The sequence below is a fragment of the Thamnophis elegans genome, chromosome 1 (assembly GCF_009769535.1).
Source record: "Thamnophis elegans isolate rThaEle1 chromosome 1, rThaEle1.pri, whole genome shotgun sequence".
In the NCBI taxonomy this organism is placed as follows: domain Eukaryota; kingdom Metazoa; phylum Chordata; class Lepidosauria; order Squamata; family Colubridae; genus Thamnophis; species Thamnophis elegans.
Window position 1 is genome coordinate 184,959,512 of NC_045541.1, and position 72,089 is coordinate 185,031,600.

At 42.3% G+C, this 72,089-nt stretch overlaps 2 protein-coding genes and 1 pseudogene across 2 annotated transcripts; 1 reads left to right on the forward strand and 2 right to left on the reverse strand.

Annotated features, from left to right (window-relative positions):
* Window positions 1-13,484: 13,484 nt before the first annotated feature.
* On the reverse strand, window positions 13,485-30,060 carry LOC116507104 (vomeronasal type-2 receptor 26-like). The gene is made up of 6 exons (XM_032215048.1): window positions 30,056-30,060; window positions 29,725-29,970; window positions 28,708-28,999; window positions 27,494-28,330; window positions 16,397-16,615; window positions 13,485-14,324 (listed from the first exon to the last, which is right to left on the reverse strand). The coding sequence occupies exons 1-6, from the start codon at window positions 30,058-30,060 to the stop codon at window positions 13,485-13,487; spliced, it is 2,439 nt and encodes an 812-aa protein (XP_032070939.1).
* A 5,219-nt stretch (window positions 30,061-35,279) lies between these two features.
* Window positions 35,280-37,035, reverse strand: LOC116507113 (vomeronasal type-2 receptor 26-like). Its single transcript, XM_032215058.1, has 2 exons — window positions 36,930-37,035; window positions 35,280-36,184 (listed from the first exon to the last, which is right to left on the reverse strand). Exons 1-2 carry the CDS (start codon window positions 37,033-37,035, stop codon window positions 35,280-35,282), a joined length of 1,011 nt encoding a protein of 336 aa, XP_032070949.1.
* A 2,616-nt stretch (window positions 37,036-39,651) lies between these two features.
* On the forward strand, window positions 39,652-41,130 carry LOC116507122 (annotated as a pseudogene).
* The last annotated feature ends 30,959 nt before the right edge of the window (window positions 41,131-72,089 follow it).

The window sequence follows — 72,089 nt, forward strand, 5'->3', positions numbered from 1 at the left end:
TGATGACTTTGAGATTCTTTTATGCTGCCCATCTCTGCAGGAAGGCTGGAACTGGGGATTATACCAAGAGGTGGGTTCCTACCGGTTCGCAGCGGTTCGGTGTAACCAGTAGTGGAAATGGCAACTGGGTTGCCAAACTGGTAGGGGCAGAATGTTTGCCATACCCCTGAACCGGTTCCCCAGTTGCTGCAACATCTTTTTTGACCTTTTTAAATGTTCTGTGCATGGCTACTGTGCACACATGCAAAATTGCGCACGTATCAACCCATCAGTAATGCCGGCAGAAACCCATCCCTGATTATACCCCGGGCTCTTCTGCATGGTCCCTCTGAGGCCTTGGCCACTACCTGGAATAGAAAAGCTGCTGAGGCTTTGGATAGATCACTCACATGCAACCTCTCTTGGTCCAATGTTCCCAACATGCCCCATAATTCAATTGAGGGAGCGGAAAGGATCAAGAGATATCCAGAGCTCTGCTGAAGGAACATGAGGGAGGAATCTGATTCAACATGAGCTAGAGCAGGGGTGTCAAACTCCATTCCATTGAGGGCCAGATCAGGATTGTTGTTGCCCTCAAGGGAGCCAGGGTGGGCATTGCCCTGATAGGCATGGCAAGATCAATGTCCCTCATGTCAGGGGGTGAGTCGAGGGTATGTGCCAGCCTCTGATACAGTGGAGGAGCCTCACTGACACTTTCAGGTCACAAGGGGAGAGATGGCATCATAGCCCACTTGGGGTCCTGGACAGCAGGCACCTGACCGTTGAGTTCCCAGGGGGTCAGGACTCTGCCCCACTTCTTGCCTGCTTGATTCCTTCTCCAGGCTCCTGTTGCTATGCCCACTCCCCTTGCACAGGCTACACTTCTGGGGCTGAGGGTCAGTGGGGGTCCTTCTGGAAGAGGATTCTGCTGCTGGTGCCACTGCTTGAAAGCATGGCAGGGGACAATGTGGGGTGGCCTGGCTGCAGGTCCACAAGATATGTCAGTGTAGGGCACATTGCTCAGCTCTGGGACTGAAGTTGGATGTGGCAGAGTTGGAAAGGGAGTCCTGACTGCAACTTGGGGATAGGGGCTCACCATCCTTCCCATCAACAGAGGCCATTGCATGTGGAACAGCAGGCAGGAGGCTCATCCCACATCTCCAGTAGAATTGGAGGGGGAGATATGGACAGCGTGGGCTGAGCCCCATGGCAGTAGCAACAGCAGCAGGTGGAAGTCGATGCATGGAGGTAGGTATTGGATTTAGTCTGCCCTGTCCCAGCTGGGATGGCCATAAGGAAGCAAAAACAAATGGTGGGACAGAATGGGTTCTCACCCAGTGCATTCAGCAGGCCTGATCACATTCCTATCCTGCCTTGGAGGGCCATCCCAGCAGTCCTTTTGCTTGGATCTACCTGTGCAGCACAGGCATGGTTACTGTGCACTCACCACCTCCTGTACTTGAACCAGTGTGGGATAGACCTTGTGTTTGACATATCTGAGCTCCAGCTTCTTTTAAGACCTACCCCAAAGCAGTACAAGCTGCATAATATCAACATTTCTCCATTCTTATTACACTTCTTATAGCACTGAGTGACACCCTATGGGCTTTTTAAAGATTATCCAAAAGCTGCTGGGTAAGGGCCACATGTAGGTTTTCCTCCAGGCTTCACGGATGAATTCTCTGTGCATTTGGTTGATAAAATTGGATCTTTGTGCATCCAGTTGATAAAATTGCTTGGATCTGTTCCCAGTCGGAGGCCAAGCAGGGGGAAGATTCTATGGAGATGGATGGAGAAAGGACTTGACCAGTTACCTATGAACAATTTGGTCCTGTCGATCCCAAGGAAGTCAACATGGTCCTTGGGATGTAAATGTGACCACCTGTGAAGAAGATCTATACCCATCTTGGCTAGTCAACACTACCTTAGAGGAGGAGATCCGAGCAGTGGGAAGGACCTTCTGGGAATGGTTTTGTTCTGGGAACCATTGAGACATGTACAGCTAATTGTCGTGCGTGGCAAAGCTGCCACGGCTATTTGTACTACAGTGAATCTCTTGGGGTGAGGCAACGGGGGAGGGTGTCTGTGGAGGGGTGTATGAAGATAATCAATTGGGGGAAGATAGGGTGGGGCTATCAGGGAGGGATTGATTGGGAGATGTGGCCATGGTGGGTTAGCTGAAAAGGGGAGGCTGGGGTGAGGTGGCCGGGGAAAGGCAACTGAAGCCAATTGCACCATTCTCATCAATGTGATGGGTTGCAAAGTTACTATTTCATCATTGTTGCTAAATAAAGACTATCAGTAATGTATATGTAGCTATTACAACTGCTTAATACTTCAGGCTTCAAATGCAGGACCAAAAAGAAATAATCAAGTGTCACAGCAGTATTGCTTGTTAAGAGGTTGCCAAGGATAACTTTTCTCCAGAGAATAGTGGGAGGAACCCTTGAAGACCAAAGGATGCAGCTATATTCATTCATTTGAGAACGGAGGAGAAAGTGGTCTATGCATAAGGAATTGATGGTGTAAGCATAGATATTCACAATTAACAAACTATCAATTATGTTGTCACTCTTCGATTGTTAATATTTTCAATGGAGAAATATTCTCTTAATAAAAAAGTATGTCACTTACATTGCCATAGGCATTTTAATAAAGTTGATTGAAAACCAAAGAATTCAAGTTTTCTATTCTATGGGCCAATTCACACACATTCCTCCTATGTTTCTGTTACTCACACAAGAGGCCATTTTATGGAAAGGGAGATGTTATTAAAAATAACTGAATACAGGTATAGAACAGGTAGAGATGCCTCAGACATCTAAGGAAATAACCATAGATGCTTAAAAGCATTCATACCAACTGTTTGAAACACTATTTTTTAAAAATAATTAAATTAAACACAATAGAATGACAAAATGTCCTCCGTGAAATAATGAATACATCTTTAATAACTAGTTTTTGATCCACATCAGACACTGGACAACATGAGAATACTTTGAAGACATGATAAAGTGAGTGCTTGCAGTTGACCACATGTAAATTGGAACTAGGAATGTTTAATGGAGAAATTCCTCTTCGATGCCATCCTTTTTTTTTAGAAATCATAAATATACATCTCTCAAAGACAAATATAAATGAAGCTGATTCTTCCATGAGTTACAAATTCTTGCTTCTTACTAAATTTTCTCTCCTATTCAGATCGGGTCTCAGAAGAAAAATGTAGCATTTGGGGAAAAAGATACTCGCCAAAAGAGCAGCTCCAGAGGTCAAAATGGAGAAGATCTCCACAGCTACCATGGACTTCCCTTTAGTACTCAGGTAAGTGGGGAGGAAGGAGATCCAAACACTGCAAAAGACCAGCATGCTAAAAGTAATGAACTTGGCCTCATTAAAGCTGTCGGGCAATTTCCTAGCTAGAAATGCCACTGTGAAACTAATGAGGGCCAACATTCCTAGGTAAGAGAGGACACCATAAAACATGAAACCTGAGCTTTGCTTTCATTCCAAGATAATTTCTCCAAACAAGGACTGGAAGTCCAAGTTAGGAAAAGGGGAAAAGGTTCCCAGCCATGTGGCGCAAATAAGTACTTGGACCAGGATGGACTCTCTCTCTTGTGCTAAAGCTCTGGGGAGATTTCAAGGGCTACCTGCAGTTTACCTTCTGCAAAAACCTAGATTTCTGATCTAGAAGGGAAGGATGACTGGACTGCCTCTCCTCCTGCTGCTGCTGCTTTTTTGGTCCCTGCCTCTAACTTCTGCAAAGAGGATGAAAACCGGATGTATGTTGACAAGGTCTTTGGAGATTCTGGAGGATTATTACAGGCCTGGTGATCTCATTATTGAGGGGAATTTGCCCCTGAAAACTTTGGTTTTTTCCTTCAGTGCAGTTGGCTTTATTAGTGATCCATCTCAGGATAGTTTACCAACTTTGTAAGTTTCACCTGGAAGGGAAAGATGTAGATAATTGTTTCTTTTCTTTTGCATACTTTTAGAAGTAGTGGTCCTCATGATGTTTGCAATCAACTAGTGTATTTTTTATTTTTATTTATTTTATTTTATTTGGTTTGTCAATCATGTATGAGAAAACAAGTATAAGTATGAATCTAACATATAAACATATAAGTATAAGCAGGTATAAGTATATACATAAGAAATGAGTACAAATAAATGGGAACAGTAGGACAGGGATGGTAGGCACGCTGGAGCTCTTATGCACGCCCACTTACAGACCTTTTGGAATGGGTGAGGTCCACAGGAGAGAGTTTGAGATTGAAGCTGTGGGGGTTTGAGGATGTAACAACAGAGTCAGGTAGTGCATTCCAGGGATTGACCATTCTGTTGCTGAAGTCGTATTTTTATATTATATGAATATTATTCATATAATAATATATGAATATTATTATATTCAAATATTTGTCCCTTCTTCAATAAAGAACTTAAGTCATAAAAGGGGCTAGAATCCTTAATCTTTCCAGAATTCTTCATCATGAAATAATAAACATTAAAAAATGAGAAAACTATACAGGTCTAGTAAAGAAGTTGGCTTATAATCAGTAGTTTAACAACCGATTCTCTACCCTAATGATTTCTTCCAACAACCACTTCACCAAACTGCTCAGAAAGTTAACAACCAGTTCTCCCAAAGTGGTGCGAACTGTCTGAATCCGACCACTGCTTATAATGTTTGTGGGAGGGAACACCCATGAAAACCTCAATCAGTGTGGGATACTGAGGAAACAAAACAAAACAAAATTCACTTTTTGAGCAACAAAGATGATTAGGGGACTGGAGGCTAAAGCATAGGATGAACGGTTGCAGGAATTGGGTAAGTCTAGTTTAATGAAAAGAAGGACTAGGGGTGACATGACAGCAGTCTTCCAGTATTTGAGGGGTTGCCACAAAGAAGAGGGAGTCAAGCTATTCTCCAAGGCACCAGAAGGCAGGACAAGAAGCAATGGGTGGAATCTAATCAAGGAGAGAAGCAACCTAGAACTATGGAGAAATTTCCTGACAGTTAGAACAATTAATCAGTGGCCAAGTTGCCTCCAGAAATTGTAAATGCTCCAACACTCCACATTTTAAAGAAGAGATTGGATAACCATTTGTCTGACATGGTATAGGATTTCATTCCTAAGCAGGTGGTTCATGTCATTTATTTCATTTATTATATTTATAAGCTGCCCTTTTCCCCCGAAGGGGACTCGGAAGGTTGGACTAGAAGATCTCCAAAGTCCCTTGCAACTCTGCTGTTCTGTTCTGTCCTGTCCTGTTCTGCTCTGCTCCGCTCTGTTTTGTTCTACTCTGCTGTGACCCCCACTGGATCTCTTTGCTGAGCAATGCTATCCAGATCTGAAGAAGCTGCTCCATTAGAAACCCAAATTGATTAGGATGCTAGAGCAGCAACTGGAAAAATTACAGCCACTAGAGCAAAATAAAAGAAGGAAGGATGACAGAAGGGTATTTAATGATCTCGAATATGGACAGACAGGCTTTTGTCCCTTCTCGCAAAGGATCCAAATTGAATCCTTTTAAAATCTCAAAGCCAATGAAACATGGGAGTTGGTGCACCAAAAATCCCACCCCCAAGCAAGGCAAGCTCCACCAGTATACACGAGCTTTCCTGTTATGTCCTTCAATGTTTTTCTCTCTATAGAGTCATGCCCAAGAACTACCAGCAGTTCCTGGCCTTGGTGTTTGCAGTCAGAGAGGACAACAAGGTTCTCCTCCCCAACATCACCCTTGGCTTCCACATCTATGACAACCACAAGATTGAGAGGAGGATTTCTACAATCAGCCTCTCTCTGCTCTCCACAAGAGGCCAAGTGATTCCAGGTTATAAATGTGACCGGCGGGACAACCTACTCTCCATCATTGGGGGCCTCAATTCCAAATCCTCAAGGCTGATGGCCTCCATCTTCAGCATCTTTAAGGTCCCTCAGGTAAGGGGGGGGCCCTCCAGATAAGTTATGGAGTAGACAAACAACACAAACACACATAGAAACCAAAGATGAAACCCAAGTTATTTTGGGGGGAGCCGAGGTGGCGCAGTGGTTAAATGCAGCACTGCAGGCTACTGCTAGATCAGCAGTTCAGCGGTTCAAATCTCACCGGCTCAGGGTTGACTCAGCCTTCCATCCTTCCGAGGTGGGTAAAATGAGGACCCAGATTGTTGTTGGGGGCAATATGCTGACTCTGTAAACCGCTTAGAGAGGGCTGAAAGCCCTATGAAGCGGTTTATAAGTCTAACTGCTATTGCTATTGCTATTGGGGGGAGAAATGTGATTTAGTGAATGCATGTTATGCTTTATGTATCAAGATATGCTTTTATATAACCCCAAAGAAATAGATGGTGGGAGAATTCTGAAATCCTCTTATGTCCCAAGAGGAATTTTTTTCTAATGTATTCTTCAAAAAAAATAATCAACCTTTGGGTAAAGATTATTCTCAGTATCAGATCGATGCTTTGTTCCATTGGCATTTCACCTGTCACAACCAGACAAAATATGCAACTGGTGGCTCTTCCTAAGAATAGAAGGAGATTAAAGTTGCCACTCAGAGAGACACAGCCTGTTTAGTGGGATGACAAAACACACAATGGTCACCCCCAAAAAGATAACATCAACCTTTAGTTTGTCTTTAAAAAAAACATTCTCATTGTCTCCAGCTCAGTTTTGGCTTTGAGTTCTCTCAGGGAGAGAGAAGAGTTTATCCTTCCTTCTTCCAGATTAATCCCCAGTGACTTTCCTCAGTATGTGGGTTTAGTCCAGCTGCTCCTGCATTTCCAGTGGAACTTGGTTGGGCTTTTGGCTTCTGAAGATGACAGTGGAGAACATTTCATTTCAACACTAACGACAATGCTCAGGAAGAAGGAGATCTGCCTGGCCTTCACTGGAATGATCAAATACGAAATTTTTACTACTACAAGGTTGAAATTACTTCATAGTTTCAAAACCCGGTCTAAAGCTGAAGTGGTTGTACTGTTTGGAGACTCCCGTATTATTACAGATTTAGTATTGTCAATTAATGCTCATGAAGAATGGACAAAGACATCATTTTGCAGAGTTTGGGTTTTAACTTTCCATTGGAAAGTAAGTGTGATGGGATCTCAGAGTGTATCAAAATGTATAAAACCCTTCCATGAATCTTTGCATTTTAGCGACAACACTGACGATCTCTCAGAATTCATCCATTTCTTCCTGTCTCTAGACCTTTTCAACCCACAAGGGGACCTATTTCTTCCACAGTGGTGGGAAATGGTCTTTGACTGCAAGATCCACAAACCAGGCAAGGTCCCTCCAAAGGGGAAAAAACAATGTGCAGGAAATGAGAATATACAGAAGCTGCCAAATTACATTTTTGAAACAAGCATGACAGGTGAAAGTTACAACATCTACAATGCCATTCATGCTTTGGGACATGCATTATATGCAATGTTTGGATCAGGAGCGAGACCAGCCCTGAAGAGACTTGGAAAGAGGATCTCAAACGTCCAGTCATGGCAGGTAATTTGGGAGACTTTTTATCCAATCTATAGATTCTTAGATAGGAAGCTCACCATACGATTTTTTGGAATTACTGATTAAATATCCACATGGTACCATATGAATGCATCTCAGTACAAATTAAAACAGCAATTACTTAAAATATATAATATGAATTAGGATGTTTGGAAGAAAAGAGGCAGAGGGAAGAAAAGAGAAGGAAATCAAACCAGTTGTCTATAAGACGCATAGAGGAAAGACCTTCTTGTCATGAAAGAGCTTCCAAAGTTTCTTAAGTTTTAAGGAGTGACCATTCCAGAGAGGACTTGTAAGGCCAGAGCAAAGTAACAATCTGGGTGTGGTTGTTGAAGATATTCAAGAGGTCAGTTGAAGTCCTACTAAATCAAACACCCAATGAAAGATGGGAGTTGCTGCTCCACAAATCCCCCCCAAAAGGAGGTCAAACTCTGCCACCATACCCAGATTTCCTGTAATATTTCCCAAAGTTTTTCTCACTCTAGTTCCTAATCCACACTCTAGTTCTCAGCAGTTCTTGGCCTTGATGTTTGCAGTCAGAGGTCAACAATGTTTTTTCCCCTCACTATAGAATTGTACCTAAGAAATACCAGCAGTTTCTGGTCTTGGTGTTTGCAATCAGAGTGGTTAACAAGGATTTGGTTCTCCTCCCCAACATCACCCTTGGCTTCCACATCTATGACATTCACAAAATTGAGGTGAATAATTCCTTAATCAGCCTCTCCCTCCTCTCCACACAGGGCCAAACAGTTCCAGATTATAAATGTTCAAGAGTCAGAGTTGAGATCCTCATGGGCATATATGCAGAACCACTTCAGTGTTCCTTAGCATGTGGCCCAGAGGTGGTATTCAGCAGGTTCTGACCAGTTCTGGAGAACCGGTAGTGGAAATTTTGAATAGTTTGGAGAACCAGTAAATACCACTTCTGACTGGAGTGGGGAGGGAATGTAGATTTTACAGTATCCTTCCCCTGCCATACCCACAAAGCCATGCCCACTAAGTCATGCCCATAGAACCGGTAGAAAAAAAATTATATCCTAGCACTGATGTGGCCTGTATCCAACTGATAAAATGACAATTAATTTTAACCATGGTTCATGTTTCTATGACTTAGCATCCTGTGTCACCCCACCCCATTGGTTCAGTTTCTCATTTTTGCACTACTCAGATTGTGGTGTGTACACAGTCTCTGTCAATCTCAGAATACACAGCAGGACTCAAAGTGGTCCTAATGGACTCCTGATCTGATAGTCATCAGTTTTTGTGCCTCAAAAGCTAAACGTTGGACCTCTCTCTGGACAGGGAAGTGACAAACCAGGACAGGTGCTTCCTTCCACAAGGTCCCATGTGGACAGACCTGGTTCCTACATTCCTCTGCCTTTGACGATGAGCTCAAGAAAGTCAGCGGAATTTGTGACAGAAATTATTTTATTATTCCTAAAATACATTTGCCATTTATAAGACCTGGAGCAAAAAGGCAATATCTAAAAATGCATATAGCCAAGTATCACAGGAGCAAAAGCCTGCTAGAAAATAGAGAGTGTGGAATTGCAATCCTTATATGTAGGATCATTCTCCACTTGGACGGTACCAGCCGAGGTGCCGGGGGAAGGTCCTGATTGGATTTTATGGAGCGAGTTTCAACTTGTCACTCCTGAGGAAGTGGACAAGGCCATGGGAGCGGTGAGTGCCTCCACCTGTTTACTGGATCCGTGTCCCTCCTGGCTGGTCAGCAGGGAGGTGACGCATGGCTGGCTCCAGGGGATTATTAACACCTCTCTTCGGGAGGAATCCTTCCCGCACACCCTAAAGGATGCAGTGGTGAGACCCCTCCTCAAGAAACTTTCCCTGGATCCAGCCATTTTGAACAACTACCGTCCAGTCTCCAACCTCCCATTCGTGGGGAAGGTTGTTGAGAAGGTGGTGGCCTTTCAACTCCGATGGACCTTGGATGAAACAGATTATCTGGACCCCTTTCAGTCGGGTTTCAGGCCTGGTTATGGCACCGAAACTGCTTTGGTCACGCTGACCGATGATCTCTGACGGGCCAGGGATAGAGGTCACTCCTCTATCCTCGTGCTTCTTGACCTCTCAGCGGCCTTCGATACCATCGACCATGGTATCCTTCTGAGATGGAGGTGGGAGTGGGAGGCACCTTTTTACGGTGGTTCTCCTCCTACCTCTCAGACAGGTCGCAGTCGGTGTTGGTTGGGGGACAGAGATCAACCCCTAGGCCCGTCAAATATGTCCCCCCTCCTGTTCAATATCTACATGAAGCCGCTGGGTGAGATCATACGCCGGCACGGGATTAAATATCACCAATATGCTTGTGGTCCATAACCAGCTCGAAGTCCTGGTCATATAGATACTCGTGGAACCTTTTTAATCCAGCCACTGCAGCCAAAGCCTCACGGTCCAACTGGCTGTGATCAGCAGCGGACAAGGTCCTGGAGTAAAATGCAATAGGGGCTTCAGTTTTGTTGGGTATGCAGGTTTTTTTTTTTGGCTGATGCTGCACATTCCTGGCTCGTATTCAAATAATCATCCACCTCTCATCTTCTTTCTCTCATCTCCAACCAACACTGACTGAAACCAGCTTCAGATAAATGGGAGCTGCACATAATACTGTCAGCCCTGAAGCTGATCTGATGCTTCAGTGTTGCTTCAGTTTTGCCACCTTGGAGCTGAGGGATAAGGAGTTGGGTGTTTGCAGCAGCCACGCCCAAGTCAACCTCTTAACTGGACACTAAAATGCCACTGGCAGTTCGAGGCTCTGAAGGCCCTATTTGTCAAGAAGCCAATCCCCAGACACCCTGATCCAGAGCAGCCCTTTGTCATCCATGCTGATGCCAGTGATGTGGCCATCACAACAGTTATCCTCCAGAAGAACTCTAACAGCAACTTGCAACCCTGTGCATACACATCCAAAATATTGACGGAGACTGAGAGTAGATGGGCTGTGTGGGAGAAGGAAGCCTATGCAGTCCAATGGGCCCTATTGAACTGGAGACACTTTCTTGAGGGTAGTCACATTCCATTTGAAGTTTGAACTGACCATTAGAACCTGGAGGCACTCAAGACCCCACAAAGGCTTTCCCCAATGAGGTTCACCAGGCACTGTACTTCAAATTGTTCAATTTTGAGCTAAAGTACGTTCTGGGGTGTGTGTGTGGGGGGGAAACCTCTTGGCAGATGCCCTACTGTGCAAGCCACAGTACAATAGGAAATATGAGGAGGTGGTTCACACCATGACTGCCCCCTCCCAACCTGCCTCACAAGCCATGACCCAAGGACAGGATAGGTGACATGGAGCTATAACCAGAGGTGGGATGACCCAGAAGCTAAGAGACGAGCTGCCATCTGACCCATGGTACAATGACAACAAGGGGGCACTGACCCTGAGAGATGGACTAGCCTGGAAAAGTTCAAAACTGTATTTGCCTACCAGCCTGTGACTCCAAGTCGCAACTCTAAGCAGGCAGGCCATTTTGGCTACTTGAAAACCCTGCACCTGCCAGAAGGCAATTTTGGTGGCCAAAAATGAAGAGGGGCTTTGATGACCACGTCAAGAGATTTGTCACTTGTGAGGCCATGAAAAAAGGCCCCAAAATCCCCCAGAGCTACTTCAGCAGGTGGCAGACCCATCCAGGCCAGGAGATTGCCATGAATTTCATTGTTCAACTCCTCTCAGATTCCCATGCTGCCTTTTTTCCAGCTAATATTAATTTCAATCAAAATCTATTTATTTAAAAGCAAAGTCATTTATTTAGCTGGGCCAGTTCCAATATTTACTCCATATTTTAATAATCCAATCTATTTTCCAAGTTCTTTGAATCTGTTCTGTAATTTTGGTCTTTTATTCTAGTTTCCCAGAGTTTCTATCATAAAATGTCTTATTTCCACCTCTGGTAAGTGTAAGACAATAAACAGTTAAAAGTCACAGCCCTCCACTGGATATCAGATATTCCTTTCCTCCTCTGTATATTTCCAGGACTCTAGAAGTCACTTTTCCTTTCAAGAGTAGATGGTGCTCTCGACTTCCTTTTCAACATAAATCTGAAAAGTGCCTATTTTTTTATTAATTTTTTATTTTCAAAACAAACACAACACATAAAATCTTTCTTCTTTACATACTGTAGAAAGTGTATCACTTGGTTACAAAAGACTTTCATGCATCCCTTCCACAGTCATCAAGCATAATTTATATTAACTGAAGTATTTTAACTCAGATATTTATACATGTTACCTTTATACCTCCATTTTTATTTGACTATAATTGTTTAAACATCCTTCATCATAAAATATACCAAGATTTAATACATAACCACATACTGGCATTTCATTTAATATTTCTAAAATCCTCCAATAACACTGAATCCTTATGTCCTATTCTAGTTAAACATCCATAATATTTAATAACAGACTTTTCTAGTCCTCTTTTCCAAATTGCTGTTGGCAATTTTCATCTAGTTTCCTTATATTATACTCATGTATATGTATATAGGTTGTCATCATTATCCCTCCTTTATTTGACTATATCCTGTATCATAACATTTCCCCCCTAATAATCAAAACTTAACTGTATCTAACTTAATTCTTTTTTATTAACCTTTGTATATAATCCAAAAGGATTTCTAATCTTTCACGGTACCATTCAATATTCATATCCAATTATTACTTATCATAGTACTACACATTGTATACATTATTATCATTATCAATTATTTCTTTATATCTATTATCACTAAATTTCACTAGGTTTAACTAGTTTTAAGTTGTATTCTTCCATCTATCAACCTGTATCTTTCCAATAACAAAACAATCTCATATCTTCTGCCATTTGTGGTACCAATCCTCTAAACATCTTCTTGATCAGCTTTGTATGGACTTCTCTTAGCAACTCCTTGCTTATAAGATCTCTCATATAATCTTGATGCCCTCTTTCTGTTTCCTTATTCAGCTTGTCTTTGATTGTCAGCAATGCTTTTGCTAATAGAATGTCTTTCTTGAAGTCCATAGATTCTTTAATTTCATCTTCTTCTATATCTTGACTTTGGAATAGATTTCCTCTCCATTTAATTCATCTTTCAGTATTCCATTCTTTCCATTTTCAGGAATAAACTAATTACCATAGATATCAGCAAGTTTAATCTCTTTATATTCATTTTCTACTTCAGTTTTTTTAGTTTCAATCACCCTGTTTTGCATTTGATGAACATCCTCAATTTTTTCATTATATTTTCTTGTTATGTGCTCTAGGTATTCCGTTTTTTTCTCTATTCTTTCATCTATATTTGATAATTTCTGTAGTTCTGAAAATATATTTTGCAAAGTTAAGACCTCTATTTTCTCTTGACATTGTGCCATTTTAACAAAGCTGCTCTAGCTTGAAAGGTTAATAAAATTAAGGCATAGATTCACAAAGAACGTTGTTCTCACTTTTCTCTGATTGGAAATATACTTCAAAGGGACATCTAAGTGCTTCCATTCTTATCACTCTGTAGCCAGTAAAACCTTGTGCAGCCAAGTCAAAACAATCTGTGAAAAAAAAAGTTCAATTTTGGATACACAAAACTCCGATCAGCAAAACCTCCCAGGGTCTGAGTGGAAACACTGTTAAAGAGTTTCTTTTTGTATCTTTTTTGTATTTCAAGTTAGAAAAAGAGGTCCAATCTTTAAATGAATTAGAAAAATACCCACAGCACTAAAAGAGGAAAACTTTAATCTATAGATTACAGAGAGTCACAAAGAGAAGTTAGAAGAAGAAAACTTAATCCATCCGTATCAAAAGGTTTGCATAGATTTGATCCATGAAAATAGCATTTAAGAAGTAAGATAACCACTGTCCAAAATCATTCCGAATTTAATTCTTCCACTTGATTCTTCTATTCTTCAATTTAAATTGATTTTTCAGTTTTTGTAAGCAGTCTCTTTTTTTAAAACAATAAAAATTTCTCACCAGCTGGATATACTTCCCTGCATTAGTTAGAAACTCTTGTTCCTTACTATATTTTCTCTACAGTTAAGATGGGGCCTCAGTAGAATAATGTAGCATTTGGGGGAAAAGATACAAGCCAAGAGAGCAGCTCCAGAGGTCAAAATGGAGAAGATCTCCACAGCCACCATGGATTTCCCTTTGGTGCTCAGGTAGGTGGGGAGGAAAGTAATCCAAACACTGCAAAAGACCAGCATGCTAAAAGTAATGAACTTGGCTTCATTAAAACTATCAGGCAATTTCCTAGCTAAAAATGCCAACGTGAAACTGACAAAGGCCAAAAAACCTAGGTAGGCAAGGACAATGTAGAACATTAAAGCTGAGCCTTCCTTGCATTCCAAGATGGTCTCTCCAAATAAAGAGTGGAAGTCCAAGTTGGGAAATGGAGGAGAGGTTCCCAGCCACATGGCACAAAGAAGGGCTTGGATCAGGGGACAAGCTATGACAATGGAATTGGTCAGTGGTTTTCCTAAGAGTTTCCTTGCCTTGTTCCCTGGCTTGGTAGCCATGAAGGCCAGAATCACCATGACAGTTTTTGCCAACACAGAGGAAACTGCAAGGGAAAAGAGAATGGTGAAGGCAGCTTGTCGTATGAGACAGGTGACCTTCCCAGGTTGACCAATGAAAAGAAAGGAACAAAGGAAGCAGAGCAAGAGGGAGAGCAGGAGGAGGTAGGTGAGATCTCTGTTGTTGGCCTTGACAATTGGTGTGTCATGATGTTGATAGAAAATCACCAGGACTACAGAAGTGATCACAGAGAAAAAGACAGCAAGAATAACTAAAATGTATCCCAGGGTGTCTTGATAGGCAAGGAAGTGGATCTTCTTGGCAATGCATTGGTCCTTGTCCTTGTTGGGATATTGGTCTTCTGGGCAGGGTTCACATTGAGCTGCATCTGGAAAAAAAAGTGTCTAAGGATTTCTTGAGCAACTACCATACACATTATCCCCAACCCAAAGGTGATGCAAGTATTAACTTTCTGTTGTTGTTCTACCCACAAAGGGAATGGTGAAAAAACCCATGTGCAATATATGGGGCATTGAAAAGAGCAAATCATCCTTCCTTAATGATGATCAAGGAGATAGATTAGCCAGAGACAAGGTTTTGTTCAGTTCCAGCTATCCATTCACTGTGGACCTCCACGAGTAATATGGCTTTCAGTCTGAGGCGCCTGCCTCTTTTTTTCTTTTCATTTTATAATGGAACACTAAGAAGAATGACAGATCTGTTATCCAGGAATGCTGCTATTTTGTTTGTGTGTATATTATCTTTGCCTTAACCTCTCTGTATCAGGGTTCCATGTAATACCCCCAATGAAATAAAACTCAGAGGCCCGAGTTTCCTCAAACTTCCAATGCATTAGAGATGTCATATTGGCACATCGGGAAAAATCCAAATGTGAAAGTTTCCAGGTTTTCCTCAAGCAAGTGAATGTTCAAGTCCCTACCCAGCACCCACATGTCCATCACACGGTCCAATCAAACACTGTCCTAAGAGAAGTTTCCTCCCAATCATGTCATCCAGGTGCAGGGGGAAGATGATCTTGATGAGAAAGAATCTTATTTTGACTATATGTCTCCCATGCATCATATAATCTCCCCTCCCAGTTTCCCACAGTGGAATATGTGACAGGCTTGAAGGCCCAATGTAAAAGATGGCTTCCAGGCCTGACACTCCGCTATGTACCTCAAATAAGTTCATTCAGACATTTTTTGCTCCCTCCTGCTGTCAGCAAAGAGACATAGATAGATGATAGATAGATAGATAGATAGATAGATAGATAGATAGATAGATAGATAGATAGATAGATAGATAGATAGATAGATAGATAGATAGATAGATAGATAGATAGAGGAATGTCCTCTTTCCCTGGCAGGTCTATTCCCTCAGAGGTTGATAGTGCTGATGGAAAGAGGATATTCTGAATATTAAAAAAGAAAGGTTGGAGCACACACCACACTTCCTCAGGAAATATTGGAAGGCAGTTTTTTCAATTGGACGTTAGAGTACCTGTAGAAATCCTAGTTGGACATTCATAAATTCTGCCCTAAAGCTATCTTGCCTGGAACTGCGGAGGATCAGGAAAGGTGGCCTCTGTGGCCAGGGTAGTTTATATCTCTAAACTGAAAAGTTTTGCTGAAAATATGATTTCCTGTCAAGCTCATAAAAATGACAATGAACGTCTTCTTTGATCCTGGAAGATTAATATTTGAAGTCTGCTCTACCTGTCCGATTAGAAAAAGTTCCTTCTGGACAAGCATCACATTGGTAGCAGCAAACTGGCTGGCCCTCTGGAACTCTTCTTCTCTGTCCTGCATGGCACCTCTTCATGCCACACCTGGCAAAGGGCACCTTCTTAAAGAGGAAAAAAGAAATACTTGAGATGACCTCAGCAATGAAGCTGCTGCATCCATTCTTTTCCCCATTCCTATTTCCTTTCCTTCTTCCTACTTCTATATTCAGAATCTCTTCTAAAGAAATATATTGCCACTGTCTATCAGAAATCATGAAGAGTCATGAGGGAATCAGGCCAGGGGCATTCCTGACACACCCATGGATGCAGGAGTTTGGATCTGGAATTTCAGCATGCAGAGGAAGGCTTGTGATGGGACGAGAGCATTTCTTAAAGAACAAAGTGTGAGGATACAACTGAGTGACAATGGTCCATGGAAATCACTGTTGCTTACTGTAATTGCATCCTGCATTTCAAGGAAACAATGTTCCCAAGCCTTACCCTTTGTGGAATGACACAAATCAGACCTCAAACTTGTTAGTATATTTTCACCAAATGACTGTCATGATTTCTGAGTCAATTGATTATTTTTCAACCTAGAAAGATGTTCTGCATCTCAAGAAGAGAATGAATCTTTCCCTGAACTTACAAAATTTCCTTGCAGCTCACCTTTGGAGCCCAGATGATTCCATCAGAGTCAACGGTGAAATCTTGGCCTGGGGGAGCCTCAGGATTTACTTGTCCAACTTTCATGGGGACAAAAGATCGATTGGGGAAGAGAACCCAGTTGAGAAGATCATAACGAGCAGATCCCAGTCCATCTTGTGAGAAGGAGACTTCATCTCCAACACTATTGTTGAACTGCACATTGCTCAAATAGGGAAGAATCTGAAAGAAAGGAGACCTTCAGAAAGTGGAGTATTTGGGTTAAAGGTACAAATGAGACGTTGCGGTTCTTATAATCACATAATGGCCATCTTGAGAAGATGAGTTTATATTTGGGAAACTAGCTCCATCTCTTGGTGGTGATATGTGGAATCAGATGCAACACCAAATATTTATCTCTGAAACTAAACACTTTCCAATTATCACTGGGCTTGGTTTCTAACTCCAATTTCAGCAAAACACAAAAAATTTAGTTCTACTGTCTAAATTTAATTTTAGGATTTCCCTCCTCTGATATTTGGCTACATGCACTTTCCAATACTTACTTCGGTCCAAGGTCTTGTTAACTGATAAATGAATGTTTGAAAGGAATAAATAATTTCTGTGAGAACCATGGAAAATTCCACTGGTTTTCTCTTGTTTGTTGTCAAAAGCAGAAGAATGCAGGAACCAGGACTGATCTACTGGGCCATGTGGAAGGAAGCATCTGACCTGGTTGGTCACTTCTCTGTTCAGAGAGGTCCAACATTTTAGCCTTTGATGCAGGAAATTCAGATGAATTTCAGACCATGAACCCATTAGGACCACCAGCACAGAAACCGCTTTGGTCGCATTGACCGATGATCTCTGGAGAGCCAGGGATGGAGGCCATGCCTCCATCCTGGTTCTCCTTGACCTCTCGGCGGCTTTCGATACCATCGACCATGGTATCCTTCTGCGACGACTGCGGGAGGTGGGGGTGGGAGGCACTGTTTTGCAGTGGTTCTCCTCCTACCTCTCGGACAGGTCGCAGTCGGTGTTAGTGGGGGGGCAGAGATCGACCCCTAGGCCCCTAACATACGGGGTGCCGCAGGGTTCGGTCTTATCCCCCCTACTATTTAACATCTACATGAAACCGCTGGGCGAGATCATTCGGAGGCACGGGATAAGATACCATCAATATGCGGACGATACCCAGTTGTATCTGTCCGCCCCGTGCCAACTCAATGAAGCGGTGGACGTGATGAACCGGGGTCTCGAAGTCGTTAGGGACTGGATGAGGGCTAACAAGCTTGTATTCAACCCGGAGAAGACCGAGTGGCTGTTGTGTTTCCCTCCCAATAATTCGGCTAGTATTCCATCACTCAGGCTGGGGGGTCAAACTCTATACCCCTCAGACAGGGTTCGCAACTTGGGAGTCCTCCTGGACCCACAGCTGACCTTCGACCATCATCTGACGGCTGTGACCAGGGGGGCATTTGCCCAGGTTCGCCTGGTGCGCCAGTTGCGACCCTACCTGAACCGGGAGGCTCTCACAACAGTCACTCGGGCCCTTGTGACCTCTAGGCTGGAATACTGCAACGTGCTCTACATGGGGCTGCCCTTGAAGAACATCCGGCGACTTCAGCTAGTCCAGAATGCGGCCGCGCGAGTGATTGTGGGTGCACCTCGGTTCGCCCACATAACACCTATCCTCCGCGAGCTGCGCTGGCTACCTGTTGATCTCCGGGTGCGCTTCAAGGTGCTACTTACCACCTATAAAGCCCTTCATGGTAGTGGATCTGCGTACTTGAGAGACCGCCTCCTGCCAATTACCTCCTTGCGACCTATTAGATCGCATAGATTAGGCCTCCTCCGAGTTCCATCCGCCAGTCAGTGTCGACTGGCAACCACACGGAGGAGGGCCTTTTCAGTAGTAGCTCCGACCCTTTGGAACGATCTCCCCATGGAGATTCGTACCCTCACCACCGTCCAGACCTTCTGCACAGCCCTCAAGACCTGGCTATCCCGTCAGGCCTGGGGATAAAGATCGTAATCTGTCCCCACCCGAATGATGAATGAATGTTGTGTACTATTTTTTACTTATGTATTGTTTTATGTTCACTGTTTTGTACCCCCCTCCCTATATTTTGTAAGCCGCCCTGAGTCCCCTCAGGGAAAAGGGCGGCCTATAAATAATAATAAAACTAAACTAAAACTAAACTAAACTTTGAATCTTGTCATAGAGAATCACAGTAAGGTCCCAGAATGTACTTGAGTCAGCAGAATGCCAAAGAGAGAGACTCAAGAAGAGGCTCGGAAAAGAGACAGTTTTTATTTGTACAAAGAAAGGCTGGGTAGACCATTCTATGAACAGACAGATAAGATGCATTATCTGTGGGGAAAGAATGGTGTTCTTTTGTAACTTCAGAAACATCAGCGTAGTACCCAATTCTGGACCCCTAGCCCTGCATTGACTGTGGAGCAAGGAACAGGAGGGCTTGGTGCTTAGCAACACAGGTATTTGCCCAATGAAACCCTGACAAACCATGGCATTTCCCCCTTTTTGTTTCAGATAGGGACCAGGCACTGAGTTATTAAAAAAAACAACCCACAAGATAACAGGAGTTAGATCACCGGTAGAAGCAAAAGGCAGAGGCAATTCCAATTCTTAGCAAAGGAATTCTTACATAAAGAAAACAGCAAGTCAAACCAATTCTACTGTCTCTACTATTATCTCCTACTAATTCTACCTGTTCTATTATTATATACATTATTATTATTATTATTATTATTGTTGTTGTTGTTGTTTGTTATAATCTTTGGTGAGATTCACAGCCTTTGGGGCTGGTTAGTAGCTCAACAGCTTGAGTCCTAACCAAGGACCTAGGAACTGTTAAGGTAATGTTGGAGGATATTATATGTTCCAAGTAGAGTGGTTTTTTGTAGAGTCAGAATGTTCAAGTCAGGTAAATTTAAAATTTCCAAATAGCAAGGTAGCCCTTTATGTATTGCTCCAAGGGCTTCAATTACAATTGGGACAACACACGAATTCTTTTTCCACAGTCGCTCAACCTCAATTTGCAAGTCCCGGCACTTTGTGATTTTTTTTCTTGCTGCTTATCTTCAATTCGTGCATCACCAGGCATTGCAATGTCAATGAACCATACTACTACTACTACTACTACTGCTACTGCTACTGCTACTGCTACTGCTACTGCTACTGCTACTGCTACTGCTACTGCTACTGCTACTGCTACTGCTGCTACTACTATACTACTACTACTACTACTACAACTACTACTACTACTACTACTAATAATAATAATAATAATAATAATAACAACAACAACAACAACTCCGCCATTGCCGGTCCCAAGCCCGGATGAGAAAGGAGGAGGGTTGGGGTCAGGTTGGCATCTGGTCCTATAAAAAAAACCCGCCAACCCATACAATATGGTGAAACAAACGAATAAGAATTGCATACCGCATCGGTCGTCGCGCGGGTTAACAAGGGACGCGGCGGATGTTGGGGTCCCTGGACATCCATCAACAAGTGGGCTACAAGTGGACCAGCCAACAAAACGACAAAAATATAGTGCAGATGAAAACCGTGCCATAATGGCCTGTTACTACAACTCAGAGCCAGAAAAAAGAGGCTATTTAAAGCGAATGTATGAATTATGGAAACAACAATATCCAGATTCAAATGTTAGTGAACAACGACTAGCAGATCAAAGGCGATTTATTATACGGCATGAAGTTGAACTAGAGGAAATTCAGGCAAATTGCAAAACCAAAAAAACAATATCACAAGCGGAAATAACTGATATTCAAGACACAACTAAAGACATTATAGTAGAACTCCCAGAAGAAGCTCTCGGGGAGGAAATAACACCACCACCACTAGAACCAGTTATCACTGAACCAACTGATGAACTAACTCAAAAACAAAAAGAATTGAAGGATAAGATCATGGAGCATTTTCTGCTTAATGAGGAAAGGCAACGTTTACCATCACTAAAAACTGTGCCTAAGAAAATTTTGGCCCCTATCATGAAAATGGTTAATGCAGTGTTGGAATCTTGGAAACGAACCAGTTAATGTACAGCGCAGCTGTAATAGTCACTAATGAACTAGGCATTAAAATCAAAGTACCTAGTCACACAACAGAAAAAGCATCAAAGCCAAAGTGGAAAATCCAATTAGAACAAAAAGTCAAAAAATTAAGGGCAGATGCTAGTAACTTAAAGAACATGCATGAGCAACGGCTTAAAAACAACAAAATCATAGATCGGCTAATCAGAAGATATAGATTGGATACAAGAAATATCAATGAAGCTGTAGAGATTGTAAAACAGCAGATAACAGCAACAGCTAGAAAAATTGAAAGATATGAGGCACGAATCATCCAATATAAACAAAATCAACAATTTCGATCAGACCAACGGCGTTTTTATCAAAGTCTTAATGTGAATGGTGACACCAAAAGTGAAAAACCAGAAAAACAGGCCACAGTTGAATTCTGGAAAGAATTGTGGGAAAATGCAAAGGACTACAATAAGGAAGCAAAGTGGATACATGACTTTGAGAAAAGCATTGGCAACAAACAAATGCAAGTATTAGAAATAATAACTGAGATGGTCAAAAATCGAGTAAAAAAGGTAAAGAATTGGACATCACCTGGAAAGGACCAATTACATGGTTTCTGGCTCAAATATCTGACCAGTTTACATGCAATATTGGCCAGGCAACTGAATGAAATTTTACAAAAAGGCCAAATTGATAAATGGTTGACAACTGGAAAAACATACTTGATTCAGAAAGATGCAACTAAAGGAACAACACCTGAAAACTACAGACCAATAACATGTTTGCCAACAACCTTCAAATTACTCACAGGCATTATTGCAGATAACATGATGGATTATTTGGAAACAAACAACATCTTGCCAGTAGAGCAAAAAGGCAACAAAAGAAGGAGCAGGGGCACAAAAGATCAGCTCCTAATTGATAAAATGATATTAGAAAATTGTAAGAACAGAAAAACGAACTTGAATATGGTCTGGATTGATTACAAAAAGGCATTTGACTCACTGCCACATAGTTGGATCATAAAATGCTTACAAACAACTGGCATTAGCAAAAATATTACATCCTTTACTGAAAAGGCGATGAAACAATGGAGAACTGAGTTGGCAGTAGGGAAAGAGATCTACGGAATGGTTAATATCAAGCGAGGAATTTTCCAGGGTGACTCACTTTCACCTCTTCTCTTCATCATCGCAATGATCCCACTATCAGTAATCTTAAAAAAAAATGAAATTAGGCTACCAAACAGCCAAAGAAGTCGAAAAAATTTCGCATTTACTATATATGGATGATTTGAAACTCTATGGAAAGTCAGAAATAGAAATCCAATCATTGACAAACACAGTCCGAGTATTCAGCACCGATATTTCAATCAGTTTGGCATGGAAAAATGTGCCACTGTATCCATAAAAAGGGGCAAAATCACTGCATGTGAGGGAATTGAAATGCCCAATGGCCAACTAATTAAATGCAATGAAAATGAAGCCTACAAATACTTAGGCATTCTGTAGTTGGATAACATCAAGCATGGAGAAGTAAAAACTATTTTTTTTTCAAATTGATCAAAGATTCTTTTATTACATTTTCATTTTCCTTTATACAATCACTTAAATACTGTGCAGTTAAAAAAAAAAGAAACAATACAAAAGAAAAATAAAAGGAAAAGAACGAAGAAAAGAAAAAAAAAGGGAAAAAAAGCAACAGTATCCAAGTGCATTCATTGTTCTGAAAATTGAGTCTATATTTCCACCCTCCCCCCCCACCCACCCCCTGAACCCCCCTACCTGACCCCCTTCCGACTTCCCAGGTCCCATTCCCGGCATCGTTCTTTATCAAGCAAAGTCTGGAGTATATTGAAACCAAATAGATTAGAAGTTACAAAATAAAAAAAATAAAAAAAATAAAGAACAAAAAAAGAAAAGAATAATAAAAAGAAAAAAAAAGGGGGGGGAAAACCCCCCCCCAAGAAAGAGAAGTCAATATACTCTCTAACATTAACCTCAGCTTCTCATTATTTTTAAAATCTTAAACAATATCTTTACCTGCTTCCGCATATAAATTCTATACCTCCCATCCTGCCTTTACCCGTGTCCGCATATATATTTTATCCTCATCCATTGCTCCTCTCATATTTACTCCACCCTCGTGTAGACTCTCCAGATAATCTTTCTTAACCTTGTATTCAAATAACAATTTATACAAAAATCAGCTTACATTCTGGATCAAGGTAATCTAATTGAACTTTCACTACCCTTCCATCTACCCCACGCCACCCGACTCCATTCATCCCAAACCACAATCCAAAAAAATAGCAATAGCAATAGCAATAGCAGTAGACTTATATACCGCTTCATAGGGCTTTCAGGCCTCTCTAAGCGGTTTACAGAGAGTCAGCATATTGCCCCCAACAATCTGGGTCCTCATTTTACCCACCTCGGAAGGATGGAAGGCTGAGTCAACCCTGAGCCGGTGAGATTTGAACCGCTGACCTGCTGATCTAGCAGTAGCCTGCAGTGCTGCATTTAACCACTGCGCCACCTTGGCTCAAAAAACTACGATCTCCGCTCTCCTCGCCCCAAAGAATAGATCATGCGCAGTTTAAATTAAGATTCAAACAAGTCTTATATAAGTCCCATACAATATATGTCCAAATTCAGCACCACTTCTTTCAGTCTCAATATCTCTTCATCGGTATACAGCTTTGTCATTTTATACCAGACAGGAGTCCTGAAATTTTATTCAAATTAAAAATTTAAGAAGTATTTTAAAGGCATAGCTGGATCTTTATTCTTTACTCTTCTGCCCTTCCGGAAGGGGAAAGCCACACCCTCCGCCTTGTAGCCACATGTCCCGCTACTTATCTTCTCCTTCTCCTTGTCTTTCTCCAAGTCCGGGTGAGTCAGGAAGTCCCGCCTTCAGAGTTTTGTTGTAAAAATCTCGGGCTTCGCAAACAGAATTGAGACGATATTTTTGGTTCTCAAATGTGACTGTGATACCAGATGGCACTTCCCATTTATATTGTATCTGAGAATCTCTGAGTTTTTCAGTTAAGAAAGTGTAGTCTCTCCTTGCTCTTAATATTTGAGATGGTATTTCTTTAAAAACAATCAAGTCCTGTCCATCGATTCGCAGCCTGTTATTGTAGAACTTCTGGTATTATCGCATTTCTGGATTCTCTTGTGGTGAAATATATAATTATGTCCCTCGGAAGCTGTCGTTGTTTTGCTACACACGAGTTCTGGCGATAAATTTTTTGAATCTGCCAATCAAGGTTGAATCCCGGACTTCCCACCGAACGTCTGAAAGCCTCAAAAAAGGTCTGTTTCAAGTTCTCCTGTTCCTTTTCACGCAATCCTCTGACTCTTATTGCAAACGCAGTCTTATTGTAATTTATCATAACGAGTTGTTTTTGAGCATTTTCAACTTCCTGTTGTAACGTTTGAATTTTAGATGTCAAATTAGAATTAGTTTTTTCCAAAAGTTCCAATTTGTCCTCCATTTCAGAAACATAATCTGTCATAACAGTCATAACTCTGATCGTATCTTCCCTTGTTTGAGCAATCTTGGCGTCCAGTTTATCATATAAGTCCGATAAAAGTTGTTTAATTTCCTGTCTGAACTCTTTAAGGGTTTCAAAAAAAAATTCTTGCGTTAAGAGATCTCCAGTAGAGGGCGTGGGAGGCGAGGGCAGCGATTTTGTAACAATTTCTTGAGATGTATTATTAAGGAAACGCTTAGACTGCTTCGATTTGGGAGCCATTATAAAAAACGCACAAACAAACAAGGTCTCTGCTCCCCTCGGTTTTAAATGGGATACTATTTATAGACTTTTAACAGTTAATAAGGAGAAGTCTTCAGGAGAATAGAGCTAATTGAGTGTGTCATATATCAAACGCAGAAGCTATAAAATCGGCATCTTGTAACGCAGCTGGATAAGAAAGCCTTTTACAAAATTGAAGCTGGTATTTTGAATAGTAATAAGAAAAAAAATTACAACTTCAAGTTAATATTTGGTTTTAAAGCCATTTCAAAATTTATCTGCCTGCAGTTAATAAAACTCTATTGCCTGAATATGCAGCTTTAAGTAAAGAGGCTTTTATTTTGAAGTTTAAGTCTTGGCAGAACTTTCAGTGAGTAAACATTGTAACAAGACCGTTCAGCAGATTCATCACCATTTAACTTCCAGATAAGCAAAGTTAATGAAGTAATAGAAATGAAACTAATTAAAAAGCTTCTGCTGGCCTATTGTGAAACCAAAACATATGATAAGCAATCTCTTTTGTTTTGAATTCTTGTGAATTCTTGTGAGGATTAACAAAAAGTGTTCATTATTACCGGAGAAACCAGCCTGCTCGGCGCCATTTTAAAAGCCTCTAAGTAAATAATTTTTCGGAGGAGAAAAAGAAAAGAAGCTAAAATGTTGATAAACAATTATTGTCCACGGAAATGGATTCAGCTCGTGATAAGATTAAATCAAAACTTGGAACTGAGTGGGGGAGACCTACTTTGTCCTGCACAAGGCAGTTTGAAATTCCCAGCACGGACAGCCGTTCTGCCTTGGGCTAGCCCCCCTTTCCCTGCAAGCACAAAAGCTGCAAAAATCGAAGAGCATTTGCCAGCAAAACAATTTCTTCTTTCCTTCTTGCCTGAAGGATAAGAAAACCTGATAAGACGTCAGATGGAAGATCCTCTAAACAGGTACGTAGCCAGGAATTCGGAGGCAGCTGATTTTTTTGCTGCCACCACCAGCAGGCTCCTCCCAGGAAGTCGAGAAGTAAAAACTATTGTCAGGCGAGAGTACACCAACAGAGTTAGGAAAATTTTGAAATCTAAATTGAATGGTGGAAATACAATCAAGGCCATAAATACCTGGGCAATACCAGTTATAAGATACACAGCTGGTATAGTTAACTGGACACAAGCTGATTTGGACATTTTGGACCGAAAAACCAGGAAACTAATGACAATGCACTACAGTTTACATCCACCTGGTGATACTGATAGATTATAACTGCCCCAAAAATCAGGTGGCAGAGGATTATTAGAAGTGAAGCAAACAGTTGAAGAAGAAAAACATGCACTGGCTGATTATTTAAAAGAAAGTCAAGAACATCTATTAATCGAAGTAAAGAACAAAAATCTACTGAAGGCCCAACAGACGAAACAAGAATACAGAAAAGATGTGATAAAATCAAGAATGGAGAGTTGGCAGAACAAAGCACTGCATGGCCAATTTCTGGAAAAAATAAAAGATAAAGTGGACAGTGAACAAACTTGGTTATGGTTAACAACAGGTACATAAAAGAAAGAAACAGAGTCACTAATCCTGGCTGCGCAAGAACAAGCTATCTGCACAAATGCCCTTAAGGTCAAAATCGAAAAATCCTCTGATGATGCCAAATGCAGACTTTGCAAAGAAGCTGATGAAACTGTTGATCACATCCTCAGCTGCTGTAAAAAAATTGCGCAGACTGATTATAAATTGCGGCACAATTCAGTAGCACAAATGATCCACTGGAATTTGTGCAAAAATTATAATATTAAAACAGCAGCAAACTGGTGGGAACATCAGCCTGAAAAAGTCACCGAAAATCAGATGGTCAAGATCTTGTGGGATTTTCGCATACAAACAGACAAAATACTGGCGCATAATACACCAGACATCACACTGGTTGAGAAAAATAAGATCACAATCATAGACATCGCAATACCAGGTGATAGCAGGGTCGCTGAGAAGGAACATGAAAAAATCGCAAAACACCAGGACTTAAAAATTGAAATTCAACGACTATGGCACAAACCAGCAGTGGTAATTGGCACACTGGGTGCTATTCCAAAAGCACTGGAATTACATTTAAAACAGTTAAAAATTGACAAAATCACCATCAGTCAAATGCAAAAAGCCGCACTGCTTGGATCTGCGTGCATATTACGAAAATACGTTACGACGTCCTAGGCCCCTGGGTGGGACCCGACTAGTAACCAATGCCAAATCCAGCAAAACAACTGGCCGCTGTGATACAATTGTATATTAATATTACTAATACTACTTATACTACTAATACTACCAATACTACCAATACTACTAATACTACTAATACTACTAATACTACTAATACTACTACTACTAATTATTATTATCATTATTATTATTATACAATTGTATCACAGCGGCCAGTTGTTTCGCCGGATTTGGCATTGGTTACTAGTCGGGCCCCACCCAGGGGCCTAGGACGTCGTAACGTATTTTCGTAATATGCGTGCAGATCCAAGCAGTGCGGCTTTTTGCATTTGACTGATGGTGATTTTGTCAATTTTTAACTGTTTTAAATGTAATTCCAGTGCTTTTGGAATAGCACCCAGTGTGCCAATTACCACTGGAATTATCACTGCTGGTTTGTGCCATAGTCGTTGAATTTCGAATTATTATTATTATTATTATTATTATTATTATTATTATTATTATTTCCCTTCAAAAGTATTGGAAGGGACATTTGAGGTCTTCAAGTCCAACCCCATGCTCAAGCAACAGACCCTCTACAGTTTTAGACAAGTGGCTATCCTGTCTCTTCTTAAACGACTCTAGCAATGGGAGTCCTTAAAAAAATTATCCTTAGTTCTAGGTTGCTTCTCTCATTGGTTAGTTTCCTTCAATTATTAATCAGAAGCTTCTTTTCACACAGCAAGCCGAGTAGCCCAACAAATGCTAAACTAAAAAAAGAACAGGGTCTCAGATGAATTGGTATGGGAGCATGCATACATTTAATCAGTAACTGATTATATATATGAGTGTTAATTTCATTGCCAAGAGGTTCTCCTCTTTGGAAGAGCTCTATAAATCCTGCTTTCTTAAGAAAGTTCAAAACATCCTTAAAGATCCAGCTCCTCCATTTTTTGAACTATTACACGACAATAAAAACAAGGACAAGAGTAATAGCTTTTATCCCAGTGTAGTAGCAATATTGAATTCTACTGTATACTGAAATAATGCAATTCCAGTAGTTTTCCATTCTGATCTTTTTGGACTAAGCCAAAAGCCACAGAACTTACCTGCCATGACTGGACATTTGAGATCCTCCTTCCAAGCCTCATCAAGGTCGGCCAGGCTCTGGATCCATACATTGTATGTAAAGCGTGTGTCAGAGCATAAACAGCATTGTAGATGTTGTAGCTTTCACCTGTCATTCTTGTTTCAAAACTGTAATTGGGCAGATTCTGCACATTCTCCTTTCCTGTGCATTGTTTTTCAGTCTTTGGAGGGATCTTTCCTGATTTATGGATCTTGCAGCCAAAGACTTTTTCCCACCACAGAGGGAGAAAAACATCTCCTTGGGGGTTCAAGGGGTCTAAAGACAGGAGGAAGTGGATGAATTCTGAGACATCCTCGGAGTGGTCCCTAAAATGCAAGACTCCATGGAAATACTTTATGTATTTCAATATTCCTTCAGATTCTTGCATACCAAGTTTCCAATGGGAAGTAGAGATATAAACTTTCCTAAATGATACTTTTTTGTATTTTTCAAAAGCCTGTACTGCCACTATTAAAGTGCTAGTAACAGTTGAGTCTGCAAGGAGAATAAACACTTCTGTTTTAAAGCAGGGAAGGAAATTGAGAACAAACTTTTCCAGACGTTTGTCAACATCATCCAATTCCAGCATCAGGGTGAAGGCCAGGCAGATCTCCTTCTCCTGGAGCATTGGTGTCAGAGTTGAGACGAAACGTTCTCCCCTGTCATCTTTAGGGACCACAAGCCCAACCCAGTTCCACTGGAAATACAGGAGCAGCTGGACTAGACCCACATACTGAGGAGATTCCTTGGGATTAATCCGGAAAAATGAAGTATAAACTCTTCTCTCTCCCTGAGAGAACTCAAAGCCAACACCGAGCTGGAGAAAATGAGAATCCTCTTTCAAAGACAAAGTAAAAGTTTTATGCTGACTTTAGTAGTGACCATTGTGTGGTTGATGGCCTTCGCAGTCAGGCTGACTCACTTTCACTGGCAAACTTAATCTTCCCTTTTTAGCCATTTTTATTGGTTGTGTTATATCAGAAGGCAAGAGAATAGATCAACAACCTGATACAGAGAATAAATGACACTAAAATGATAGATACCATCATTTAGATAAAGAATTATCTCCGAGATAAAGAATTACAAGCTCATTATTTGCTAACCCATAAAAAACTATTTTTTGCTTCATCTTTGGCTTCTGTGTGTATTTTGATCTCTGTCTATTCCATACTATATGCAGGAGAGCTCTCTTACCTGTGGGACCTTAAAGATGCTGAAGATGGAGGCCATCAGCCTTGAGGACTTGGCACTGAGACCACCAATGACGGACAGCAGAGTGTCCGGGTGGTCACATTTGTAACCTGGAACCATTTGTGTTCGTGAGGAGAGCATGGAGAGGCTGTCTAAGGAAATATTAATCTCCCTCTCGTAATGGCCATAGATGTGGAAGCCAAGTGTGATGTTGGGGAGCAGAAGAAAATCCTTATTGACCTGGGAGACAGCAAACATCAAGGCAAGGAACTGCTGGTAGTTAATAGAGGTGAATCTGTAGTGAGAAAAACATTGGAGAACATTACAGGAAAACTTGTGCATGTCTATAGAATTGGCTTTACTCTTTGGCAGACTTTTGATGGCAGAAACTCCCACATTTTATTGGATTGGGTTTTTCTTTCAAAGGACTTCCCTTGACTAAACTTGGATGACTTTTTGAGATAGGAGACAAGCCTTTCTATAGACCTCATGGCCTCTTTTATACTCTCTATCATCCCTGCCATATTCACTTTGCTGCAGTGGCTGTAATCCTTTCCAACTGCTCCCCTTTCACCATAATCATTTATGGTCTCTCTTGGAGCAGCTTCTTCAGGTAGGGAAAAGATTGCTGAGCACAGGACTTCAGTGGGAGTCACCTCATAGATGCACTGAAGGACATTATGTAAGAACCATGCTGATTCCCAAACTGGGAGGGGATTTTTTTTCACCCCTGAACACTTGAAGTGTGTTGAGCTTTTATTTGAATTTTGCACCACAAGTTACTGGGCAGATCAATATTATAATTTGACTTCTTCATTTGGCCAGCACAGCTTCCATCTTCATTTTTGCTATTTATCATCTTCCTGATGAAGAGATTGAGATTTCCAGCCTATTTTAAAACCTTGCTGTTTTATTCAGAAAAGCTCAAAATATGCACTAAACTGGACAGTACAAAACACTAGAAGTATTTCTGAAAGGAGTCACTGAATTTAAAGCAAAAAGTTTCTAGCTGAAACTTACAGACTCTCTAAACGAAGCCTCATTGTATTAAACTCTGGAACAGGAGTCTTGAAATTTATCCCCAAAGGCAAATTCCCACCAATAATGAGATCACCAGGCTTATAGTAGCTTTCATCTATGTTCACATAATCCTTGAGCACACATATGGTTTGCAGCCTCTCCACTGTAGTTGGAGCCAGGAGCCAGAAGAGCATCAGCCAGAACAGTAGCATATCTCCTGCCCGGTCTTTCGTGTCTTCTTCCCTCCTAGAACAGAAATGAAGGTTTATACAGAAACTGATTTGAAGGTTGCTCCTGAAATCTCACTGGAACTTTAGCAGACACCACCTACGCCATCTGGATCGCCCCAACACAGATTTATAGCAGCCATGCTTCCTCTTACCTGTACTTTGGCTGTGACCATAAAGGAAACAAAGGAATGTAAGTCTCTTCCAACCCAGGAGTGAGCTCTTTGCAAGAGAGGCCAAGGTGACACGTTCTGTCCCCCCAACTGGCGAACTCAGAGATATTTTAAAAGCAAGTTTTATCATGGAAGATCTCTGTGTGTAGAAATCCACAGGGGATACATGAGAAATTATTGTTCTTCTGATAATTGCAGGGAAAAGCCATTGTCCCTTCCCCTTAGCAACAGCTTCTCTTCATGCAGCAGAATGGAAAACATGTTTGTGTCTCCTTGTGTAATTCACAGAGCAGATGGAGTCCTGGGGAAGTTGTGTAGTTGACCTACATGAAAGTGACCCCTACACACAAGTTGGATTTTGGCTTATACCCTAGTTTGGTCAAATAATAGGAGTGCTACTTGGGTATAATTGGGAGAAGGCAGAAATATAAATTGAGGAAGTATCTCAAGATATTAACTGCAAGTTTTTTTGGCAAGAGTTACGAATTTCTGTTTCTGTAGCCTAAGTGTAGCAATTGTCATCCGGGTGTCTCTTTTGCCCTTTTGGGGTGTTGCTCTCCAAATTACCAGGTCTGAAATTCTTTCCTTGAAGATTCATTCATAGGACCAGTTGGGATCATTACTTCTGTAGCAACCTTCCTGCTGCACAGCAACCTCCATGGGCCTCTGGAGGGCATTTCACAGTTGACTGATGGGTTACCCCGACTTATGGTCTTGAGAGAGGTCCATTTGCCATCCCTGGGACTGGCCTTAGAGGCTTTTCAACATGCCCACCATCATTCTTGGCTCAACTCAAAACAGATCACTTCCAATGTAATCTGAGGAGAAGCTATCCCTGTCTTCTTTGTCCTACCAGATCATGGCCTGATGACTTTGAGATTATTTTACGCTGCCCCTCTCTGCAGGGAGGCCAGATCTATTTGACCAGTCCCCTCTTAGTGACTGATGGGGTTCCAAAGGGAACTGTGGATTATGCTCTGCTGCATGGTCCTTCTGAGGACTTGGCTACTACCTGCAATAGGAAAGCTACTGAGACCTTGAATGGGATCACTCGCATGCAACCTCTCTTGGTCCATAGTTCTCAACATGCCCCATGATTCAATTGAGGGAGCTGAAAAGGATCAAGAGACATCCAGAGCTCTGCTGAAGGAACATGAGGGATGAATCTGACTCAACATAAGCTAGAGCAGAGGTGTCAAACTCTATTTCATTGAGGGCCAGATCAGGATTGTTGTTGGCCTTAGGGGAGCTAGGAGGGCACGGCTGGTGGTTGTGGGTGTCTGGGTGGGCTTGGCCAGGGTGGACTTGACCAGCTTGATGTCCCTCATGTTGGGTTGGAACCAAATTGATCCTCTGGAGGAGCCTCACCGACCCTCTCGGTCCACACGGGGGGGTCCATGGATGGCAGCATGAGCCACCCAGGGCTCTGGGCATCAGGCAACTGACCCTTGAGCTCCCAGAGTCCAAGGACTCCACAGCCCAGCCCCACTTCTTTAAGGGGATGCATAGGCCTATTCACCTCCTGCTCCAAGATTCTGCTGCTGTGGTCACTCTCCTTGCCCAGTGTGGGCTTCCGGGAGTGTGATGGGGTGTTGAGGGACAGTGCGGCTCCTAGTAGAGGGGTATGCTACTGCTGGTACCACTGCTTGAATGCAGGGGTGAAGTGGGAGTGGCTTGGATGCAGGGTCCTGATGTATGCTGGTACAGGGCCTGTAGGTCAGCTCTGGGGATGGGCTCAGGTGAGGCAAAATAGGGAGGGGAGTCCTAATTGCCTCTTGCGGATGGGTCTCCCTGCCCTTCCCATAAACTGGGGTCATTGCAGGTGGGGTGGTGGGTAGGAGGCTCATTCCACATGTCTGGGGGAGCTGGAGGAAAAGGTTTGGACAGCACAGGCTGAGTCCCTTGGTGGCAGCAACAGCAGCAGGTGGAAGCAGATGCATGGAGGAAGGCATGAGATTAGGTCTTCAAGGGAGCCATGCAGCCACCTGCCCTCTCCCTTCTGGGTAAGGGTCACATGCAGGTTTTCCTTCAGGCCTCATAGAGGAATTCTCCATGCATCCATTTGATAAAATTACTTGGATCTGTTCCCTTTTGGAGGCCAAGCATGGTGTAGATCCTATGGGGAAGGCTATGGAAAGGATTTAGGAAGAGTTTGATCCTGTTGATACTAAGGAAATCAACAGAGTCCTTGGGATGTAGATGCGACCACCTATGAACTAGATCCATGTCCCATTTGGCTGGTCAAGGCCACCTGGAAGGTGACATTTGGGTGGGTCCTAATGTTGCTTAATTCATCCTTCAGGAAGAGGTTCCAGCATCCTTTAAAGAGATGCTGTTATGGCCTCTCCTCAAGAAACCTTTGCTAGACCCCACCATGCTGATCATTTCATACAGTCTCCCACCTCCTCTTTTAAGAGAAGGGGATTGAGAAAGTGGTAGGGCTGCACCTTGAGAGGATCCTAGATTAAGTGGATTATCTAGATTTCATCTGGTCAGGTTTCAGGCCTGAAATGGGACAGCAACACCATTAGTCACACTTTAGTATAATCTTTGGTGGAAGCAGGATGAAGGTCATGATCCATTCTTGGTCGTGTGGTCTTTTCCATGGCTTTTGATATGATTGACCATGTATACCTTTGGGTCGGTTCCAGGACTTAAGGGAGTGGAGTAGAGTTTTGAGCTGGTTCATCTCCTTCCTACATGGCCAGTTCCATATCATGTCAAAGGCAAATGAGGTGTCCACAGGACTTGGTGCTCTCTCTGTTCCTGTTCAACATCAACATGTTACCATAGAATGAGATATTACTATATGCAGATGATGCCCTGTTGTACATCTGTGTCTCAAGTGAACTAACAGATACTATGGATATTTCATCATGGTGCCTGGACACTTTGGGAATCTGGATGGGAAAAAACAGCCTTCAAGTGAACCTTGGTAGGATGGAGTGGTTGTGGGTGGGTGGGTGACTCCTCTATCTGATCATTTATAACCTTTGGATTTTAAGGGGTTGCCATGCCTCAGACTGAGCTAGTATGATATCTGAGGGCCCTCCTGGTCTCAGAATTCTTCCTTCAGGAACAGGTGACAGTTGTGACTAGGCGGTCCTTTGTGCAACATCTTGTAATGTGCCAGTTGGACCTTTACCTGCATCATGAGTCCCTGTACTCAGTCACTCATGTCTTGATTGTCTCCCATTGAAATTAATGCAATGTACACTATGTAGGGGTACCTTTGAGCAACATTTGGAAGCTATGGGTGGTACTTAATGAAACAGGTTGGACATTGTTATCCACCACTAGAATGGCACATGTAATAGCCCTGTTGTACGAGCTGCATTGTTTTCTGGTTTGCATCCATGTCCAATTCTAGGTTGGGTTATCACATTGAAAGTCCTGCATGGCATTTTATCAGGAGAACTAAGTTACCAAGTTGTGTCTGCCTCTTTTGCATGGTATTCATCTCTGTTTCTTGGTCAAGGAAACTGTCTGAAAAAAAATTCCATGGTGATGTGGCCATGATGGCTAGACTCCAAAGGTGCATAGAGAGCACTTTTCCAATATTTGAGGGATTTCACAGAGAGGGTCCTTCCATCCCTTTCTTATTGAATTGACCAATGTGGAAAGGAGTCATATCTGAGATATGAGGCAGGATGTATAATTCTTACTATGATTGTGCATGAAATATTTAGAAAAAGATTCTTCATTTCAGATACAGCTCACTGTGACCCCTGCCCAGAAGACCAATATCCCAACAAGGACAAGGTCAAGATTATCAGTCTCCTATGAAACCTTTTTTTTAATAGTTATTTTTTAAAACAAACAAACATAAACAAACACAGAACATAAAAACCATCCTCCAGTCACACACAGTATGTCAATTGGTCACAAAACTCCCGTGTCTCCTCACCGTAGTCTTCACTTATAATTTATACAGAATCGCATATTATAAACAGGTCTGGAAAAAAATAATAATTCGAGAGCTGTTTTGGTTATTTCATGTAATCTTTATGTTTTTGGTGTGCTGAATCCGAAAATGACCTCCATTTTGTCATTGGACATCACGTTTCCTGACAATTTAGGTAACTATGTTAAATAAGGCAATACCTCAAAATAAATGGAAATAGACTTATAAAATTAAAGTTTTATTACAATATTTTCATGAAAATCCTTTTTTGAACTGAAATGAGCTCACCTACACATACTAAACTCGATTCTTATTCCTTGTGAGGCTCCTCTTGGTGTATTTATGCTTGTGAGTAGCATCTGGAATGTCTCTCTGAAGCATCCAACAGTAGTCTGCCATCATTGTAATGCTTCATTTTCCCTAGTATCTCCTTTCCATCTCTTTAATGTCTTGGTGGAATCGTTCACCTTGTTCCTCACTCACAGATCCCAAATTTTCAGGGAAGTAGTCAAGGTGGGATTGGAGGAAATACACTTTCAAACTCATCAGGCAACCTAAAGCTTGAAATGCTTTCAGCATTCTTCCAACGATCTTTTTATAGTGAGGATCTGCAATTCCAAAGTCTGGGTCCTTATATAATTTGTTATGTACATTATAAGAAACCATTAAAAGGGGAGTAGTTTTTGGTATACTATGCATATGAAAAAATAAAATAATTTTGATTTTCTCTTGCTGAAATGGGCAACTTTTTTTTGCTAACATACAGTTAAGTTTCCAAGTAATTCTACTATTTTCCTTTCCTCCAATTTGATCTTCATATCCTTCCTTCCTTCCTTCCTTCCTTCCTTCCTTCCTTCCTTCCTTCCTTCCTTCCTTCCAGCATTTTATTCAAAACATTCTTAGGGAACATGCTTATCAATGTGTATAATGAACACAATTAGAAAAAAAATGAAGACTCTTTGGATGAAAATAAAAGTAACAAGGAACTGTCCTGTTGGGAACCAATATTTACATATTTAATACAAAAGTTTACTTTTATTGTTATTACTGGGGCCATACTGGGTACAGCAAGAAAGAATGAAGAATAAAAGGATGGGTGATTGTTACTGATTATGTAATATTTTGTTATATTAGTCACATAATGGTATCTTCAATTATTTAATGGACAACATTTTCTGGCATTTCATGGTTTATTTTAGAAATCAGATCAAGTAAATATCCCAAAATCATAGCATCCAATCTCCACATAAGTCAGTAATTCTTCTGCCTCATTATATTCTCTTTACGATTCAGATCGGGCCTCAATAGGATAATGTAGCATTTGGGGAAGAAGATACAAGCCAAGAGACCAGCCCCAGAGGCCAAGATAGAGAAGATCTCCACAGCCACCATGGACTTCCCTTTGGTGCTCAGGTATGTGGGGAGAAAGGTGATCCAAACACTGCAAAAGACCAGCATGCTAAAAGTAATGAACTTGGCTTCATTAAAGCTATCAGGCAATTTCCTGGCCATAAAGGCCACTGTGAAACTCATCAGAGCCAGGAAACCAAGGTAGGCAAGGACAATGTAGAACATTAAAGCTGAGCCTTCCTTGCATTCCAAGATTGTCTGTCCAACCAAGGAGTGGAAGTCCATGTTGGGAAATGGGGGAGAGGTTACAAGCCAGGTGGCACAAAGAACTGCTTGGATCAGGGGACAGGCTATGACAATGAAGATGGTCAATGGTTTTCCTAAGAGTTTTCTTGTCCCGTTCCCTGGCTTGGTTGCCATGAAGGCCAGAACCACCATGACAGTTTTTGCCAACACAGAGGAAACTGCAAGGGAAAAAATAATGGCAAAGGCAGTTTGTTGGAAGAGACAGGTGAGCTTCCTGGGTTTTCCAATGAAGAGGAAGGAGCAGAGGAAGCAGAGCAGGAGGGAAATCAGGAGGATGTAGGTGATATTTCGGTTGTTGGCCTTGACAATTGGTGTATCATGATGCTTACAGAAAATCACCAGGACAGCAGTTGTGAGCAAAGAAAAAAAAAGAGCTAGAGAAACTAAAGCATATCCCAGGGGGTCATGATAGGAAAGGAAGTGGATCTTCTTGGCAATGCAGTGAACCTTATCCTTGTTGGGGTATTGGTCTTCTGGGCAAGGATCACATTCAGCTGCATCTGAAATCAAGAATCTTAATGTAAGCATTTAAGAGTCATCTGCCACAAGCATTATCTCACTCTCAGGGGTGACATGATTGTCCCCTTGATCCTATGGCCAGTCCTCGATTGATGTAATGGAATGCAGCCGTGTGCATTTCATGGTGGATCAAAAAAGGCCAAACCTTTTTCATTATTAATGATCCAGGGATACATTTGTTAGCAACATGCATCTGCTGGCCTGGTCAATTTTCTGTGGAAAACAAAAGGCACTTTCAATTCACTGGGAAGTTCCATGATTACTGCGACTTTCAACATGAGAGTGATGGTTTTTTCCCACTTCATACTGGAACTACAGAAAGACTGACATATCTTTCAGCCAGAAATCTTGCTCGTGTGTGTGTGTGTGTGTGTGTGTGTGTGTGTGTGTGTAGAGATTATTTTTTCATTGGTCCCGAGAATGTCCACAAGGCAACAGAGGAAGACATAAAAAGCTGCATTGAATATCATGGAAGGGAATGGTCTCTTTTCCTGATCCAAATTGATTTATAGAGAAATTGCATAATTACAAGGAGAAGGTCATAGAATTGTACACCAAGTATTTTGAAAAGTGAAAGAAGTGATTTACAGGGAAAATCCACAAATTGTACTCTGAAATGTAGAAGCATAACTATTTCATGAACAATGATTTTACAAAAAAATAAAAATTTTGGTTTACGGAATGGTTCACTGATCCTGGAAGATCTATATTTGAATAGTGCTCTACCTGTTTGATCAGAAATGGTCCCTTCTGAACAAGGGGCACATTGGTAGCAGCAAACCTGCTTGCCCTCTGGGACACTTCTCCTCTCTCCTGCATGGCATCTCTTCATACTACACCTGGCAAAGGGCATCTTCTACAAGAGGAAAGATAAATCCTTGAGATGACTGAAACAATTAACAGATTCATTTTTTTCATCTCCACATTCTGTTTCCATAATCAGACATAGTTCACCAGGGTCTTTTAGTTCAGTGGTACCCTTTGCCCACCAGGGAATGCTGGAGATTGGGGCACAGACTTTGGTATGCAAAGAAAGACTAATGACATTGAGCTACAGCTTTTATGAAACAATAAAACATGATAATCCAACTGAACAGTGTGAAGAAAACAAGTTCTTGGAACAATTAGAGTGTGTTAGCAAAACAGAAACAAAGAAGAAATTTGAAGTAATTGAGGCAACCATGAACAAAATTGGTTCTCACTGTGATTTAACAATGTTTCTATGGCATTTAATACAATACAATGTTATAATTTGTCTTGAAGATAGTAAACAGTAGGATGGCTGGGAATTCAGGATTCAGGAGTTTATTTGTATGCCGCCCTTTTCCCTGGGGGGACTCAGGGCGGCTCACATCCGAAAGGGAGAGGGGAAACAGACTTTTACATATACGACAACACATAATTAAAAGAAAACACAACATTCATACCATTCAGGAGGGTACAATCTTAGCCCCAGGCCTGGCGGGATAGCCAGGTTCTAATGGCTGTGCGGAAGGTCTGGAGAGTGGTGAGGGTACGAATCTCCACGGGGAGATCATTCCATAGGGTCGGAGCTGCCACCGAGAAGGCCCTCCTCCGCGTGGTCGCCAGTCGGTATTGACCCGCAGATGGAACCCGGAGGAGGCCCAATCGGTGAGATCTAATAGGTCGTGTGGAGGTAATTGGCAGTAGGCGGTCTCTCAAGTAACCCAGATCCACTACCATGGAGGGCTTTATGAGTGACAAGTAGCACCTTGAAGCATATCCGGAGATCGACAGGTAGCCAGTGCAGCTCGCGGAGGATAGGTGTTATGTGGGTGAAATGAGGTGCACCCACAATCGCTCGCGCGGCTGCATTCTGGACTAGCTGAAGTCGCCGAATACTCCTCAAGGGCAGCCCCATGTAGAGCACGTTGCAGTATTCCAGTCTAGAGGTCACAAGGGCACGAGTGACTGTTGTGAGAGCCTCCCGGTTCAGGTAGGGGCGCAACTGGTGCACCAGGCGAACCTGGGCAAATGCCCCCCTGGTCACAGCTGATAAATGGTGTTCAAAAGTCAGCTGTGGGCCCAGGAGTTTACCAATTATGAACATCTATGTTTACATCTTACATCACCTGTTCATAGATTTGAGTGTATCACGTTCTCCATCTGTCTTGAAATGTTTAATAGTGAGTGCACCATATGGCTTCCTGGAGGAAATCCCTCCGGTGCAAACTATTATTATTTTTTCTTTTAAAAAGTCCTGTGTCTTTTAAAAAATATTTTATTAAACACACAATAAAACATTGGATATAGTGTAACCATCCTGGCTTTGTCTTTGCCATACATACTAAAATATTAGTTAAATATCATAACCACCTTGCTTATTTACATTTGGTCTATTCAGTATTTACAAATATAAAGACATATTATTTCAGTCCATATTACTTTTGATATTGTTTTATCCACTTTCACTCTGTTATAGTTACATACATAATTCTAATTTTCCATTCTATAAATCCTAATATTTCCTATTTTAGGTCCCTCTTTTCTGTTCCAACCATCGATAAAAATTTATTCCAGATCTTATAGTATTCTTTTTCACCTTTATTCTTCAATTCCCACGTCATCCTATCCATTTCAGTGCAAGTCAGAATTTTCCTAATCAATTCCTTTTCTAGTGGAATTTCCCTGTTTTTCCAGTTTTGGGAAAAGATCATTCTTGCTGCCATTATAATATGTATTGTTAAGTAAGTTACCCCATTGTTATATTCCTCATTTATAATTCCCAGAAGGAATAATTCTGGTTTAAATTCCTCTTTGGTTAACTCTGTTAGCCATATTTGAATTTCCCCCCAATATTCTTTTGCTTTTTTACATGACTACCACATGTAGTAGTACGTGCCCGATTTGTGATTGCATTGCCAACAATTTTGTGATAAATTTCTAAACATATTTGCTAATGTCGCTGGCGGAAGGTGTCACCTTTAAAACATTTTATATACCATCATTTTCAGACTACAAGGCACACCGGTATAAGATGCACCAAGATTTCGAAGAAGTAAGTAAAAAAAAAATTGTCCTCCCTGGCCCTCAGGAGCACTCTGCAGGTTTCAGCAGGGCTGGGGTAAAGCAAATTTCCCCCCTTTTTCACTTCTCCTAGCCTTGCTGAAGCCTGCAGAGCGTTTTTTGGGGGAGGCAAAAACACTCCTGTTTTGGTGAAAAATGGGCCGTTTTTCACCAAAACTGGGGCATTTTTCCCTTCCCCCATCCCTGCTGAAGCCTGCAGAGTGCATCTGGGGTGGGTGGGAAGCAGTGACGTGCAGTATAGTTTATGGCTGGTGAGGCAGTCTTTTCCCCCAACATCCCACTGTCTAAAGCACTTTCTTTCGCCCGCGCGCCTGATTTCTGACAGGCGGGCAAAAGAAAGCGCCAGAAAGCGCAGTTGTTGGTGCTGCTTTTGGTGAGCAGAGCACGAGCAGGCGGCACCATGAGCTCCATTCTGGATGTCCGGAACCTCTACCAGAACCTGATCAACCTCTTGCTGAGCGAAGAGCTTGATGCGCCCGCCTCCGCCTTCTCCTGCAGCCACTTGGCCTGCTCTTCCGAGGCAGTGCTGCGGGGTGACAGGGACTCAGCGGTGTGGTCGCTGCACAGCCCCTGGAGCCCCAAGGTTGAGTAGCCACGGCCCCTGCTGCACCCCGACCGCTTGGTCAGCCTGATCAAAGGCAAGTCTGCCCAGCCGCTGCCGCCCCCACCACCGGCCTTCCCACCGCTCAAGCCACCCATCGTGCCCGCCCGGTCGTCCCACTACAAGAAGGAACTGTGCCGCACCTTCAGCTAGAGCGGCTGCTGCAAGTATGGCGCCAAGTGCCAGTTTGCCCACGGCTCATCCGAGCTGCGCTCCATCAGCCGCCACCCCAAGTAAAAGATGGAGCTGTGCCACAAGTTCTATCTGCATGGCGAGTGTCTCTATGGCTCCCACTGCCACTTTATCAACTTCCCAGAGGAGGCGCAGATCTTTGGCAGCCACGGGGGTGCTTCCGCTCACCTCCTGCACCAGAGTGTCAGCTTCTCGGGGGTGTCCAGCGCCCGCCATGCCTCCTCGCTGCTCGGCCTGCCCGACCCGCCCTCCATCTCATCCCCGCCTGCCTCCACCAAGCTACTCTTGCCCATCTTCAAGCACCTCTTTAAAGTGCATGCCGGCTCGGCTGCCATTCAGCAAAACATGGGTGGCCACAAACCAGGACATGTTTTGCTGAATGGCGGCCAAGCCGGCATGCACTTTAAAATAAAATAAATCATTGCAGTGAGCCCCGATTATTAGGTTTTGAGTGCTTAGAATCACTGTTGTCTGCTCTAATGGCCAACTGGGTTACAAGATGTTCTTCCCAATTGTGACACAAATCAGACCTCAAATGTCTTCCATGCAAAACACATTTTTCACCCAATATCGTGCATGTCAGGCTTGGAAGCCACTGTGGTATCGAGCCTCAAGCCTGCCACATATTCAAACATAGCCTACTATGGGAAACTGGGATGGGGGATTGTATGGAGCTTGGGAGATGCATAGCCAAAAGAACATTCCTTCTCAGAAAGTCAAGGTCACCTCATCCCTGCACCTGGATGGATGTGGATGGGAGGAATCTTCCTTTGTAGAAATGTCTGATTGGACCATGTGATGGACTTGTAGGTGTTGGGACAGGGTCTTGAACTTTCAACTGGGTAAGGAAAACCTGGAAGCTTTCAGATGCAGGTTTTCCCAAATATACCAACATGGTTCTTATAATAAATTGGAGTTTTGAGGAAACTCTTGCCTTGGATTCTGATTTTATTGAGGATGCTATTTGGAACCCTGACAATTCATGCATTCATGTTTGCTGATTCAATAGTTCTGTTTTCCATTCTGCATCTCCAGGAGAGAGTGAACTTTCTAGCTCACCTTTGTAGGCCAGACAATGGCATCTGAGCGAATGGTGACATCTTGGCCTGAGGGAGCCCCAGGATTTATTTGGCCAACTTTAAGAAGGATGATTGATCGATTGGGGAGGCGAGCCCAATTGAAAAGATCATAACAAGCAGATCCCAGATCTTTTTCTGAGAATGAGACTTCTTCTCCAGCACTGTTGTTGAACTGGACATTCGTCAAGTAAGGAAGAAGCTGAAAGAAAAATGACCTTCAGAAATTGGAGTAGTTGGTTGAAAGTAAGAGATAAGGCATTCTGGCTTCTTTCATTCTGTGGATTCTCAGACACAAAACAAATTATGTAGAAAACACAGGGTCAGTCGAAAAGATTCAAATGTCTGTATACCAATATGAGGTATAAACAGGGTGAATGAGAAATCCAACAACATGAAGGCAGATATGATACTTTTGCCATCATGTAATTTGGTGGATGAAACCCATGAATGGAAAACACAAGAGGGATTTAAGAAACAGAGTTAATACATGAGAAAGTAAAGTTGCATTACATATAAGAAATCTCTACAGAAATACAGCAAGATATTGATGAAAACAACCTTGAATGCATTTGGATCAATTTAAAAGTAAGGGAAAAAAAGAATGACATTGCCATAGGCGAGTAGTTTAGACCACCTAAACAAAGAGAGGAAATTTTTCCCAGATAGTTAAATAAAGTATGTTGGAAGTATATCACAATAATAATGGGGGACTTTAACACCTAGGAGACAAACTCTGCACCTATTGGAAGATCAAACACATTCTTAGCAGAGAACATTGTCTCCTCAAAGGTAGAGAACTAGAGAGTCAGCCATATTGGAATTAATTCTCAGTAAGACAGATGAAATGATAGAAGGCGTTGAAGTTGCAGGAACCTGGAGTGGAGTGATCATAAAATATTGGAATTCTACATTATGCAAGCTCAAGCAATAGAATAAAAAGGCTACTGGAATTAAGAGTTTATTGATTTCAATAAACTTAGAGCATGACAAGGATTCCCATAGATGAGAATCAGCAAGGAGAAAACACTCCAAAAGCTTGAAAAGTTAAAAAAAAAAAAAAAGTGAGATTATAAAAGCCCAGTCGAGAACAATCCCAATGAGGAACTAAAATAAAGAGATCTAAAAAGAAGCCAGCATGGCTGCACAACAAATTCTGATAAACTGTAAACTGAAAGACAAAAAGGACTAGTATAAAAGGTCAAAAGAGAGGCACTAAGGGAGAATATCAGCAAATAGCCCGAATCTGCAAAGCTGCAACTCGATAGGCTAAGGCTCAAAAAAGACCTGGGACAAAAATAAAAAAAAACCAAAAAAGCTTCTTTTAACATGTAAAAAACAAGCAAAAAGTCAAGGAAACAATTGGTCCCTTAATGGGAGAAAGTGAGAAGAAAAAAGATTGCCACAAAGCTGCTTAACTTATTTTTTGCATCAAAAGGAAAAACAGTCCAAACTATCAAAAATAAAGAAATTACCTGCCATGACTGAATGTTTGAGATCCTTTTTCTCAGCCTCATCACTGCTGGTCTCACTCCTGATCCATACATTGCATGCAGTGCATGTGCCACAGCATAAATGCCATTGTAGACATTGTAACTTTCACCTGTCATGCTTGTTTGAAACACGTAAGTGGGCAGATTCCGTAAATTCTCTTTTCCTGTACAGTATTTTTTAAAAGTGAAACCTGGTTTGTGGAAGTTACAGCCAAAGACCCGTTCCCACCACACTGGGAGGATCATATCCCCTTGTGGGTTCAAAGGATCTAAAGACAGGAGGAAATGGCTGAACAGTGAGATATCACCACTGTGGTCCCTAAAATGCAGAGAGCCATGTAAGTGCTTTAAGGCTTTCCTTCTATATAGAAGATGGGTTGTATGTGGTTTCCAATATGAAGTTAAGATCCAAACTTTTGGACATGGACGTTGACCAACTGACTTTACGTTCAGAGTCAAAAGAAACATTTCAAAAATGTCAGGTTCTGCAAAGGAAAGAATAACTTCAACAATAGCCCACATTTTTGAATGTAAAGTTAATTTCTGGACTTCCAAATAAGAAACATAATGTTTCAGCATTTGAGAGAAGGCCAGGCAGATCTCCTTCTCCAAGAGCATTGGCTTCAGAGTTGAGATAAATCGTTCTCCATTCTCACTATCAGAGGCAATAAACCCAACCCAGTTCCACTGGAAATAGACTAGTAGACGGACTAAACCCACAAATAGAGGCAATTCCTTGGGATTAATTCGGAAGGAGGAAGGATAAACTCTTCGGTCTCCCTGAATGAACTCAAAGCCAAGACTGAGCTGAAAAAAATATAAAAATTGTCTTAAAAAAAACAAATGTAAACATTGATGGTGACTTTAAGGATTCCCATTCTGCCGTTTATTGACTCGATCTGTCAAGCTGAGTCTTTTGGGTTTTTTTCAAGTTTTTAATTTTTTTTAATACAAATTATACATATTATAGGACCAACGTGTTGTCCAGGTCTTTTCTTTTATCTCCTCTCATTTACATAGTCCATTTTACATCATGGTCTTGTTTTCACTTTCAGCCAAATTATTCTCTTCCATTATTTTTCATCTTCATAACTATTTTTTCTTACTACCTAAACAATATCTTCAATTGCCCCTTAACAGTTTCACCAAATTTTCATTTCTTATTTTCTCCATTGATATATTTTGCTACAAACAGCCTATATCCTCTAATTCAATTTAAACCTAGAGAGCATTTCTTTCAGTTTTTTCTACATTTAACAATATACTGTAATTTCTTTATTTCTTAATTAGCTACACAACCAAAACAATCTTTCTACTATTCTCTTTAGACAACTAATGTAATTCTTTTCCCCTTTCTTCCTCTTCTAGCCATTTTCTCTTGTGCTCTCAGAGATTCCAGTTTTAATTCTTTCCCTTCTTCTTCCCCCTTTCCCCTAACAACTTCTTTTTCTTTTCCCTCTTTTTATGATTGTTGTCTCTTTTCTTCAGGGTATTTCTTGACCCGTACAAGATAAAAATGAATCCAACTGTAGCATCAATTCACTATGCCATGTGCTATTGATGTACCCACTACCTTTTGGTGTCATATTGGACTTCTGTGTGTGCTTCATAAAGATAACCAAAGGATCTAAAGGGAATCTAAAGGCCCCCCCTTACCTGTGGGATCTTGAAGATGCTGAAGATGGAGGCCATCAGCAGTGAGAATTGGGACTGGTCCCCTCCAATGGCAGAGAGGAGAGTGTCCCGCTGGTCACATTTATAACCTGGAACCATTTGGTCACGGGTGGAAAGCAGAAGGAGACTGATGAAAGAAACCCTTCTCTTCCAATTGGCATTGTCATACATGTTGAAGCCAAGAGTGATGTTGGGGAGGAGAACCAGATCCTTGTTGATCTCAGTCACTGCAAACACCAAGGCCATGAACTGATGGTAGTTGTTGGGTGTGGGTCTATATTGAAAGAAACATTGTGAAACATTGCCACAAAGCTTGTGTCTCATGGTGGAGTTTGCCTTGTCCTATTTCTTTGTGGCATTTTCTTTGGAGCAGAAAGTCATAAATGTTAATATATTTTTTTTGAAGATGCTTATTGTTAAACTTCGATGGATTTTAGACAATGGAGAAATCTTGTCTGTCCATATCATGGACCATTTTATATCCTTCTGTCATCCCTCCCTTCTTCTCTTTGCTTCAGTGCCTGTAATCTTACCCAATTTCTCCTCCAGCAAGCTAATCAATTTTGATCTTTCTTGGAGCAGCTTCTTTGGATCTGAAGCAGAAGGCACCAGTGGAAAATACACCAAATATTCATTGAGGGCCATTATTCATAAGCACTGCTGATTCCAAAACTGATTTTTGGATTTTGTGCCATACCTCACACTGGAAAAGTGTTGCTCTTTTCCTTGAGGCTTCTATCCTAACTTTATGTCCAAATTAACATTTTAAGTCAACTTCTTCACTACTCTAGTAAAATTCCTAAAGTGTTGTCTCTCCTTACTCTTTATGTGGTTTATTGTCTTCCTGGTGAAGATTTCTAGAAAGATTGAAAATCTAGTCTATTTAATCAGTTAATTCAAATGATTCTCCAAAGCACCTGAGGGTAGACAAGAAGCAATGGGTGGAAACTAATCAAGGAGAGAAGCAACCTAGAACTAAGGAGAATTTTCCTGACCGTTAGAACAATTAACCAGTGAAACAACTTACCTCCAGAAATTGTAAATGCTCCAACACTGGAAGTTTTAAGGAAGATGTTAGATAACCATTTGTCTGAAATGGTATATGGTTTCCTGCCTAAGCAGGGGGTTGGACTAGAAGACTTCCTTCCAACTCTGTTATTCTATTGTGATCAGTCTGGGTTTTTACTGAGAAAAGTACAAAGCTTTGAACTATACTGGGAAATTCAAATATTGCAAGAATAAATATTTCTGAGCAAACACAGATATTTGTGCTCCGAGTAAAACTTACAAATATGGGAGAGAAAATGGGTATGGGTCTTTGTTAAAGTCTAAGAAAGGGTTCCAATAATTCCCCAAGTGCAGATTCCCACCAATAATGAGATCACCAGGCCTGTAATAATATTCCGGAATCTTGTAACGTTGTGGAAGCACACAAAGGGTTTGCATCTTCTGAGCAATAGTTGGAGGCAGGAGCCAGAAGAGCAGCAGCAGGAGAAGCAGCCCAGCCATTCTTGTCACTTTCCCTCCTAGATCAGAAATCAAGATTGTGCAGAAGCTGAATTGCAGGCATCACTTTAAAATTTACCAGGGTGTTTAACAGGATAAAGCCAGCACATGCCCCCTGGATGGATTCAGGGTAGATATATCAAATATGCTTCCTCTTACCTGTGTTTGGGCTGTGACCAAAGGGAAAATTAAGGGCAGCTGAGTCTCTTGAAACCAAGGAGTTAGCTCTTTGCAAAACAAGGTGAGGTAGCATTGCCTGCCCCCACCTGGAGTACTTCAAGCATATTTTTGAAAGCAGATTTTTATCTGTTTTGTGGCTTAAATCCAGAGGGGATATATTGAGAATTGCTGTTCTTTTGATAATTGCAAGGAACATCCCTCCATTTTGTTTCTTCAACAGAAAGAGAAAAATAGATTTGAGTCTTTTGTTGCTAATCCACAGGGCAGCTGAACTTGAGAATCATGTAAAATGAAGCTGTGGGCCTCTGTTTCGCTACTTGCTTTTGGCTGTCATTGAAATGGGGAGGGGGAGGCCTGGTATTTGGGAAGGGAAGTTTTAATTACAGGAGAGATTGTGTAAAGGAAGTTTTGTTCTCACCATTTACTGCTCATGCTGGAGATAGTGATGGTAGTCGCCAAGGCCAACTGTCCTGTATACCAACCTGATGATGCTTTTTGAAGATGGAACTCACGTGACACCTAAGGGATTTGCAGATTGGACTAGGGATGGGGTTACCAGGGGGAGGGGGTTGGGTCACATATTGATATCTATGATTTTGCACGCTTTTGCCTCAGATCTTGCTACCTTTTCATAACCAGTAAAAGTACTCTTAATTCTGCGAAATGGAGTTAAGTGGTTTCTTTCTTGGTTGCTGAGGGAGGCTGGCTTGACATTAAGCAAGATCTCACTTTCACACTCTTCCCAGAGCTAACACCTTCTGAGGGGAGTGTAAATAAAACCAAAACCTTCAAAAGAATGTCCTACCCAGGCAGCGACCAGAAGGTCGACATGGGGGCAGCTGCATCCTCGTGTCCCTTGGAGATGGAGCAGATGGCGGATCTGAATTTGGAGGAATGATATGTCCATCCCAGGTGGTCATTGGGAGTGGGACAGAAGTATGACCCTGAGGAAATTCCGGCTGGAGTTACCACAAGGCGATATCGGTGGGCAGCAGCTGCTTGGCAGGACACCGATGAGGAGAACCTTATGATGTCTCAGGCTATGAAACTCTTTCAAGAGGCTTGGGAGAGGTGACACTTACGCGAGAATGGTCCCAAAAGAGAAGCTGATCTCCCAGAACTAGAGGAGAAAACTGTAAAAGCCCTCCTCCACCCAAGGGGGGCCCTGGGGGCTGACAGTGGAGCTCATCAGGATTGAGAAGCCCTGGCGCCAGCAGCAGCAGCCACGAGAGCCCTTCCAAGAGGGGGAGCAGCCCCCCCACAGATGCTGGATGGCAAAGGTTCCTCCGCTTGGTGTGAAATTTGGTGGGGAATCAAAGGACCTAGGATTTTTCCTGGTCCAAGTCTGGAATTTAATGCAAGAGTTCAGAGAGGATCTCCCCACAGAAGAAGCTAAGGTGAAACTGGTTACCATGGCGCTGGAGAACAAGGCAGCGGAATGGTTGGTTGCCCTGCATAACGATGACTCCCCCTACTGAGAGACTATAATAGGTTTATGGCCACCCTGAGGAAACGCTTTGATGATCTGCTCACAGAGCGGAAGGCCAGAACCAGAATGAAAACCCTTACCCAGGGAAAGAACCCAGTGGCTGATTATATACAAGTGTTTTGTGAATTGTCCGTTTCTATGCTGGGTTGGTTTGAAGAGGCTTTAATGGACAGCTTTATGGATATATACCATAACTGTCTAAACTGGGGGGAGGGGCGTAACTTGCAAGGCTGGTATGAATTGGAACACATTGTAATAGTCCAACCAAGAGATGCTCAGGGCATCTTTCCTCCTAGGCTGGGTACAAGTGGTACATAATCAAAGTTGTGAAAAGGCCCTTCTAGCAATTATTCTCACTTGATGCTCAAGCAGGAGTTGTGAGTCCAGAAGGTCCCCAAATTTCTTGCAGGGTCTGTTTGGAGCAATGCAACCCCACCCAGTACCATAGATGGTGTAATCCTAGAACTAAAGACACCCCAAAACCCAAAGCCATGCAGTCTTGCTGCTCCTTCGAAGCCTGTTTTTCCCCATGCAGACACAAATAGCCTCCAGACAGAAGGACAGGACATGCACAGCTCTGCTTAAATTATCAGAAGCACCAATGTTCAATTGGGTGTCATCAGCAAATCAAGGATATGGAGATGGATGAGCTTACCTTGAGGTATCATGCAGATGTCGAATAGGAGGGGGACAGCAGTGACCTCTGTGACACCTCACATAAAGAAGGTCCAGGGTGGGGTCTCTCCTCCCCAGTCACCACTGAGTCAGTTAAGACAAGGATGGACACAGTATCTTAGCAGTTCCTAACACTTCACTCTTCTGGGCCTAGAACTTTGCTGTTGTTCTTGGGATCTGCTGGAGCCCCTCTACCAGTTTCAGTGTCACAGCCCAAAGTGTCTCTATCACTAGGACCACTTTGGCCTTGACTTTCCACATCATCTCCAATTCCTTCTTTAGACCCTGGAACTTCTCCAGCATCCCATCCTCCTTCTTTCACATCTTGCTATCATTTGACACTGCTGCATCTCTCACCACCCTTGTTTTCTTCTTTCTGACCCCTAAAGAGCCAAGGTGGCGCAGTGGTTAAATGCAGCACTGCAGGCTACTGCTAGATCAGCAGGTCAGCGGTTCAAATCTCACCGGCTCAGGGTTGACTCAGCCTTCCATCCTTCCGAGGTGGGTAAAATGAGGACCCAGATTGTTGGGGGCAATATGCTGACTCTCTGTAAACCGCTTAGAGAGGCCTGAAAGGCCTATGAAGTGGTATATAAGTCTACTGCTATTGCTATTGCTATTGCTTTGTCTGGTTTGTTGACCAGTATCTGCCTGTTTGCTTTGATCTGGAAGTCCCATAGGATCTTAGCCCTGTTATTCTCCACAACCTTGTGTGGAATATCACAACTGGGCTTTACAGGATTTAGCCCATATACTGTGCATATGTTGCTGTTCCAACTACTTGGTGATATCATTCAGTGTATCTTACACCCTGTCATGTTGTATTGGATTCTCTCTGAGGTTGAATGCAATATTGAGGTGTGATCTAACTAATATATAATATGGATCCATATACATTGAGTCAGATATGAGTCTTGGCAATTCTATGACCCAGGTCTCTGCACATCTGCTGATCCTGCACTACTTTTTTGAGTTGTTTTAAGCTCCAGCTGGTATCAGCTTTGATAGTGTCCAGCCATGTCTTTCTTTGGTGGACTGGTTTCCTTTTACCACTAACTCTTCCAAACATAATTGCTTTCTCCGGTGAATTTCCATGCATGACATGGCCAAAGCATTGGTGGGATTCAGAATTTTTTACTACAGGTTCTGTGGGCATGGCTTGGTGGGCATGGTGTGGCTTGGTTGGGTGTGGCTTAGTGGGTGTTGCAGGAGAAAGATACTGTAAAATCTCAATTCCCTCCACACTCCAGGGGAAGGTTACTGCAAAAATCCCTATTCCCTCCCAATCAGCTGGGACTCGGGAGGCAGAGAATAAATGGGGATGGGGCCAGTCAGAGGTGGAACTCAACTACTCAAAATTCCTGCTACTGGTTCTCCAGAAGTGGTCAGAACCTGCTGAATACCAACTCTGGGCCAAAGTAAATGAGACTCAGTTCCATAATTTCCTTCCAGCAGCATGCCTGATATGTGCTCCTGTACTTGCTTGTTATTTACCTTTACTGTCCAAGAAGTTGTTTTATATATTATTGTAATAAATTAACTATATCACATCACAATACTGAGAGCCAAAGAAAAATGTTTTAATACTTTAAATTGTAAAGTACCAAATCTGAAATAGCAATAGCAATAGCAATAGCAGTTAAACTTATATACCGCTTCATAGGGCTTTCAGCCCTCTCTAAGCGGTTTACAGAGTCAGCATATCGCCCCCACAGTCTGGGTCCTGATTTCACCCACCTCGGAAGGATGGAAGGCTGAGTCAACCTTGAGCCGGTGAGATTAGAACTGCTGAACTGCAGATAACAGTCAGCTGAAGTGGCCTGCAGTACTGCACCCTAACCACTGCGCCACCTCAGCTCATCTGCAGATAGAAGGAATTTCAAACAGGAACTAAAAATGATTTGTATTTGGACAGAGATGATTATAAAATACCAATAGAACTTAGATTTATATATCACTTCACAGTGCTCTTCAGCCCTCTCTAAGCCACTTACAGAGCCTTTTCCCCCAAAAAAATCTAGGTCCTCATTTTATTGACCTTGAAAGGATGGAAGGCTAAGTCAACCTTGAGCCACTGAGGATTGAACACTTGGCAATCAGCAGAATTAGCCTGCAATGTTGCATTCTAACCACTGAACCACCAAATATTTCCATGATTTCCAATTATTTGAAGGACAAGCCACTCTCTTATTTCATCATTGTTAAGAACCCACATCAAATTGAAAAAGGAACCAAAGGCAAACTAAAAGTTACTACTTTAATATAAATCAGATATTCTTGTGCCCCATTATATTTTTTCTCTGATTCAGATCTGGCCTAAATAGGATAATGTAGCATTTGGGGGAAAAGATGCAAGCTAAGAGACCAGACCCAGAGGCCAAGATGGAGAAGATCTCCACAGCCACCATGGATTTCCCTTTGGTGCTCAGGTAGGTGGGCAGAAAGGTGATCCAAACACTACAAAAGACCAGCATGCTAAAAGTAATGAACCTGGCCTCATTAAAGCTGTCAGGCAATTTTCTAGCTACAAAGGCCACAGTGAAACTGATGAAGGCCAGGAAACCCAGGTAAGCGAGGACAGTGTAAAACATTGAAGCTGATCCTTCATTACATTCCAAGATGATCTCTCCTACCAAGGAGTGGAAGTCCCTTTTGGGAAATGGAGGAGAAGTTGCCAACCAGGTGACACAAATAACTGCTTGGAGCAGCGGGCAGGCTATGACAATGGAGTTGGTCAGTGGTTTTCCTAAGAGTTTCCTTGTCCTGTTCCCTGGCTTAGTGGCCATGAAGGCTAGAACCACCATGATAGTTTTTGCCAACACAGAGGAAACCACAAGGGCAAAGAGAACGGCAAAGGCAGATTGTCGGAACAGACAGGTGAGCTTCCTGGGTTGACCAATGAAGAGGAAAGAGCAGAGGAAGCAGAGAAGGAGGGAGACCAGAAGGATATAACTGAGATCTCTGTTGTTGGCCTTGACAATTGGTGTATCGTGATGTTTAAGAAAAATCACCAGGATTGAAGATGTGGTCACACAGAGAAAAAGAGCTAGAGAAGCCAAAGTATATCCCAGGGTGTCCTGATAGGTAAGGAAGTGTATCTTCTTGACAATGCATTGGTCCTTGTCCTTGTTGGGATATTGGTCTTCTGGGCAGGGGTCACAATGAGCAGCATCTGAAATCAAGACTCGTTGTGAATTTAATGGTGAAGTAACAAAGGCAAATCATTCCATCCATATTGACAATGCTGGGAATATGTTAACCAGAAAAACGTATCTGTTCTCTGGCTCACTATCTCTACTCTCTGCTTCAAATCAAGTCATTCAATTTTTTTTTGCAGGGAAGGATTAGCAGACATGGATAGATGGATCTACTGTTTCTCCAACAAGCCTTTGAATATCCTGGGAGATTGATAGTTCGGAAAGAAGAACTATCCTTCGTCCTCAATAGAAATTAAAGCTGGAATCTTACATCACATTCTTTCACAAAAAGATTGAGAGCTGGTTTTTCTGATGGGATGTAAAAGTAGGAGTAGAGAGTCTAGTTGGGACCTTCTTGAATTGTGCCCTCAAACTAACCTGTATTAAATTTCTGAGAACAAGAAATGTGGCCTGTAGAGATAATAGCTTAGATTCATGAATAAGAGGATTTGCTGAAAAATATGAATATATTGAAGCAGGTAAATTCTAACACAAATGATAATAAAATTAATCACTTTTTCCCACTGAATGGCTGGAAGGTCAACATTTGAATGCCCTACCTGTCTGATTAGAAATGGTCCCTTCCGGACAAGAGTCACATTGGTAGCAGCAAACCGGCTCTCCCTCTGGAACTCTTCTCCTCTCTCCTGCCTGGAACCTCTTCATGCTACACCTGGCAAAGGGCGCCTTCTAAAAAAGAGAATAGAAATATAGTAGGTGGCCCAAGCATAGAATGTGCTTCATTTATCTATTTCTACATTTCTGTTTTCATCTTTAGAATGTCTTCAAAAGAAATGGTTTACCAGGGTCTACCAGAGTGATAGGCTCCAGGGAAATTCAGGCCAATGGCAATCCTGGCCCATGAATGGATGTGGAGATTATGGGACCTCAAAATACAAAGAAGAGACTTCTTAGGTTTTTTTTACAGGGGTTTTTAAATCAAATTTTAAGGGGAGGGCAAGGGGGGTTGATACGGATTGCTCAGACAGACTTTGGGGGGAGTCTGCCAGGGCACAGCCCAGAGCTAACTAATGGGTGCGGGTCAGGAGTGCTGGGAAGGGTTGGAATTCCGGAGGAGACATTAAGCCATTCCATTGGGGGGTTCACCATCTCTACTGTTTGTGGGAGAGGCAGATATGGTGGGGACAAATTATGTTCGGGGGATGCGGGCACGGTGTTTAAGAGCGATCACGCATTCCGACCCTCATCACACTTCTCACACCCCTGGGTGCTCGGGATTACAGGACCCTGGTCTCCGGCTGGTGTCGCTTAACGCCAGGTCCGTGGTACATAAGGCTCCTCTCATTTACGACCTCACACAATATGGTAGAGCGGACCTGGCATGCATTACGGAGACCTGGTTGGGCCATGAGGGGGGTGTTCCCCTTAGTGAATTATGCCCACCAGGCTTCTGGGCATTTCACCAGCCGAGACCCCAGAGCAGGGGGGGGGGTGGCGGTGGTTATTAGGGAAAGTCTCAGACCTCAGGAGGTCACTGTGCCTCAGATAGGCAGGTATGAGTCCCTTTTTGTGAAATGGGGCCTTGGAGTTCAGGTGGGCCTTTTTGTTACGTACCTGTCTCCCTGCTACGTTTCATCGGCCCTGCCGGAACTGCTGGATGTGTTAGCTGGATTGGCGGTTGATTTCCCCAGGCTTATGATCCTGGGGGATTTCAATCTGCCTTCCATTGGTGAGACATCTGAGTCAGCTCGGGAGTTCATGGCTTCCATGATGGCTATGGACCTAACTCAGTTAATTCAAGACCCCACCCATAATGGGGGACACATGCTCGACCTGATTTTTGTTTCTGGGCAGTGGATGAATGATCTAGATTTAGGGGACATTTCTATCCAACCCTTGTCATGGTCGGATCATTTCCTCATCAGGCTTGACTTCCATACTGCTAACCCTCACCACAGGGAGGTGGAACCGACTAGATGGTTCCACCCCAGGTGCCTGATGGACCCTGAAAGGTTCCCGATGGAGCTTGGGATTTTTCTGAATCCCTTGCTCACAACTCGACCAAAGGCCTAGTGGAAGCCTGGGATAGGGCGGCCACTGGGGCTTTGGATTGTGTTGTGTGCCTCTGACCCGGTGTCGATCCCGGGTAGCTCCCTGGTTTACTGAGGAGCTCCAGGAGATGAAACGCCAGAAAAGACGCCTAGAGAGTGGTTGGAGGGCCAGCCGGTCCGAATCTGATCGAACACTAGTAAGAATTCATATTAAATCATACTTAGTGGCGATAAAAGCGGCAAAACGGCAACATTTTTCTGCTCTTATCGCATACGCAGATAACTGCTCAGCCGCCCTGTTTAGGGTGACCCGCTCCTTACTTAACCAAGGAGCTGGGAAAGACCCCTTGCAGGGTAGGGCTGAAGAATTTGTTCAGTATCTGCAGAATAAAATCGCTCACATCCAGACAGGCTTGGACTCTGACTGGATAGATTTGGGTGAGTCGACGGGGATGAATCTTGTGGAGACAATATGGAATGAGTTTGACCCTGTAACCCCCGAGGGCATGGACAGGATTATAGGGAGACTCAGTGCTGTCACTTGTGTGCTGGACCCGTGTACCTCTTTGTTAGTCTCGGCTTCCTGGGAGGTGACACGAGGCTGGCTCCAGGCGATTACCAATGCTTCGTTGAGAGAGAGGTACTTTCCCACTGCCTTGAAGGAGGCGGTGGTGAGGCCCCTCCTTAAGAAGCCTTCCCTGGACTCAGCTTCTTTAGCCAACTATCGTCCAGTCTCCAACCTTCGCTTTGTAGCCAAGGTTGTTGAGAATGCGGTAGCACGTCAGCTTCCCCAGTCGCTGGATGAGGCTGTCTACCTGGATCTGTTTCAGTCGGGTTTCAGGCCCGGTTACAGCACGGAGACGGCATTGGTTGTGTTGGTCGATGATCTCTGGCGGGCTTGGGACAGGGGCTGCTCCTCTGTCCTGGTCCTATTAGACCTCTCAGCGGCTTTTGATACCATCGACCATGGTATCCTACTGTGATGACTCGAGGGGTTGGGAGTGGGGGGCACCATTTTACAGTGGTTCTCCTCCTACCTGTTGGATCGGTCACAGTTTGTGTTGACTGGAGGGCAGGGATCGACCCCGAGGCGTGTCACTTGTGGGGTGCCCCAGGGGTCAGTTCTCTCACCCCTCCTGTTCAACATATATATGAAACCACTTGGTGAGATCATTCTTGGTTTTGGGGTACAGTATCATCAATATGCTGATGATACCCAACTTTTCATCTCTACCCCAAACCACCCAAACGATGCCCTTGACGTGATGTCCCGATGCCTGGAGGCTGGGTGGATCTGGATGGGGAGGAACAGGCTCAAGCTCAATCCCTCCAAGATGGAGTGGCTGTGGTTTCCGTCATCCTGATTTGTGCATCTTGTTCCATCTTTGATGATAGGGGGAGAAATTTTAGTCCCCTCAGAGAGGGCCCGCAATCTGGGCGTCCTCCTGGATGCGCTGCTTAGTTTAGAAGAACACCTGACGGCCATGACCAGGGGGGCCTTTTACCAGGTTCGCCTGGTATGTCAGTTGCACCCCTTCCTGGATTGAGATGCTCTGTGCACACTCACTCATGCCCTCGTCCTTTCTCGCCTGGACTACTGTAACGCTCTCTACATGGGGCTGCCCTTGAAGAGCACCCGGAAGCTTCAACTGGTCCAGAATGCGGCTGTGCGGGTTATCATGGGGGCATTTAGGCGGTCTGCACTGGTTGCCGGTTGTCTTCCGGGTGCAATTAAAGGTACTAATTATGAGCTTTAAAGCCCTCCATGGTTTAGGCCCAGGGTACCTGCGAGACCACCTACTGCCAACGGTAGCCTCCCACCATCCAGTGCGATCCCACAGAGTTGGCCTCCTCAGCGTACCGTCGGCCAGACAGTGTTGGCTAGTGACCCCCAGGGGGAAATCCTTCTCTGTGGGAGTGCCTTCCCTCTGGAATGAGCTGCCCCCGGAGCTTCGTATAATCCCTGACCTCCGGTCCTTTCGACGCACCCTAAAAAGTTGGCTTTTCCAGCAAGCCAGCCTGGCCTGAACAAAACAAAATAAATTATTGATCACTGTTAATTTTGATTCGATTTTTTTAAAAAAAAACTGTCATTGTCAATTTTAATTGGGTTTGGGATATTCTATTTAATTTTTTTTAACTTTTGTATTATGTGTTTCTTTTAATGTTGTACGCCACCCTGAGTCCTTGGGAGAAGGGCGGCATATAAATCTAATAAACCTAAACCTAAAAAGCAAAGCGACATGGAGCTTTTCTGAAAGAAAGAATTGTGAGGATCCAACTGAATGGAAACTGTCCATGGAAATCATTCTTGCCTGCTTTAATGGCATCCTGGGTTTCAAGCAGGAGGTCTTCCCAATCTTACCCCATCTTGGACATTTCAGAAGTCAAATCTGAATTGTGTTAAACTCAAAACCAGGTTTTTCATCAAATCCCTGAATTAAACTGTTTCCCAATGAAAAGGGTGCTATGCATCCCCTGAAGTGAATGTATCCTTTGCTGAATTTACCATTTTTCCTTCCAGCTCACCTTTGTGGCCCAGATGATCACATCAGAGTTAATGGTGAAATCTCGTCCTGGGGAAGCCATGGAATCCATTTGCCCAACTTTTATGGGGACAAAAGATTGATTGGGGAGGAAAAGCCAGTTGAGAAGATCATAACCAGAAGAAACCAATCCACTTTCTGAGAAGGAGATTTCCTCTCCAGCACTGTTGTTGAACTTGACATTCCTCAGATAGGGAAGAATCTGAAAGAAAAAAGACACCCAGATTAATTGGCTGAATTCTGGTTTCTATCATAATGTGATGGCCATCAGCCTAGGAGATGGGTCTGTATATTTGAGAAGCTAAATCAATCAGAATAGAGCTGAAAGGGATCTTGGGGTCTTTTAATCTAAACTGCTGCTAAAGCAGGAGACCCTATACCATTTCAGTCAGGTGGCTGTCCAGTCTCTTCTTAAAAAATTCCAATGATGAAGCACCTACAACCTCTTGAGGCAAGATGTTCCATTGCATAATTTTCCTCACTGTTAGGAAGTTTCTCCTTAGTCCCAGGTTGCTTCTCTCCTTCATTAGTTGAAATGAGTTCTCTTTGTGGAGATTTAAGCAATCAGAAGTAACATCAAATATTCAATTCCATCCCCAAAATGATAATACCTTCTCTTTATCATTGGGCATCTGTATCGTGGCTTCTTCAATTCCAGTATAGTTTTCCGTTGTGACCCTTGGCAAGCTACATTTTTTAATGGCAAATGCATTTTAAGAATGATTAATTATTTGTCCTAATTGCTTGGTGCTCTCTGAGTGTGTTTTTTTTCCTTGCAGACATTTCATAACCTAAACCATGTGACACTGATAGCGATATCACTCCCTCCTAGCACTGATAATGCTACCTAGTTGGGTCATGAAATATCTGGAAAAAAACAAACAAACTCAAAGAGCACTATAGACCCTTCATTTCAAACTTGAGGTATAATAGCTCCTTTATTAGTAAATACTTTCTATCACAACATTGTACAATTCCACTGACTTTCTCTAGCTGATGGTCAAAGAGAATGAAGATTGAAGAAGTAGATCTGACCAAGAGGGGCCACATGGAAAGTTTATCCTGCCCTGGTTTGTCACTTCATTGTCCAGAGAAGAATAATGCAGCCTTTGATGTTGAAAGACAAATGCTATTTTAATCTCTTCTTAGATACATTCGTAGCATACAGATATTTAATCAGTTATTCAAGAAATGCATATGGGAAGCTTTCTTTCTAAGGATCTGTGGACTAGATAAAGAGTCACTGAGATTACCTGCCATGACTGAACATTTGAGTTTCTCTTTTCAATCCTTCTCATGGCTGCTTGCCCTCTGGATCCATTTATTGCATGTAATGCGTGGGCCACAGCATAAATGGCATTGAAGATGTTGTAACTTTCACCTTCCATGCTTGTTTCAAAAATGTAAGAAGGTAGATTCTGTAAATTTTCCTTTCCCGTACATGATTTTACCCTCTTTGGAAGGATCCTGCCTGGTTTGTCCATCATGCAGCCAAACAACCTTTCCCAACACAGCAGGAGAAAGACGTCCCCTTGTGGCTTCAGGGGGTCTAAAGACAGGAGGAAATGACTGAATTCTGAGACCTCCCCAGTGTGATGCCTAAAATGCAGAGCCCCATGGAAGGGCTTTACTACTTTCATTATATTTTGATTCTTTTGCACACTAGGTTTCCAATGGGAAGTTAAGACCCAAACTTTCCAGAATGATGTCTTTCTCAAATGTTCATGGACACCCATTGCTATCTGTACATTTGTAATACTATTGGGGTCTCCAAACAGAATAATCACTTCAGCGTTGGACCATGTATCCACACTATGAAGTAATTTCAACATTGAAGTATGAAGAAAATCCAATTTCATCATTTCAGTGAAGGCCAGGTAGATCTCCTTCTCCTTCAGCATTGGCATCAGAGATGTGATGAAATGTTCTCCAATGTTACTGTCAAGGGCCAGAAGCCCAACCCAGTTCCAGTGGAAATACAGGAGTAGCTGGATGAAACCCACATACTGAGGAAATTCCTTGGGATTAATCCAGATGAAGGAAGGATACACTATTCTGTCTCCCTGAGTGAATTCAAAGCCAACGACTAGCTGGAGAAAGTGAGATTTTTGGTAAATTTTAGGTGTCACCATTATGTGGATTATTGTCGCACCTGTTTGGCTGGCTCACTTTGAATGCAAAACTTACTTTTTTTGCCTTCTTGGGAAGAAGGATTACATATTAGGAAGAAGAGGTTATCTATTTTCTCTGGAGATGACATCTCAGAAGCCAAGGGAACCATACTGCACTAAAAGGATGGTTAGACTTTTATGAAAAATATGCTTGGAAGGAATTTGTTTTGGAAAGTATATCATTTCAGATTTATCTAATTATCTATTACTCCTGAATTCTATAAAACCATATCTTGATGCACAAAATATAAACATATGTCCCAAAAAAACACCTTTGTTTTCCACCTTTGGCTTCTCTGCTTTGTTGTTCGTCTATCCGACACTATATCTAATAAAGTGCCCTTACCTGTGGGACCTTGAAGATGCTGGAGATGGAGGCCATCTGCCTTGAGGATCTGGGGTTGAGATCTCCAATGACAGAGAGCGGAGGGTCCTGACTGTCACATTTGTAACCTGGAACCATTTGGCCTCGGGTGGAGAGCAGGGGGAGGCTGGTTATGGAAATCTCCATCTCAGTCTGAGCATTGCTATAGATGTGGAAACCAAGCGTGATGTTGGGGAGGAGAACCAGATCCTTGTTGACCTCTCTGATTGCAAACACCAAGGCTATGAACTGCTGGTAGTTCTTGGGTACGACTCTACAGTAAGAAAATCATTGGGGAAATTTGAAGGAAAGCTTGTGTGTGTTGATGAGTTTATCCTGCTCTCCCCCCCCCCCCCAATGTTGCTTGTAGCAGGAAATCACAAATTCCATTGGGTTAGTTTTGTTGTTAAGGCTGTTTCCTGATTAACGGCCTTGACAGAAAAGAGAAAATCCTGCGCATCCATATCACAGATCATTTTATACCTCTCTATTGTCCCTCTCTTCTTCACTTTGCTCCAGTGGGTATAGTCCTTCCCAATTGCTCTTCTTCCACGCTAATCAATTTGGTCATCTCTTGCAGCAGCTTCTTCTGATCTGGCAACCATTGCTGAGTATAAGACTTCAGTGCAGGTCAGAGATCTGAATAATGAAGACCATTATTCATGAGCAATCCTGATTCTGAAACGGAGGCACTTCTTCAAACTTCTCCACAGTGTTAATGCATTGATTTCATCTTTGAGTTTTGCATCAGGATTTTCTGTCCAAATTAATATTGTAAGTCAACTTATTCACTAGGCTAGCACAGTTTCTAAGGTATTGTCATTCCTCCCCTTTTTAGTGGTTTATTTGCTTCCTGTTCAAGAGTCCTGGAAAGATGGAGAATTCTAGCCTATTTCATGAGTTTGGTTCTTTACTGAGAAAAGTACAATGATCTGAACTATGCTAGGGCATTGCAAACATCACTAGAACAAGTATTTCTGAAAATAGTCCCTGAAAACAAAGCAAACCAAATAATTACTTACAACTTTCCCCTTTGGCTGAAACTTACAAAATATTATCCAGAAGTAGATACGGGTTTTTTTTAAAGGACTGGATGTTGAATTTATGGATAGTTCCCAGGGGAAAATTCCCACCAATAATGAAATCACCAGGCCTGTAAAAGTCTCTTCTCTTTTGTAAAGTGTTTTTCAACACACACCCAGGTTGCATCCTCTTAGCAATAGTTGGAGGCAGGAGCCAGAAAAGCAGTAGCAGGAGAGGCAGCCCCGTCATTCTTCTCACATTTCCTCCTGGATCCAAAATCAAGAGGTTATGGGTTGCTATTTTTTTTTGCAGAAGTTGAATTGCAGGGAGTCCTTGAAACCTCAACAGAGCTTTAGCACAAGAGACATAATATGTGCTACCTGGATGGCCCCAAGCCAATTTATGTGCAACCCTCCTTCCTCTTACCTGTGTTTGGTTTATGACCAAAGCGGAATTGAAGGCCAGATGAATCTCAGCAAACCCAGGAGTTGGCTCTTTGCAAGACAAGGCAAGGTGACATGCCCTGCACCCACCAGGAGAACTCCAAGTATCTAATTTAAAGCAGCTTTTATCTTGGGAAAAAAAATTGTGTAGAAATCCATAGGGGATGCATTGGAAATTACTGTTTGATAATTGCATGGAAAAGCATTTGTCCTAGTTACTGAGTAATAATAGCTGCTCTTTATACAGCAGATGGAGAAAAATGAGTTTGGGTCTCTTGTTGTTAATCCACAGATCAGATGCAGTTGAGAGTCAAGGTGAAGTTGGGTATTTGAGTTTTGTGAAACTGAGCACGTGCACACAATATGGAGTTTGGCCTCTTCCATAATTTTTGGATAGCATAGGTGTTCATGGCGCATGATGGCACTTGACAATCAATTGTACTCTAGTAAATCTGGGCAATCATACAACACTTGGATGGAATAAGTGGTTTATAAATACCAACTTGGCGGGTGATGAAATTGGAAACTAACTCATTCCATAGAACTTAAAAGTTGGCAGGAGAATCTCTCACTGCATTAGGCTAATTTAAACTCTATAGGAAGGTTATCCAACAAGGAGTTGGGATCATAAAAGTTTGTCTGCTGTGTTTGTCTTGGGAAGCAGCTCTTCAGAATTGTGAACTGGTGTGGGAAAGATACCATCACTCATGGCATTGTCTGGGGTAATAAGAATGTGTACATGGTATTATCTGATTCTCTCCATTCTCTGTAGTACTTCCCATTCAGTGTTAGTTGGAGCAGAGGCATTGAGCCCAAACCTCTGATTTTCAAGATATCTCAGTGAGTCCTTCTCATTTCAAAATCAAGTATCATCCTTACCCTGACAATGTTCAATTATACAACCACTGGTTGATCAAGCAAAGCTATCAAGCTTTTGTCCTAGCATCCGAAGCCTATTGAATGGGGAGGAACAATCGCTATTTCAATCCTAGTAGAATCAAGCTGCTGTGGATGATGAGTCCTCCCAGCTCTGGGGACATTGGAGCTTTGGTCTTGTATGACATTGCACTGAGTTGCTTAGGACTGCTGTGCAATCTGGGTGTCTTCCTGGACTCTCGGCTCCTCTTCCAAAAGCAGATGTTAGCTATGGTATGTTTATGTAAAGCTTCGATTTGTTCAAAAGGATGGATTTGAACTGTGGAGAGTCTGAACACCCAAAAATCAACAAAGAAGATGGAAGCAAGAACAAAGATTGGAAGCAGAATTTCTCTCTTATTGGGATCACACCCAGGAATGAAACTGGATCAAGCAGAAATTCATCCTTGAGGCAGATGTTTATCCTGCATCTCTCAAGGAGGCCATGGCTAGCCCTCTCCTCAAGAAACTGATCCCAATCATACTGGCCAATTTCCACCCAGTATCCATTATGCCTTCAATACGCCATCTTTGCATCTCACTGTTTGAGGAAATTGCACAACATTCTCAGAGACTCTTTCCATCCTGCTTACAATCCTTCTGGCAGAAGATACAGAACAATTAAAACTTGGACCACATGTCTTCTGAATAGTTTTTATCCCAGAGCTATAATTGCACTCAACAATGAACTAAGGGGCCACCATCAGTGAGCTGTTGGACAGCATTACTTGGTCTGTTGTGTGGGTGTTTGGGTGGTTTAGGGGTGGGGAATTTTTGGTAGGTGAGGGTATGTTTGGGGATTGTCATGTGTGTTAGGCCTGGTCTCTGGGTGTTATGTGGATTTCATTGTATGGGTATACTGTGTATATACATACAATGACAATAAAGTAATTCTAAATCTATTTTTTATTTATCAATCAATTTGTTGTAGTCCACTGAGTGTCCTTGTTTTCTGGCAGCATTGCCAATGTTACAAATAAGAATTTCAAAAAGTGTTTTTGGGTCCTTGGGTCACTGATGAATGGTATTGATATTGATTGTTTCCTGATTGCTTATGTGTACCTTATGACTATCATTCTGTAGAGCCGAGGTGGCGCAGTGGTTAAATGCAGCACTGCAGGCTACTGCTAGATCAGCAGTTCAGCGGTTCAAATCTCACCGGCTCAGGGTTGACTCAGCCTTCCATCCTTCCGAGGTGGGTAAAATGAGGACCCGGATTGTTGGGGGCAATATGCTGACTCTCTGTAAACCGCTTAGAGAGGGCTGAAAGCCCTATGAAGCAGTATATAAGTCTACTGCTATTGCTATTGCTGTACCTTATGATTCTTGATAAATGTATCTTGTCTTTTTATGTACACTGAGAGCATTTGTACCAAAGACAAATTCCTTGTGTGTCCAATAACATGGCCAATAAAGAATTCTGTTCTATTCTATTCTACTCTATTCTATTCTATGAAAAATTTCGTTTTCTCAATTAAGTTAACAGAAATTAAAATAGTGTGGTTCATATAAACACTATACCTTTTTAGAAAAAAGGTAATTTCAGTAATCTATTGAAACAGACATTCTTAAAAACACTAATAGTAAACACAATACAATATATTTTTACAGCAAATCAGATTTTAAAAAGGACAACCGCCATGTCAGAAAGTAATAATTTACATTACATTTACATTATTATCATTTATTTCCAAGTTGATCATGGGGCCTCTCTGGAAAGAAATGGCATTAATAAAAAAATAAAAGGATGGTTGTTTTGTTGCTGATTATTGGAAAGTTTGTGATTAGCACCTCACTTGATTTCCAATTATTTAAGGAAAAAGCATCATTTCTCATTTCATTTATTTTAAAAATCAAAAACAAGAAAGTCAAAATTAAACAAACATCCCCATATACATCAGAGATTCTTATGTCTCATTATATTCTCTCTACAATTCAGACTGGGTTTCAATAGAATAATGTAGCATTTGGGGAAAAAGATGCAAGCCAAGAGACCAGCCCCAGAGGCCAAGATGGAGAAGATCTCCACAGCCACCATGGACTTCCCTTTGGTGCTCAGGTAGGTTGGGAGGAAGGTGAGCCAAACACTGCAAAAGACCAGCATGCTAAAAGTAATGAACTTGGCTTCGTTAAAGCTGTCAGGCAATTTCCTAGCTAGAAATGCCACTGTGAAACTGATGAGGGACAGAAAACCCAGGTAAGCGAGGACAGCGTAAAACATTGAAGCTGAGCCTTCATTACATTCCAAGATGATCTCTCCTACAAAGGAGTGGAAGTCCCTTTTGGGAAATGGAGGAGAAGTTACCAACCAGGTGACACAAATAAATGCTTGAAGCAGGGGGCAGGCTATGACAATGGAGTTGGTCAATGGTTTTCCTAAGAGTTTCCTTGTCCTGTTCCCTGGCTTAGTGGCCATGAAGGCTAGAACCACCATGATAGTTTTTGCCAACACAGAGGAAACTGCAAGGGCAAAGAGAACGGCAAAGGCAGTTTGTCGGAAGAGGCAGGTGAGTTTCCCAGGTCGACCAATGAAGAGGAAGGAGCAGAGGAAGCAGAGCAGGAGGGAGACCAGGAGGACATAGGTAAGATCTCTGTTGTTGGCCTTGACCATTGGTGTGTTGTGATTCTTACAGAAAATCACCAGAACTGCAGAGGTGGTTACAGAGAGAAAAAGAGCAAGAGATGCTAAAGTGTATCCCAGGGTGTCTTGATAGGAAAGGAAGTGGATCTTCTTGGCAATGCAGTAGTCCTTGTCCTTGTTGGGATATTGGTTTCTGGGGCAGGGGCTACAACAAGCTGCGTCTGAAATCAAGATTCAGTGTATACTTTATAGTGAATCAACAAGGGCAAATCATCTATCTATACTGACAATGCTGGGAATGGATTAGCCAGAAAAATGGATCTGTTAAAAAATAAAACAAAATCACACACCCTTCACATTTTATACAATTGAATTGAAAACCTCTGATATTGCATAAGAGCCGAGGTGGCGCAGTGGTTAAATGCAGCACTGCAGGCTACTGCTAGATCAGCAGGTCAGCGGTTCAAATCTCACCGGCTCAGGGTTGACTCAGCCTTCCATCCTTCCGAGGTGGGTAAAATGAGGACCCAGATTGTTGGGGGCAATATGCTGACTCTCTGTAAACTGCTTAGAGAGGGCTGAAAGCCCTATGAAGCGGTATATAAGTCTACTGCTATTGCTATTGCTATTGCATTAATATTGCACTGTATAGTAGAATTCAACATTGTTACTGCACTGGGATAGAAGCTGTTTTTCAGTCTATTCGTTCTTGTTTCTATTATCATGTACCATCTGCTAGATGGTAATAGTTCAAAAAAATGGTGCCCAGGATGAGACGGATCTTTAAGTATGTTTTGAACTTCCTTAAGGCAGCAGGAGCTATAAAGCTGTTCAAAGGAGGTTAATAGGGCAATGATGTTAACCTTCTGGAGTGCTGTCCAGTGGTTGGTTACACATTTCATTACTACTGCTTCACCACATGCTTGTGACCTCTGTGCATATGCTCAGCCTTCTGTGCATGTGCTTTGCTCGCGAATGCACCTTCCGCATGCACCCGGTCTCAAAAACGTGCCTAAATAGGATGGCATAGAGCCAGGGTAGGTGGGCAGGCCCTCCCATGATTTCTGCTACCATATCAGGTAGAATAGGTCCGAACCAGCTAAATACCACCTCTGGTGCTGTCCTATCTGCCACTATGCAATTGGCAAATCATACACAACCATTTAAATACATTTTATGGCACAGCGGTAGAAGGTCACCAGCAGTTTTTCATTTAGTTGTTGTTTCCTGAGAAGTCTCAGGTAGTATAATCTCTGCTGGGCCTTTTTGACCAATGCTACAATGTGAACACCCCAGGTTATGTCCTCTTTTATGATAACACCCAGAAACTTAAAACTGTCCATTTGCTCCACTCGGTCTCCATTGATAAGCAAGGGCTGGATGTCTGATCTATTCCTTCTGTAGTCCACTACAAACTCCTTAGTCTTATTGGTGTTAAGGACCAAGTTATTGTCTCCACACTACGAAAGCAACTGATCCACCTCATCTCAATAAGCAGATTCATCCCCCTTCCTCCCGAAGATGGGTCCCAACACTGAGGTATCATCTGCAAATTTAATAATAGTATTACTGGCATGAATGGGAATGCAGTCATATGCATAAAGAATATAAAGGACTCAACACGCAACCCTGTGGTGTACTAATGTTAAGAATAAGAGCTGAGGAGATAAGATTACCTAATCTGACCCTTTCTGACCCTTCCGCCAGAAAGGAAATCCATAATCCAAATTTCCTGGGAGATTGAGTGTTTTGATAGAAAAAGCAGGTCCTTAATAAACATTAAAGACATTTTTGACTGCTTCAGTGTTGCCACACTGGAGGTGAGGGATAGGGTGGGGGAATTTTAGATAGCTGCAATTTTGTAGACAAAACAAAATACTTTCTCTTGGGAACAAAGGACATTCTCACACAGGGTCAGCGGAAGGTGGAGTGATGTTACCAGGCAACCAGACAGCATTGTGATTGGACCATGTGACTGATTGTTTTGACAAAGTGACAAACTTTTACTTTTAATTAGGTGAAAACTGCAGAAACCTTCATTGTTGGTTTTCACCAGTTCTGTGCCAATATGATATATCCAATAAAGCTATTTGTCAGGGTTCCAAATAGCATCCAAAAGTAAATGAAGTCCAAGGCAAAGTGTTGTTCAAAGTTCCAATTTATTAAGAGAGCCACGTTGGCACATCTGGGGAAACCTGAATCTGAAATCTTCCCAGTTTTCCCCACCCATTTGAAAGTTCAAGATCTTGCCCCCACACCCACAAGTCCATCACATGGTTGAATCTTCCACTGCCATTCTGTCACCTTCCACACATCCAGTTCCGGTCAGGTGCAGAGGTGCAAAGACAAAGGATGTGTCAGGTTCCTTTAAGAATCTTTGGTCTGCCACACTCTTATTAAGGGGGGGGGGGGATTTAGCAAAGGGTAGAATGTGTTGTTTTCAAAATAAAAAATTCCTTCCTAGAAGCTCAAGGTCATCTTTTGTCTCCCAAACCTTTACACCTGGACAGAAGCAGTTAGGCGTAGACGCCAGCATGGAAGAAGAAGATTGGACCATGTGATGGATTGTGGGTGTGGGGGCAAGATCATGAACTTTTAACTGGGTGGGATTCTGATGTAACTTCCAGAGTCGGAATCCCATAGCACTATGCCAACATGCCTGCTTTATTAAATTGGAACTTTAAGCATAGTTTTGGCTTCAACTCTGATTTAATTTTACATGGTATTTGGAAAGCTGACAGGATGACCTTGGCTTTCTAGAAAGAATGTTGTTATGGCTACATATCATCTAACTCCATACAATGTCCTCTCCCATTTTCCCACAATAGAAAATGCATGGTAGAATAATAGAAAGTGTGGCAGGCCTGAGATCCAGAAAAAATTATGGCTGTAGGCCTGACACTATTCTTTGAGGAATCTACTTGATATGAATGTATTATTTGGAACCCTGACAGCAACCTGTATTAAATTTCTGAGGAGCAAGAAAAGTGACCTGTGGGGTAGTACAGTTCAGATTCATGAATTGAGATGGTCTGCTGAAAGGTATGACTATATTGAAGCATATAAATACTACCAAAACTGATGCCAAAAATCAACATTTTTTCCAGTTAATGGTTTCCTTGATCCTGGAAGATCTACATGTAAAGGGTGTCTACCTGTCTGATTAGAAACGGTCCCTTCTGGACAAGGGTCACATTGGTAGCAGCAAACCTGCTCTCCCTCTGGAACTCTTCTCCTCTCTCCTGCCTGGCACCTCTTCCTGCCACACCTGGCAAAGGGCACTTTCTAAAAAAGAGAAGAGAGATACTGTAAGTGGCCTCAGCAATGAATATTCTTCATTTATTCATTTGTGCATTGCTTTTTCCATCTTTAGAGCCTCTTCAAAAGAAATGGTTTACCAGAAACCAGGATAAGCTCCAGGGGGAGTCAGGCCAATGCAATCCTGACCCTCCAATGGATGCTGGAGATTGGACCTGGGACCTCAAAATGCAAAGGAAGGCTTGTGACATGGAGCTTTTCTAAAAGAAAGAATTGTGAGGATCCAACTGAATGGGAATGGTCCATGGAAATCATTCTTGCCTGCTTTAATGACATCCTGGGTTTCAAGCAGGAATTCCTCCCAATCTTACCCCATCTTGGACTTTTCAGAAGTCAAATCTGAAATGTGTTAAACTCAAAAGCAGGTTTTTCATGAAATTCCTGAATCTGTTTCCCAGATAAAAAGATGTTATGCATCCTCTGCAGTGAATGAATCCTTTGCTGAATCTATAACATTTCCTTCCATCTCACCTTTGTGGCCCAGATGATTGCATTGGAGTTAATGGTGAAATCTTGTCCTGGGGAAGCTGTGTAATCCATTTGCCCAACTTCTATGGGGACAAAAGATTGATTGGGGAGGAAAAGCCAGTTGAGAAGGTCATAACCAGAAGAAACCAATCCACTTTCTGAGAAGGAGACTTCCTCTCCAGCACTGTTGTTGAACTGGATGTTCCTCAGATGAGGAAGAATCTGAAAGAAAAAACACCAGATTACCGTATTTTTGAAGTATAAAATGCACCAGGGTTTTGAAGAGGCAAATTTTAAAAAAGTAGGTAGGTAGATAGAGGGATAGAGAGGGAGAGAAAGAGAGAGAAATACAGTAGGTAGGAAGGGAGGGAGGGAGAGAGAGAGAGAGAGAGAGAGAGTAGGTAGGTAGGTAGGTAGGTAGGTAGGTAGGCAGGTAGGTAGGTAGGTAGATAAAGGGATATATAGAGAGAGAAATAGAGAGAGATAGAGAAATATGATAGGTAGGTAGGGAGGGAGAGAGAGAGAAACTGTGTGTGTGGGTAGGTAGGTAGGTAGAGGGAGGAAGGGAGGGAGGGAGAGAGAGAGAGAGAGAGAGAGAGAGAGAGAGAGATACAGTAGATAGGTAGGTGTTTCTGCTGGCACAGCACTTAATCAATTTAATTCTCATCAATCTGTTAAAGAGCTTTCCGAAAGGGGAAAAAAAAGTTTTTGCACTCTGCAAACCTCCCCAAAACAGCCCATTTTTCATGAAAATGGGCCCGTTTTTTTTCCTCAAATAAAAGGCATGCATAGCCTGGGGGGGGGGGTGTCTTGCAGAGTGCTCCTGGTGGGAGCAAAAACGAGCCAAAACAGCCCATTTTTTGCAAAAATGGGCCCGTTTCTTTGTCAAAAAAATGCATGCATAGCCTTATGGAGGCTTATAGAGTGCTGCTGGGGGCAAAAAACACCCAATTTTTCGCTCATTTCTACCCTCCTGAGCCCCCAGGAACTTTCTGAAAGCCTCCTAAAGGCTAAGCATGGCCATTTTGGTGAAGGGAGTGGGGTTTCGGGAGGCAAAGATGCACCCAGTTTTTCTTTTTTGAGGGAAAAAGGTGCGTCTTATACTCCGAAAACTACAGCAATTGGTTGAACACCACAGTTGACACATCCTGATTTCTGTCATAATGTGATGGCCATCAACCTAGAAGTCTGGTCTGTTTCCTAGAAGCTAAATGAATTCCCTTGATGGAGATCTTAGCAATCAAAATAACATCAAATATTCAATTGCATCCCCACATTCTCTTTATCGTTGGATATTTGTATCATGGCTTTTTCAATTCCAGTCTTTCAAGAATGATAACTACTTACAAACATTGTAATGCCATCTTCCAAATTACATTGTGTAAGTAGATACTTGGCAAGTTACATTTTTAATTTTATTTGGACTCCTAGTTTTGCAAATGACAAATGCATTTGAGGAATGATTCCATAATTTCTGAGGGATCCTAGGTGCTCCCTGACCCTGGTTGTTTTCTTGCAGACATTTCATGACCTAAACTAGGTAACATTCAGTGATATCATTCCCTTCTAGCACTGATGATGCTACCTAGTTGGATCATGAATGTCTACAAGAAAACTACCAAACTCAAAGAGCACCAAGGACCCCTCGTTTCAACGCTGAGTTATAATGGTCTTCTTTATTTGGTAAATACTTTCTATCATAACATTGTACAATTCCACTGACTTTCTCTAGCTGATGGTCAAAGAGAACAGAATGAAGAAGTAGATCTGATCAAGTGGGGGCCATGTGGAAGGTTTCTCCTGCCCTGGTGAGTCATTTCACTATCTAGAGAGAAATGATTTAGTCTTTGATGTTGAAAAGTCTGATGAATTTCAGATCAGGAACCCTTTAGGACTACATTGAATTCTTCTGCATATGCTGAGGCTGAAGAGACTTAACACAATAAACAAAGCCGGAGAAGAAAGGGCATATTAAGAGAATGGCATACTAAAAAAAATGGAGTGGACTCACAAAAAAATTCTAAGCCCACAATAACCTAAACCAACATTAATATGAATTGAGTGTCTTTTTACAGATTGGATTCAGGCTACCTACTGAGAGAAAACCAGGAGGTTCTGCAATGCTGACTAGGACTTCAACTGAGCTGCTGAAGCATCTTCCATAAATGCACTCAGATTAGGACCATGTTGGGCTCTTCTGCATATGCTGAGGTTGACAGAAGCTTTTCCCAACAAACAAAGCAGTATAAGAAACGGCATCCTCTCCGGCAACCCTTGATGTCCTTCCAGGGACTTCTAGGAAGATCTTTGCTCTTAGGAGCAATCAGTTGGGTTTAATTCTCTTTTTCCTCCATCTGTCCCTTTTCAACAAAAACCTCTCACTTAATTCAAATGACAGTTTTCAATAATTGCTATCTTAGATACACTTTACATATAGATATTTAATCAGTGAAATAAGAAATGCATTGTTTTTACCTAGACAACTACCTACCCTTAATCTGATCTGTGGATCAAATAAAAAGACCGAGATTACCTGCCATGACTGAATATTTGAGATCCTCTTTCCAAGCCTCATCCTGGCTGGTTGTGCTCCAGATCCATATATTGTGTGTAATGCATGTGCCACAGCATAAATGGCATTGTAGATGTTGTAACTCTCCCCTTCCATGCTTGTTTCAAAAATGTAAGAAGGTAGATTTTGTAAATTCTCCTTTCCTGTACATTTTTTCTCCCCCTTTGGAATGATCCTGCCTGGATTGTCCATCATGCAGCCAAACAACCTTTCCCAACATAGCTGGAGAAAGACGTCCCCTTGTGGCTTCAGGGGGTCTAAAGACAGGAGGAAATGACTGAATTCTGAGACATCCCCAGTGTGGTGCCTAAAATGCAGAGCCCCATGAAAGGGCTTTACTACTTTCAAGATGTCATGACTCCTCAGCACACTAAGTTTCCAATGAGAAGTTAAGACCCAAACTTTCCAGAATGATGTCTTTCTCAAATGTTCATGGACACCCATTGCTATCTGTATATTTGTAATACTATTGGGGTCTCCAAACAGAATAATCACTTCAGCTTTAGACCAAGTCTCCAAAATATGCAGTATTGTCAACATTGAATTAGTAAGAAAATTTGATTTCAACTTATCAGTGAAGGCCAGGCAGATCTCCTTCTCCTTGAGCATTGGTGTCAGAGATGAGATGAAATGTTCTCCACTGTCATCTTCAGGGGCCAAAAGCCCAACCCAGTTCCACTGGAAATACAGGAGCAGCCGGACTAAACCCACATACTGAGCAAATTCATTAGGGTTAATCCAGAAGAAGGAAGGATAAACCATTCTGTCTCCCTGAGTGAACGCAAAGCCAATGCCTAGCTGGAGAAAGTGAGATTCTTGATAGAGTAAATTTTAAGGGTGACTATCATGTAGATTATTGCCCCACCTATTTGGCTGGCTCACTTTGAGTGGCAAGCTTAATTTTCTGACCTTCTTAGGAAGAACAATGACATATTAGGAAGAACAAATTATGTATTTTGCCTGGTGTTGAACATGTGTCAAAAGGCAAGGGAATGTCAAATTAATACAGAGAATATACCAACTACGCTACTTTTATGAAGAATAGATTAGGAAAGATTTCATCTTGGTAAGTATCACATTTCAAAATTACCTCATTATATATTACTTTTGGCTTCTATAAAAAGACATCTTGACACAAACAATCTAAATCTATATCCCCCACTCCCAAGACCTTTGTTTTCCACCTTTGGCCTTTTTGTGTGCTTTGTTGTTACTCTATCCAAAGAGCCCCTCTTACCTGTGGGACCTTGTAGATGCTGAAGGTGGAGGCCATCTGCCTTGAGGAACTGGGGTTGAGATCTCCAACGACAGAGAGCAGAGGGTGCTTTGTGTCACATTTGTAACCTGGAACCATTCGGCCGTGAGTGGAAAGCAGGGAGAGGCTATTTGAGGAAATCTCCATCTCAGTCTGAGCATTGCTATAGATGTGGAAGCCAAGGGTGATGTTGGGGAGGAGAACCACATCCGTGTTGACTTCTGTGACTGCAAACACCAAGGCTATGAACTGCTGGTAATTCTTGGGTACGATTCTACAGTGAGAAAATCATTGGGGAAATTTTAAGCAAAGCTTGTGTGTGCTGGTGGAGTTTGTCATGTCTTTTTTAGAATGTCCTTTGTAGCAGGAAGTCCCAAATTCCATTGGGATTGTTTCATTGTTAAGGTTTTTCCTTGATTAATGACCCTGACAAAAAGGAGAAAATCCTGTTTCTCCATATCACAAATCATTTTATATCCCTCCATCATCCCTCCCTTCTTCATCTTGCTTCAGTAATCCTTCCCAACTGCTTCTCTTCTGCCCCAATTAATTTGTCTCCCTCTTGAAGAAGCCGCTTCAGGTCTGGAAACCATTGTTGAGCACAAGACTACAATAAGGGGTGACAGCATATATTTCCTGAAGGTCCTTATTGATGAGCAATTCTGATTCCAAAGCAGATGGATATTTTACAACTCCTCCACACTGTAAATAGCAATAGCAATAGCAGTTAGACTTATATACCGCTTCATAGGGCTTTCAGCCCTCTCTAAGTGGTTTACAGAGTCAGCATATCACCCCCACAGTCTGGGTCCTCATTTCACCCACCTCGGAAGGATGGAAGGCTGAGTCAACCCTGAGCCGGTGAGATTTGAACAGCTGAACTGCAGAACTGCAGTCAGCTGAAGTAGCCTGCAGTGCTGCATTTAACCACTGTGCCACCTCATCTTTGAGTTTTGCATCAGGAGTTTCTGTCCAAATTAATATTGTAAGTCAACTTCTTCACTAGGTCAGCATTGTTTCTAAGGTGTTTTTTTGCTGGTTTATTAGCTTTCTGATCAAGAGTTCTGGAAACATTGAGAATTCTACC

What these genes read in the sequence shown, in the direction of transcription:
- LOC116507104 (XM_032215048.1), bottom strand. An exon ending in AGGCTTCGTTTAGAGAGTCT is followed by an intron (nt 29,000 to 29,724) that starts GTAAGTTTCAGC and finishes TTCTCACTACAG; the next exon opens with ATTCACCTCTATTAACTACC. An exon ending in GCATCTTTAAGGTCCCACAG is followed by an intron (nt 28,331 to 28,707) that starts GTAAGAGAGCTC and finishes CATTTTCTCCAG; the next exon opens with CTCGGTGTTGGCTTTGAGTT.
- LOC116507113 (XM_032215058.1), bottom strand. Translation starts at nt 37,035, where the DNA reads ATGAAGAGATGCCATGCAGGAGAGAGGAGAAGTGTCCCAGAGGGCAAG. An exon ending in GACCATTTCTGATCAAACAG is followed by an intron (nt 36,185 to 36,929) that starts GTAGAGCACTAT and finishes TCTTGATTTCAG; the next exon opens with ATGCAGCTGAATGTGATCCT.